This window comes from Zea mays, chromosome 6, assembly GCF_902167145.1.
Source record: "Zea mays cultivar B73 chromosome 6, Zm-B73-REFERENCE-NAM-5.0, whole genome shotgun sequence".
NCBI lineage: Eukaryota > Viridiplantae > Streptophyta > Magnoliopsida > Poales > Poaceae > Zea > Zea mays.
The window spans coordinates 47,721,211-47,792,789 of record NC_050101.1 but is presented as its reverse complement, the minus strand read 5'-3'; the positions used below and the strand labels follow the sequence as shown (position 1 = coordinate 47,792,789).

General features: G+C 46.0%; 2 protein-coding genes and 2 long non-coding RNA genes across 5 annotated transcripts; 3 read left to right on the top strand and 1 right to left on the bottom strand.

Moving 5' to 3' along the window:
- Window positions 1-19,295: 19,295 nt before the first annotated feature.
- Window positions 19,296-20,979, bottom strand: LOC100216699 (uncharacterized). Its single transcript, NR_160007.1, has 2 exons — window positions 19,983-20,979; window positions 19,296-19,438 (listed from the first exon to the last, which is right to left on the bottom strand). It is a non-coding gene; the product is annotated as an uncharacterized lncRNA (long non-coding RNA).
- Window positions 20,980-33,901: 12,922 nt separating this feature from the next.
- Window positions 33,902-36,189, top strand: LOC103629263 (uncharacterized). Its single transcript, XR_554254.2, has 3 exons — window positions 33,902-34,425; window positions 34,505-34,838; window positions 34,930-36,189. It is a non-coding gene; the product is annotated as an uncharacterized lncRNA (long non-coding RNA).
- Window positions 36,190-41,826: 5,637 nt separating this feature from the next.
- On the top strand, window positions 41,827-45,661 carry LOC100273084 (lysine ketoglutarate reductase trans-splicing 1). The gene is made up of 15 exons (NM_001147533.1): window positions 41,827-42,001; window positions 42,475-42,617; window positions 42,714-42,822; window positions 42,904-43,047; window positions 43,236-43,340; window positions 43,700-43,783; window positions 43,925-44,040; window positions 44,138-44,239; window positions 44,322-44,435; window positions 44,518-44,574; window positions 44,678-44,744; window positions 44,827-44,880; window positions 44,958-45,032; window positions 45,144-45,179; window positions 45,317-45,661. Exons 2-15 carry the CDS (start codon window positions 42,589-42,591, stop codon window positions 45,428-45,430), a joined length of 1,206 nt encoding a protein of 401 aa, NP_001141005.1. The 5' UTR covers window positions 41,827-42,001; window positions 42,475-42,588; the 3' UTR covers window positions 45,431-45,661.
- Window positions 45,662-57,079: 11,418 nt separating this feature from the next.
- On the top strand, window positions 57,080-62,442 carry LOC103629262 (probable serine/threonine-protein kinase WNK2). 2 transcript variants are annotated; one of them, XM_008650431.4, is made up of 9 exons: window positions 57,080-57,551; window positions 57,645-57,682; window positions 59,011-59,238; window positions 59,467-59,690; window positions 59,766-59,923; window positions 60,443-60,623; window positions 60,719-60,796; window positions 60,897-61,043; window positions 61,138-62,442. In XM_008650431.4, exons 1-9 carry the CDS (start codon window positions 57,477-57,479, stop codon window positions 61,947-61,949), a joined length of 1,941 nt encoding a protein of 646 aa, XP_008648653.1. In that variant the 5' UTR covers window positions 57,080-57,476; the 3' UTR covers window positions 61,950-62,442. The 2 variants fall into 2 exon arrangements, with proteins under 2 accessions (XP_008648653.1, XP_008648654.1); XM_008650432.3 differs by having other exon boundaries at window positions 57,199-57,551; window positions 57,645-58,253.
- Window positions 62,443-71,579: the final 9,137 nt, after the last annotated feature.

The following is a 71,579-nucleotide window of genomic DNA, read 5'->3' as shown; positions in this document are numbered from 1 at the left end:
GGAGGGGAGAAAGGAACCCGGTCATAAGGACCCGGGGTGACCCGATATACGAAGAAGGATGGAGCGAACACTCACCAAAGTCACACACCCCTGGTCGGGGCGCATCCGAAGCTGGGAGTATGCGTGGGGGTCCGGCTTCCCCATCGCAGCCGACACCCGCCATTGGAGGGCGTTGAAGGGGAGAGGATCAGGGGACATTCGTGAGCCCTCCCAGTCAGCCTCCGGGGTCATCTCCCAGAGCGGCAGCCGCCGCTCCGCCAATGGAAGCACCCTCCGACGGTGGATAGCGGCGATCACTCCCGCAGCGGTAAGTCCCCCCTCCCGCAACTCCTTCAGGGCTTGGAGAAGGGGTTCGAGATTTTTCTGCCTCTCGTGCGGGGTCCCGTGGCGCCAGGCGTCGGTGGCAGCCGTAACCACTCGCTGGGAAAACGGTGGGAGCAACTCACCGTCATTCCGGAGGTAGAACCACCGGCGCTGCCACCCCTTGTTCGAAGACGCAAGAGTGGCCGGAATGTACTGCAGCGCCCGCGACTGCCTCAACAAGAGAATGCAGCCGCCGGCCCGCACCGCGGCACGGATCCTCCTCTCCCCCGTCGACAAGGCGAAAGGCTCAGCGAGGAAGAGATGAGTCCACAAATCCCAATGAGGAGCGATCCCCAAGTATCCTTCGCATACCGCTACGAAGATAGCGGCCTGCGATATGGAGTTGGGGGAGAGGTTGTGCAACTCCACCCCGTAGTGGAATAGGATGGCCCGCATAAAGCGGCCCGTCGGCACACCAAATCCCCGCTCATGGAAGGAGACGAAGCTCACGACATACCCCGGCGGTGGGGACGGAGCGGCTCCGCCCACGGGAGGAATCCACTCTGGCCGCTGCTTGTCGGTGAGGGGCGGAGCAAACCTTCGCCGACCAGCTCCTCCAGATCACTCGCCGTCACCGTGGAGAAGGGCCACGGATCGCGCGGGGGGATTATGGTCACTCGATCCGCCATCACCAAAATGGAGAAGATGGCGGCGCGGGGGACAGGGAGGGCGGTTTCTCTCTTCTCCGACTAAAGTTTCCCGGGTTGCGAAAACCTAAAGGGAAAAGAAGGGAGCAGAGCGAAGAACCGTCACCGGACCCCCTCTAAAGTATATGAAGGCCAGGGCGAAGCCGTTTCCAGCACACCGCCTAGACCGGACGCGGGATTCGAAAAGCGCGGAGCGGTACAGCCGTTCCTCAAACGGCTCGCGCACGCGTAACAGCCGCCCCGCCAACCACTCGCCCCGTCGCATTAACTCCGCGGCGGGACACGCGGCGCCTCTGGCGGGAGAAGCGCGCGACGCTTCACCTTCGCCGTAATAACCGCGTCAAAAAGAGGTACGCCACGTCGTTCGATTTCGTTTCCTTTTCCTTTTTCCTCTTTCTCTATCTCTTGCAACAGGGACCGGGAAAGGGGGATACCCCGAAAAGGATCCTTTTCCGCGAAGGAACCGGGCTCCGAGCCCCCCCTACTGATCAGGGGTTCGAAGACTGGCCCTCCGAAGGGTTCAACAGTCACCTCAGATTGCGTGGGCCCGACACCCACTACTGGTCAGGGGTTCGAAGGCCAGCCCCCCGAAGGGCTCCATGGCCGCCTCAGGCTACTCGGGCTCCGCGCCCATTACTGATCAGGGGTTCGAAGGCTGGCCCCCGAAGGGTTCACAGTCGCCTCAGACACCGAGCGAGGGATGACCAGGGGTACGTTCGATACATAACCGAGGCTCGGGCTGCGCTCCCGAGGTACCCTAGGACATTTCCGAGACCAGCGGGAACGATCTTGTAACGGAATCCCATCGGAGGGAGGCATCGAGCCCTCGGACCCCGTCGCCAGGGGACCGGGTCCGGCAAATCACCCGCAGGTACTTTTGGGCATGCCTCTGGGCCCCTAGCCGACCCCCAACGAACGGGGCACGGACGCCCACTCGGATTACCCGCTTGCAGCTCACCGGAGACACCATGTTCGGTGCCCATCGAGGGTAACATGGCGCACTCCCCCCCTCCTCCTTGCGGAAAGGCGACGTAGGGGCGTATGTAAAAAGTCGAGTCTGTCCCTGATCGTCCTCTCGCCCTGTGTAGAGGCTCGGGGGCTGCTCTCGCAAAAACCGGCTCCGGCCAAACCGTTGACAGCGTCAACATACCAGCCCGAGAGCTTGGGCCCCGACCGTGCACCCGGGCTACGGCCAGTTCGCATGAGGGAACGACCAGACCAGCCGAAGCATTACACAAGGTATTAAGACCTCGAAGGAGTGTAACCACTCCTCCGAGGCCTCGGGGGCTACACCCGGCGGGTGCGCTCGCGCGCACCCACCGGAACAAAATGCAACCGAGAAAGGCTGGTCCCCCTTGCAAAAAAGTGCGACGAAAGCCTCCAAGCGAGTGCTAACACTCCCTTCGAGGCTCGGGGGCTACTGTCGGGGACCATAATTAGGGGTACCCTCAAGACGCCTAATTCTCAGCTGGTAACCCCCATCAGCATAAAGCTGCAAAGGCCTGATGGGTTCGATTAAGTCAGGGATCAGTCCACACGAGTGACTCGATCACGCTTCACCCGAGCCTAACCTCGGCCAAGGGCAGCCGACCTCGAGAGACTTCCGTCTCGCCCGAGGCCCCCCTTTTTACGGCGGACACATCACCGGCTCGCCCGAGGCCTTGGCTTCGCTCAGAAGCAACCCTGACTAAATCGTCACACCGACTGACCGGGTTGCAGGAGCATTTAACGCAAAGGTGACCTGACACCTTTATCCTGACACGCGCCCCCCCGGCAGAGCCGACGTGACCGCCGTCACTCCACCGCTCCACTGACCAGCCTGACAGAAGGACAGCGTCGCCTGCGCCACTCCGACTGCGGTGCCACTCGACAGAGTGAGTCAAACAGACAGTCAGGCCTTGCCAAAGGCGCCACGGCGAACTCCGCTCCGCCCGACCCCAGGGCTCGGACTCGGGCTAAGACCCGGAAGACGGCGAACTCCGCTCCGCCCGACCCCAGGGCTCGGACTCGGGCTAAGACCCGGAAGACGGCGAACTCCGCTCCGCCCGACCCCAGGGCTCGGACTTGGGCTAAGACCCGGAAGACGGCGAACTCCGCTCCGCCCGACCCCAGGGCTCGGACTCGGGCTAAGACCCGGAAGGCGGCGAACTCCGCTCCGCCCTACCCCAGGGCTCGGACTCGGGCTAAGACCCGGAAGACGGTGAACTCCGCTCCGCCCGACCCCAGGGCTCGGACTCGGGCTAAGACCCGGAAGACGACGAAACTCCGCCTCGCCCGACCCCAGGGCTCGGACTCCGCCCTGGCCTCGGCCAAACGACCTCCGCCTCGCCCGACCCCAGGGCTCGGACTCGGCCTCGGCAACAGAAGACAGACTCAACCTCGGCTTCGGAGGAGCCCCCACGTCACCCTGCCTAGGGCACAGACCCGCCACATCAACAGGAAGCGTCATCATCGTCCTACCCCAAATCGACTCGGGTCACGGAGAACAAGACCGGCGTCCCATCCGGCCAGCTCCGCCGGATGGGCAATGATGGCGCTCCACAAGCTCTGTGACGACGGCGGCCCCCAGCTCTCTTACGGAAGCAGGGCGACGTCAGCAAGGACTCGACCGCTCCAACAGTTGTCCCTCCGCCAGGCTCCGTCGCACCTCCGACAGCCACGACATCACGCCAGCAAGGTGCCAAGACCTCTCTGGCTGCCACATTGGCATGTACCTAGGGCGCTAGCTCTCTCTCCGCTAGACACGTAGCACTCTGCTACACCCCCCATTGTACACCTGGATCCTCTCCTTACGACTATAAAAGGGAGGACCAGGGCCTTCTTAGAGGGGGTTGGCCGCGCGGGACCGAGGACGGGACAGGCGCTCTCTTGGGGCCGCTCGCTTCCCTCACCCGCGTGGACGCTTGTAACCCCCCTATTGCAAGCGCACCCGACCTGGGCGCGGGACGAACACGAAGGCCGCGGGACTTCCACCTCTCTCACGCTCGACTCCGGCCACCTCGCCTCTCCCCCCTTCGCGCTCGCCCACGCGCTCGACCCATCTGGGCTGGGGCACGCAGCACACTCACTCGTCGGCTTTGGGACCCCCTGTCTCGAAACGCCGACACATACTTAATTCTTTCTTCTTGTTTACAGGGCTTGATTCTTAGTAATGCCCTGAGGGCACAGAAGAATATTGAAGACGAAAGTTATACAATGGCTCTGAATAACCTTCATTCAGAAGTTATTGAATTGAGAAACGAAGGTCTGGAAAAAGACAAAATCTTAATTTCATTGGTAAATAAAGTAAAGGAAGACGAAGCTAACTATAAAGCTCAGACCGAAGCCTAGAAAACGGAAATTGAAGATCTTCGGAGGCAACTGGCCGAAGCTAAGGAAAATGCGCAGTCGCTCAAACTAATCAACAAATCAGCGAATTTTGGAAAAATTATCTAGAGAAAAATGTTGAAGAACTTCGCACATCCAAGGAAAGGTGCTTTGAGAAGTCTTTGGATTGCGTAAAGAAAATAAAAGCTAGCTTCTCCAAAGTGGGTGCCTATTCTACTAAAGAAAACTTCATAAGAGGCGACCTCGAAGGCGTTGTTGAGTGGATAAATGGAGAAGACGAAACCTTCGAAGAAATTTTGAGTGATCGCGGGGGATGTTTGCGCGTTTTTCGGTGCATGGGGAATTTCAGCCATCTTGGAGAAGGCTGGATGCGACCATATTAAAACCATGGCCTAGACCAAAGCTGCCTTCTCCGTAGATGATATAAAGGATCCTTCAGCTGAAGCAACCATGATGGGCGGAAAATTCTATAATGATGTCTGGGTGAATGGTGGCCGAGAGATGGCCCATGAAATTATAAAGAAAAGTGAAAAAGACACCCAAGATGCTCGAACAAAAGCAAGACGAGCTGAAGAAGTTGCAGAGCGCGAAAAGCGTATAGGTATTATATTTTGGTTTTCAGCTTCGACATTTAGTTTTGTGGCTTCGGACTAATTAATTTTTCCTACTTCAGCTGAATTATCTATGCCGCCGGAGCCATTTGATCCCCTAGCTGATCCAAAAATGAAGGAAGCGCTAGAGATCATAAACATGGCTGAATCTATTGTCGACGAAGTCGTTAACAAATTGCTGAACGAAGTTGCAGAGAAAGTTCTTAAAGAGGAATAGATTGTATTGTAATAAACATTTTGAAAAGTTTGATGTATATAACAGATGAAGGAAACTATGATATTTGATGTGTATAACTTTGAATCAAATATGTAAATTATTGCAATTTATTTCTTTACGATGCATGAAACTCTACATACATACCGTTTTTGAGCCTTCGGCGAAAAAACACCTTCCCTTCTTTTCATGCTTCGTAAAGAAAAATATCCATTCTTCGTAAAGATATCCATGCTTCGCAAAGAGAGATCCCTTCTTTTATGACAAGGCCGATGAAGTTGTATTTCCCGAAGCTTACTTCGTGCCTTAGCACATTTTCATTTTGACGAAGCGTTCACCGAAGATCAACTCTGTAGTCCATTCTCGTGTCATTGATGCGATATGATGTATGATGTGATGCTATGCGAAATGGTGTGATGATATGATGCAAAATGATGATGATGCCGAAGACACACACCCACATGCCCACACTGGAACACACAAGCTCTGCATCCCCTTAGGAACGACTTTTGAGCTTCTTCACCTTATATTTCGGTGATATAAGTTCTGCATCCCCTTAGGAACGTCTTTTGAACTTCTTCGCCTTCTATTTCGGCGGTATAAGTTCTGCATCCCCTTAGGAACGACTTTTGAACTTCTTCGCCTTATATTTCGGCGGTATTTGGCTCTGCATTCCCTTTGGAACGACTTTTGAGCAGAAAACTTACACTACGCTCCCTTAGGAACGACTTTTTGTAGCTTCGTCAATTTTAGCTCTGCATTCCCTTAGGAACGTCTTTTGAGCTCAAAACTTACGCTGTGCTCCCTTAAGAACGAATTTTGAGTAGCTTCGGCAAATTTAGCTCTGCATTCCTTTAGGAACGACTTTTGAGCTTCGTAATTATGTGAAGAAGATTTTAGGCTTCGTAATGCTGTGAGGAAGATATATTTCATTCTGATAGAAGCAAAATCATTACAAGAATTTAAAACTAAATTTACATTACTTGTTCCTTATTAAAAAGCAAAATGGCATAGAACACAAAAGCATTTCAGAGGTAGGATATCGCTCAGTATATGTGCTTCGATTCTGGTACCGTACTATTGACTGTACAAGCTTCGGACTCCTCCCTGAAGTCACGTTGTTGCTGGGAGTGTTGACGCCCTTCTGGCTGCTGGCTTCGGGAATAAGTGGGTTGCAGTGGTGGCGGCGGTGGAAGCTAAGGCCAAGAAGCCTGTGAATGGCTTGCTAAAGCAACAAAGGCTGCAGGTTGATTGCCCACGTATTCTGGTATGTAAGGAGAGTGGCACGAAGCAGTGTGCAAGACCTGCTTCGGCTGATTCTGCCGAGCTTCGACTTCGGCGATCTCCTTTTGTTTCAGAATAGTGATTTGGCAGTATGGCCCTTGTCTTCACCACAGAATAAGCAATAAATTTTCCTGGGCTGATCCCCGTATCTTCCTCCAAAGCCCCTGCCACCTCTGCCTCTTGGAGCTGGTGACCTGAAGGAGCTTTGCTGCTGTCCCGGAGACTGTGAGGTATGTTGTGGCCTCTGAAGCTGACTTCCTTTGTCATCATTCTGACTGGAGCTGTGGATTGATCTGACATGCCTAGGGTGGATTCTTACTCCAAAGCCCCTAATCATGTCACAGAATCTGTAAGCTTCCTCCCTTCTTTGGCGAAAGTCGTTGTCAGCCCGGATGTACTCATCCATTTTCTAAAGCAGCTTCTCTAGAGACTAGGGGGCTTCCTGGCAAAGTATTGAGCCGTAGGTCCTAGCCAAAGACCCTTGATCATGGCCTCAATGACAATTTCGTTGGGCACTGTGGGCGCTTGTGCTCTCAGTCGCAAGAACCTTTGGACATACGCCTGAAGGTATTCCTCATGGTCTTGTGTCCACTGGAACAAGGCCTGAGCTTTGACTAGCTTCGTCTGAAAGCCTTAAAACTGGTAACCAGTATGTCCTTGAGCTTCTGCCATGACGTAATTGTCCCTGGCCGAAGAGAAGAATACCATGTCTGGACCACGTTTTGGACTGCCATGACGAAGGATTTTGCCATGACAGCTGCGTTGCCTCCGTATGAGGATATTGTTGCCTCATAGCTCATCAAGAATTGCTTTGTGTCCGAGTGCCCATCATACATGGTTAGCTGAGGTGGTTTGTAAGATTGTGGCCATGGGATAGCCTGCAATTCTGCTGTTAGGGGAGAAGCATCATCAAAAGTAAAGCTACCATGATTGAAATCATCGTACCATTCATCTTTGTTGAACGTGCCCTCTTGACGAAGCTCCCGGTATTGAGGCCTTTGGTTGTGATCATCTTGAGTAAGATGACGCACTTCCTTAGTATCTTCATCGATCTTCCTCTAAAGGTCGGTCAGCCGAGCCATCTTCTCTTTTTTCCTTTGCACCTGCTGGTGGATGATCTCCATGTTCCTGATCTCCTGGTCCAACTCCTCCTCCTGAAGTGTTGGACTAGTGGCCTTTCTCTTTTGGCTTCTGGCCTCTTGGAGAGAGAGAGAGTCTCCTGATTTGTGTCCAGTGTCTACAGTGCAGCCCCTAGCGCTGTTATCTTCTTCGGCGGCATGACGAAGGTTGATGCTTTGCCGAAGATTGTGGAAGTGAGTACACCAGAGGTGGGCGCCAATGTTGGGGACTTGTTCTCAACTGCTATGAATTAAGAACAAGGCAACACAGAAAGAAGTTAATGGTTAATGTGAAAGTTCCCTTTGACCCGGGAACAGGATCTGGATGTCGCCTAGAGGGGGGGTGAATAGGCGAATAAAACTTATCAATTTAAAACTTAAATTCTTACTCTACTCGAAGACTTAGTATGCAGTGGAATGAGAAGATCCTTCGAGTAGGTTGCAGCGGAATAGAAGATCCTGTCTCAAAATGTCCTGCACTTCAAATAAAGCTAATACCACAGATAAGTGTTGAAGTGCAGATATAAAGGCGAGTAAGACAGAGAGTCAGAATACAATACGGAACAGAGCACACAGACGCAAGGATTTATCCCGAGGTTCGGCCAAGCCTGAAATGCTTGCCTAGTCCTCGTTGGAGTTAGCCACACCTGGGCTTGGAGTCTATTTCAACTCCTTCCTCCGTTTGCTCAGATCTGTCAGTATGACAGATAGAGCCTTTCACTATGTTGAGTTGTGTTACAACAAGAACCGCGGCTGCTTACAAACTTCTTGGCAGCACCCCGGCAGAGTAACGATACGCTCAAGACCTTGCTCTTGCTCTTCGCAGCACTTCTCCACTCTCTAAAGGCTTATAGCTTTGCCTTCTACACAAACTAGAGAGATACACACAAGAGGGAGAGTGAGAATTGATCCGAGTGATGTCTACACTTGTTGGCTGCACTTGTTCTTTTGTTGGAGGCGCCTATGAGTCCCTTTTATAGACCAAAGGGGCCTAGGAGCCGTTGGACTTCATTTGGAAGGCAATATCAGCTTTCTGTCGAGTGGTGCACCGGACAGTCCAGTGCACCACCGGACATTGTCCGGTGCCCGATTTCCTTCCCAAATTGGCGCAGTCGACCGTTGCTGTCTTGGAGCCGTTGGTGCACCGGATACTGTCCGGTGCACACCGGACAGTCCGGTGCCCCCATATGACCGTTGGCTCTGCCACGCGTCACGCGCGGATTGTGCGGCCGACCGTTGGCCCAGCCGACCGTTGGCTCACCGGACAGTCCGGTGCGCACCGGACAGTCCGGTGAATTATAGCCGATCGTCGCCAGACTTCTCCGAGAGCGGGCAGTTCACCGGAGTTTAGCCTGGCGCACCGGACACTGTCCGGTGCACCACCAGTCACTGTCCGGTGCACCACCGGACAGTCCGGTGTGCCAGACTGAGCTGAGCTTTGGCTGTACACATCCAAGCCTTTTGTATTCCTTTTCTTTTCTTCTTTTCTCTGTTTCTAACACTTAGACAGATACATTAGTACACAAAAGCCAATGTACTAAGTCTAGAAACATACCTTCTCTTGACTTTCACTTCTTTAGCATTTGACATGCTTTGAGCTTTGATGTTGGACTCATAAATCATCAAGTCAGCTTGCCTTGATCTATATTAACGTTTCTGAGCTCCAACATCCTGCGAAGGTCACATAGAACATCTCCAAACATGGGAACAGCCCAAACTAAAGGTCAAGGTGCACTTAGCTCTTTTGGGCTGCTTCCAGTCCCGGCTTTGACATTTGTTCTCCTTCTAGTGACCTTGTTCACTTCTTAGAGCTTGATCTTGAGCCTTATGACTTACACCACATAACTATAGCTGTTACCTCATTGGTTGTAAGTCATGTCCTTATGTAGTGATCCTTGATGTGCCATAGCTCTTCTCAACTCGATCGCCCTTGACTTTGCAAGTCTTCTTCTTCACCCTTGGCTTTGGGTTCCTCAGCCTCTTTGACCTTCTCCCGTGCACTTGGTACCTCGAAGCTCTTCTTGCCTCCATCCTTGGCTTGATCAGTTGTTTCCGAGCTACGCACCCGAGTCTCACTTTATGCAATGTCCATCTTACTTGTGATGCCCGTTATCTATCCATCATCTAGTCCTTGGACCATCACACTTGTTCACTTGTGTTGAACCCTGTTAGCTTTACATTAAGCACCTGTTCAACACTTAGCATACTTGTTAGTCCTTTAATTGAGTTGTCATCCAAACACCAAAACTCACAAGAGAGCTTTCAATCTCCCCCTTTTTGGTGATTGATGGCAACACAATTAAAGCTTACATAAGAATAAGATTTAAAGCACAAACTTTGACTTCTAAGTTTATAGAATGCTCCCCCTAAATATGTGCTTACTTCAAAATCATAATTTTGGCCTTACATGCCAATATGCACATACTTAGGCAATACGAAGCATTTCTACACCTTAGCACCTTTTGGAATGCATTGTGTCAAAGATCAAACCATGATGCTATAACACACAAATGCACAGAATCAGAGTTAAACACCAATCAAATGAGAGGATATATCACAGGAATATCAACCTACCACTATTCACCATTAAGATACCAAAATAAACTAAGATACCAATTTAAAGCAATACCTACTGTAAAGCACCATTAATCCATTAACCACATGCACCATTATACACATGAATATCTATTACAGAATAAACACTATGATAAGAATTGTCAATAACACAATAACACACACAATAACACACTAACAATGCTCAAACTAACACATCACCCCTTAGGATAAGCTTTCCTCTCAGGTTGAGATAAGCTTTAATGCACAAATTCTCCCCCTTTGACATCAAACACCAAAACCATATTTCAAGCAAGAACATAGGATGATGTCAAGGGACAGCAGGGTGTTAAGGAGGAGAGACACAGTATCAAAACTCCCCCTTACTTATTGAGCATATGCACTACCAACATTTAAGTAAGATACAAATACGCAAAAAGATTAATACTTCCTTTTGTACCTTTACCATGTTGTAGTGTACTTCCCATCTTGAAAGTATTTAATCTCTCGAGAGCTTCTCCACACTTGTGCCTGATTCTTTATCCTAACCTTTTCTTGTTGCTAAGACACCAAACTTAGAACAAGTTATAGTATTGGGCACAAGAAGAAACTTCTATTCTAATGATTATCAAGAGATGTCAATTAAAGCAAACTACCATGGCTACCAATTGAAAGATACCAATTTCAAGATCATTTATTATCATAGCCTCATTATATTTAAGGATGTAGTATCACCAAATTTTATAGAGCATGAGCAATCTAACAATATGCAATTTCTTGACTTACAGAGGTACCCAGGTCCTGATTGCTCCATTTCTTGCTCATCTTCTCTTATCCACCTAGAGACTATACAAGATCACTCAAGAAACAATTATTCTCAAAAGACACAAGTTATGTGTGCTCCCCCTAAACTTGTGCATCAAGTATTTGAATAACTTGTACTTTGCACATTCTAGCTTTTCAGAACTAGAGGGGATCACAACATACCTTGGTCACGACATACTCTATCACTTTCATCACACAAAGATACCAATTTGAATATCAAGTGAAAGATTGACTTAATCCAACAATGCATGCCTTAAGTAGTATTACATTTTACAAGCAAGCTAGACATGCTTCATACATGACAATCATTGTACCACATGTACCAATTGAAGAACAACACAATCATGCATATAAAGCGTAATGTCTAAGCATGCCATAATTAAGAAGGTTTCTTAGGTGCACCAAAAGAAACAACATTTTAAAGGCATAAATCACCTAAGCCAAGATACTACCAATTGAAATGCAAGAACACAGCTATGATCACAATCAATGGAACTTCAAGATATTCAATAAAATTGCACAGTTCCATTTTCCATACCTTTGCCTTTTACCAGTATGGCCATGAGAGCACCAGTTTACCAATTGAAAGTTCCCTATTATTTATGCACTTCATAGCTCGAGAGAATACATTAGAGGCATAACACATAGTGCCAGGATAGGGTCATCATATAAACTAAGCAATATGTCATATCGTCCTTTGAAGAGACAGATGCACAATCGAGGTCCTTTGCTTGATTCACCAATAATGATTAAGGACCTATTCCACTTTTTACTTGAGATGAACATGGGATTAGTGTCTCACAATAATTCATCCTTGGGTCAATGAATAAACACCAAAACAATTAAAAGCTTAAGCATAGAGTTTGAGATAACAGTCTTAAGCTCTCCCATGGTCTCCAGTTCATCTCAAGGTACCTGCATGGTCTAGTTAGCACAGTTTGGTACCCACCTCGGGATGGGTCCATAATGATCATCTAAATGTGCCTTTGGTACCCAAATAGCCTTTATGCTAGTTCTAGGTGATCTCGTTATAGATCTAGCACAGGTGTATGATTTGGGTCTCCTAAGCGAATGAGATTGAGACAAATTTACTTGCTTAGAGACCTCACCTTTATTACATACCTTCGATAGATGACCCTGCTCACCACACAGTAGAGGACAAGAAGTGATTGTGTGGTTCTTGTCATTGCATCCGAAGCATATCCTTATCCCTTCACCCTTGTTGGTGTATGGACACGATGCGATGAGGTGTCCTGACTTGTTGCACTTAAAACACCTTCTTTTCCCTTTTCTCTTTTTGTTCTTAGATGACATAGAGAAAAGGTCAGTGCAAACAACATGATTAATTGAATCTTTACCTTTTTCCAAGCTCATGTTGATTTCTTCATTTTTAGGAACATTCTTCTTATTGAGCTTGACACTTGCTGCAGTTTTTCCTTTCTCAAGCTTCTTCACCACGCGCCCGTGGATATCTTGAGAGAGTTGAGCAATGTGTCTTCTCCTTAGTTGTCTTTGCTTCTTGTTCCCACACAATTTCTTTTGTGACCCTGCAGCTTGATGCTTATTCAAACATTGGCTTTCTTTTGACCAGCAGGGGTTAGCACATGGTGATGACATATCTAAATGTGTACTTGTGCAAGAATGAAGTTCACATGAATTTAAGTTCGTAATTACGACCTCATGAGCAACTTCAAGCATGATATGCCAATCCAAGATATTATCATGATAACAAGACAATAAGTCATATTTTTTAGTCAGAGCAAGGTTATCATGACTCAACAATTCTACTTTATTCCTAAGCATAGAATTTTCAATTTTAAGTTGAGCAGCATTAGATAATACATCATGATTATTTCTTTGCTCAATTAAAATCGATTCATACCGTTGGACCAAATTCCCATGAGAGTATTTTAGCCCCTCATGTTCTTTGGTCATCTTCTCCAGGCTATCATTGGTTTTGATGAGAGTCTCCTCTAGCCTGAGAAGCGTCTCGCCTTGTTCCTTGTTCCTTCTCAACAACTTAACCAGGAGAGCTTTGTCTGCTTTGTTGAGATGGTTGTAGAAATGGCGAATCTCCTCTTCTTCCATATCATCGGTCTCATTTTCCCTGTCATTAATGTCAGTGGAAGCAATATAGGAAAATGTACCTTGTGATGATGAAGATTCATCCTCGCTATCATCCTCATATTCCTCCTCATCATGGCTTTCGTCTCCACCGTCATTGTTAGCAATAAAACATTTATCACTAGTGGAGAACAAACCTGTCGACGAGGTGGATTCATCGTTTGGGTGCCATCGTTCTTGTTCTTCTCCCTTTGAATGGTTAGTATCACAAGTAATGTAGGGAGTAGGGGCATCACAGTTTGCCACAGAATATTTTTCTTTAATTCTATTCCATAAATCATGAGCATCAACAAATAGATCACTATCACTGCTCATGATGGCAAAATAAGCGCCCAAGAAAGAGAATCAACTAAGATGTTGCAAGCATGGTGATTTAGAGATAGACATCTTAGTTCATCATTTGAAGGATTTTTACTAACATTAGAGGGAAAAATACTTCTACTAAAGACCTGTCTCAAATCAGGATCAACACTCATGAAAGCATTATAAATAGAGACAGACCAAGACTTGTAATTAGAACCATCGCCTAAAAGAAGTTCTACAGTTACCTCTTGTGACGACATTGTCATCTCCAGACGGCTAAGCCCACACTGGAGAGGCCTAGCTCTGATACCAATTGAAAGTTCCCTTTGACCCGGGAACAGGATCTGGATATCGCCTAGAGGGGCGGTGAATAGGCGAATAAAACTTATTAATTTAAAACTTAAATTCTTACTCTACTCGAAGACTTAGTACGCAGTGGAATGAGAAGATCCTTCGAGTAGGTTGCAGCGGAATAGAAGATCCTGTCTCAAAATGTCCTGCACTTCAAATAAAGCTTATACCACAGATAAGTGTTGAAGTGCAGATATAAAGGCGAGTAAGACAGAGAGTGAGAATACAATACGGAACATAGCACACAGACGCAAGGATTTATCCCGAGGTTCGGCCAAGCCTGAAATGCTTGCCTAGTCCTCGTTGGAGTTAGCCACACCTGGGCTTGGAGTCTATTTCAACTCCTTCCTCCGTTTGCTCAGATCTATCAGTATGACAGATAGAGCCTTTCACTATGTTGAGTTGTGTTACAACAAGAACCGCGGCTGCTTACAAACTTCTTGGCAGCACCCCGGCAGAGTAACGATACGCTCAAGACCTTGCTCTTGCTCTTCGCAGCACTTCTCCACTCTCTAAAGGCTTATAGCTTTGCCTTCTACACAAACTAGAGAGATACACACAAGAGGGAGAGTGAGAATTGATCCGAGTGATGTCTACACTTGTTGGCTGCACTTGTTCTTTTGTTGGAGGCGCCTATGAGTCCCTTTTATAGACCAAAGGGGCCTAGGAGCCGTTGGACTTCATTTGGAAGGCAATATCAGCTTTCTGTCGGGTGGTGCACCGGACACTGTCTGGTGCCCAATTTCCTTCCCAAATTGGCACAGTCGACCGTTGCTGTCTTGGAGCCGTTGGCGCACCGGATACTTTCCGGTGCACACCGGACAGTCCGGTGCCCCCATATGACCGTTGGCTCTGCCACGCGTCACGCGTGGATTGTGCGGCCGACCGTTGGCCCAGCCGACCGTTGGCTCACCGGACAATCCGGTGCGCACCGGACAGTCCGGTGAATTATAGTCGATCGTCGCCAGACTTCTCCGAGAGCGGGCAGTTCACCGGAGTTCAGCCTGGCGCACCGGACACTGTCCGGTGCACCACCGGACAGTCCGGTGTGCCAGACTGAGCTGAGCTTTGGCTGTACACATCCAAGCCTTTTGTATTCCTTTTCTTTTCTTCTTTTCTCTGTTTCTAACACTTAGACAGATACATTAGTACACAAAAGCCAATGTACTAAGTCTAGAAACATACCTTCTCTTGACTTTCACTTCTTTAGCATTTGACATGCTTTGAGCTTTGATGTTGGACTCATAAATCATCAAGTCAGCTTGCCTTGATCTATATTAACGTTTCTGAGCTCCAACATCCTGCGAAGGTCACATAGAACATCTCCAAACATGGGAACAGCCCAAACTAAAGGTCAAGGTGCACTTAGCTCTTTTGGGCTGCTTCCAGTTCTGGCTTTGACATTTGTTCTCCTTCTAGTGACCTTGTTCACTTCTTAGAGCTTGATCTTGAGCCTTATGACTTACACCACATAACTATAGCTGTTACCTCATTGGTTGTAAGTCATGTCCTTATGTAGTGATCCTTGATGTGCCATAGCTCTTCTCAACTCGATCACCCTTGACTTTGCAAGTCTTCTTCTTCACCCTTGGCTTTGGGTTCCTCAGCCTCTTTGACCTTCTCCCGTGCACTTGGTACCTCGAAGCTCTTCTTGCCTCCATCCTTGGCTTGATCAGTTGTTTCCGAGCTACGCACCCGAGTCTCACTTTATGCAATGTCCATCTTACTTGTGATGCCCGTTATCTATCCATCATCTAGTCCTTGGACCATCACACTTGTTCACTTGTGTTGAACCCTGTTAGCTTTACATTAAGCACCTGTTCAACACTTAGCATACTTGTTAGTCCTTTAATTGAGTTGTCATCCAAACACCAAAACTCACAAGAGAGCTTTCATAATGCCCTTCGTCCTTCGAAGCATTATTTCCCTTAGGATATAACGATCTTCGGACGAAGGTCATGAAGGATATACCTTCATCATCATAATTTACATTGATGAAAGAAGAAGCATATGAAACATGAGAAATAACATGAATAGTCACATAACATCATTTATATATCCTTATTATATAATCATGGATGAATAAGAACAATATTGAATTACATTTGTACCTTCGGCTTGACAGAAGGCAAAAGTACAAGAGTGACGCACGGGCGAGTACAAGTCAACGTGAACAGTACGGGGTACTGTTCATCTATTTATAGGGATAGGGCACAGCCTGTGTGAAATTTCATTCATGACCTTCATGTTCACTATTGACTTAAGAACAATCTACCGGCGACTAGATAGTCTTTTCCTCCTTAAGTCAGTTCCTTTTTCTGCTACTGAGCCGAAGCACCCTTGCGCTCTGCTTCGGCGCTGGTTCAACCTTCATTCCGACCCTGCTCTCCATATTGTGTACAGCTTCATCCCGAGTCCGAATGTTCCTGTACATATATTAAGCTTGGGAAACATTGTTAATCATGTTTTTGAGGACCTTCGGAAGACAAAGGCCCCCAACAGAAACAATAATCTATTTCCAAATGAAGTTAGTTTATGTCATAGTTTATGTTATACTTTGAACTCATTATCCCTTATGTAGTATGGTGCCTTTGAGATGTATTCCTATGTTTGTACATGTTTGGTGTGTTGTTCATTTGTACTTTCCAAATGTATTGAATGCATGCTCGCTTTATTTAGACAACGAGCAGTCTGAGGTTCCTGAGTGTGTTGTTGGAGACCTCCCTGAGCAACAACCTGGTGAAGGCAAGTGTCCTCTGACCCATTATGTTCTATCTACTTATAATTTACTGTCCTGCATTACTTAATTGAAACCTAAGGATTGACTAGCTTTGTATTTACCTTGTCCTTGACTACCTTTTGGGTTATTATAGTTAGCTGCATGCTATTGCTTTACTTTAATCAATGAACATGATGTGAACATTTATGATATGATACTGTTATCTTGATTATGTTGATGATCTTGTGATACTTTAGGGGGCTCAGGCCTTTTTCCTGAGTACCTCTCCGTAAGGACCTGTTCGTGGAGTGACCACCTGAGATAACAGTGCAACCATGAGGGTGGAATGGGACGCCCTTAGCTGATTAATTAGATGAACCTAGGGGTGTAGTTCGCTTTGCCGGAAGGGCCGTCAATGGGGGTCGAGGCGTAGTGCTCGCTCTGCCAAGGTTGGGGTGCAGAGGTTCATTCGATTTGGTTTTGTTAGTCACCCACCTTGGGGAGGTGTACTACGTTTGTACGACTGGCAAAACCTAACGAGCAGCTATGCACCAGGGGAGTCTTTGTAAAGGCTACATAGTGTATCCCTGGCCATTCACCTTGGTAGTGAAGATCAGATCTGTACAACCCAGGCTGGAAAGGGATCACGACTCGTGGGTAAAATGTGCAAACTCTGCAGAGTGTTAGAAACTGGTATATCAGTCGAGCTCACGGTTAAGAGCAGCCTTGGGATCCTCTTTGATTAGAAGAACTTTGGAGACTTTTATGATGATGGTTAACAATGGTGTTATAAGTCTGATCTCTGATATTTCCTCTTTTGAGGGAGTACTTTTGGGTAATAACTGGGTTTATTCCTAAAACTTGGCTCTACAAATAATAATAAACACTTGACCAACTAAAGCAACTGCTTAACTTTAACCCCACATACAGCTAGTCCACTTTAGCCAAACGGGACATTTGCTGAGTACGTTGATGTGTACTCACCCTTGCTTTACACACCACCCCCACCCCAGGTTGTCCCCATTGTACTTAGTGCTCAGGAGGTGATGCTGGCAGCATGGAGGACTTCGAGGAGTTCTAGGAATACGGCGAGTTTTAGTTTATCTTAGTGGCAAACCCCCAGTCAGCTGCCTGTGTAGGCTTATCATTTACGTTTCGTTTCTCCGCACTTTGATAGTTATGTTAAAGACAATGGTTATGTAATAGACTCTGTGGATGTCTCAGACATCTTGATGTAATAAAGTACCTTTCCGCTATTTATTTCGAGCATTGTGTGATGATGTCCAATTATGTAATCGTTGTCTATGTGAGTTTCTGATCCTGGCACGTACATGGTTCGCATTCGGTTTACCTTCTAAAACCGGGTGTGACATAATGGGAGTGGAGAGATGGCGAGAGTAGCGTGTACCCTGTGGCAGAACCTCCAAGTTATTGGGCCCACATGCACCTGTCCTTGTCCCAAAGACCTCAAACAGCCATGCATGTGCACCAGATAACTCAACAGGATCTGTCCGATTGCCCCAAGGACATCGGATAAACCACTTTCAACCAGAACCGCGGGATTAAGTAACACAAATCACACACACCAATATTGTTGCAGCGGAAATCTTACTACCAAATTTTACAGGTTACAAAAATTTTACATTAGTTTATCGGAGTGATTACAAAAGTATAAGTTTGAAATATATATGCTAGCTCAAGGGATCATCCTCAATAAGAAGTATAGAAGGGTTACTTAGACTTATAAGAAGGCCGAGCCCACCGGCACTTAACACCATCAACAACAGCACAAAGTTAGAACCTGAAAAACAACAGGGAATAAAACCCTGAGTATGGAATTACTCAGCAAGTCTTACCCGACTAAAGAAAAGACTCTCAAGGGTATGCTGGTTATATGGGAGTCAAGGTAAGGCTTTTCAATAATCAAAGACTCTGTTTTGCAGAAATGCTTACTAAAGTGGATCCTTAAAATCCAGTTTTATTTGTCAAGTTAAGTAGAATTACCTGTAACTAGAGTTCTTTCTACCCTAGTTCAATCACTGATCCTGCACTAGCCAATTTCTTAACAAAAACCCATCATCTTTAGTGGAATGCTACGTGTAGGGCAGTGACCAAGTCTTCATAACCGCGAAGGTACGGCGATCCGAATCGATTATACTCAGCTGAGGATCTCCAATCACACGACATATGTAGCACTTAACCCTTGCATATGTCAACCCGCCACCGGGGTTCTTAAGACCGGATCAGGTTCACGCAAACCGAGAGCACAGATACACCACCGTCCAGCCTCTTGCCACGGAGGGTACACGCTACTCTCGCCACCGCTCCACGCCCATTTCGTGTTATCTTATTCCGGCCTTAGTCTGCCCGAGGCAAGGCTTACCCATGACGAGGCATGTGACCAGTTAAAGGGTCCTCGATCATCAAGCCTACATCGACAAGGTCCTTAATCGACTCAGACGGAGACACTACACCGAGACTCCTTTCTCGTGCAAGTCACCCGCCCGGTCTCAGCTTAATCATTTCAAACCCAAAGTTTGGTACCTGGCAGAGGTACATCTTTTCCAGATGTTGAATCCATCAAGGCCCTGATGGATCCACCATCAAATTTTATTTTCAAAAACCTCCCACCCACTTTTGCCACATCATCTTTTGTAAAAACAAAACATTTTGTTTTTCTAAAGCAAGGCTAAGCATCAAAATCTTTTGTAAAACGGGGGATCAAGGAAGGTAATCAAATTCAAGGAAGGTAATGCAGGAATTGTTTTAGCAATCAACTCCTATCACCTAATGCATCAAGCAAGTGAGAAAGATTTTAAAAATATCAAGGGAGGTGGCAAATGCACCGGGGCTTGCCTGAGTAACACTAGGTTAGTGTTGTTAGTCGATGAGCACTTGACGACCATCTTCAGGTTTGTCCATCAGCATCGCCTTGCGAAGAAGCCCACGCTTGGGGTCGACTTGGCTCGTCTTCCGCATCACGCGATTAATTAACGTACCTGAATGAAATGCATTATGCACATGAATGCATATAGACGAAAATATTACGAACCTAAATAGTGCTACGCCGACAAGAATTAAATACTTAGTGACGAAGCGTCGTACTATTTTATACGAAAACACTAGCTATCGACGTATGACTAAGCTTAATAATCACGGTTTTCTAGATTAAACGAATCTAACGCAAACATCACGACAACAATTATACACATTAAATACAATTAGCCTACACAACTCATCAGCTAATTGATTAAATGCTAACTTTATCCCTTGTTTTATAAATTATACTACATCTTTATAAGTGATTAAAATATTTTAACCTCACACATGCCTACCAAAATTCTACTCGGTCCACTAATTTAGCTAAGTAACTAGAATAGCGAAATAATTCGCCATAGCTGAATCTGGCTCGATAATCACAAGAACTGCGAAGTCGGCGAGAGGTTCGTGACTTACACAATTTATCGAGCACCTTAATGTGCCTCGTACTAGCACATCAGTTTATGCAACGATCGAACTATTTTGGATAATTTATTAGCTTACCGTTTCAATAGCCGACTCGAATCCTCGAGATCGGTAGTGATTTTCCGATCCAGGCAATTGTCGAGCGCTTGGGGAATATCGCGCTGCTAGCTTCGTCTTCACCCGATTCTTGGGATTCTTGATGACGCGCGGGACGATAACGAGATTGTATCTGGAGCGAGCTGGCGGGGTAGGGTTGAGCAGGGGATGACGGGTTCAACGACTCGACGGCAAACGCGAGCACGCACAAAGCCCGATGACAACGGGAATCGAGCTCGTGACAGAAAGTGATGACGACGCGGCACGACAAGTTGGAACATGAACGCGTCAACATGGGGCTGGATTCAGCGCGTGAGCTTGACGCGTGCAGAGAAACAGCACGGCACAGTGGAGCATGGACCAAGCACAGATGCTGCTACGGCATGCTGCCAGGGAGCAAGTGTCGAGCATGATGAGGGGATGAGACAGGTGGAATAGGAGCGCAGAGCAGTGGACCTCGCAAGATCTCCACTACCGGACCTTCACAAACATGTGGGTGAAGGTTTCAGGGAGCGGAGGACTGGGAGATCAAGCACAGAGAGAGGACGTCGGCGCTCATGGCTGGAGCTGGGCGCGGTCTGCTGGGAGATGGAGAGATGGAGACGAGCGGCAGAGGGAGGAAGCAAGCTGCGCGCGGAGAAGATGCTAGGAGCCGCTACTGGGAAACCTCAGAGGCCGAGCAGGGGAAGGGCTCCGGCGAGCGTACGGCCGGCGAGCTGCACGCATATAAAATGAACAGGGCGGCGGCAAAAATATCACGCAGTCAGGTACAGTGGCTGCGGAGAGGATGAGAACGACTGACACAGGAAAATCTTGTGCTGGCTGAACAGATAGGGATGAGCGGCTGAGAGATTTTTTTGAGCTGAACAGCGCCAGAGACGAGTACGCAGGGGCGGCGCGGAGGAAGGGATTGAGCTTCGCGCGCAGGGGAAAGAGATCGATGGCCACGAGAGCTCAACGGCAGAGGTTAAAGATGATCTCGCGGGGGATAAAACCACAGGCCGCCGAGTAGTGAAAAAAATCAGGGAAGAGATAAGAACGACGAGATTTTTCAGGAGCTGAGAAACGCGTGGAGATAGACTAGAAGCTTACGTGCACGGACAAGAAATATGTGATGTGCGTGGGGATAAAATCAAGGATGGATATTTTCTTCCTTTTTTTCAGATTTTCTTTTCTCTCTTTTTTTTGTCGGTAATCGAAGATATTTTGATCACGATTTCTAGCGATAACAAAAAGGTCGACCGTATTGCGACACAATTTGATTCGATTCGAAATCTGATAAATTTACCTGTGGTCTGAACATATGATTCCATGGTCACGGTAATTTACCAGAGAATCAAAGCTCAATTATAATTCTTGGATTACTAAACGGAAAATCAGAGATTAACGATTCAAACTAAATTTCGTTTAGATAGTTTTCGTGACTATTTTGGGCACGATATAAACGGACTGGATATCGGATGCAGTATTTGAGACAATACTGGTTTAGTCGAATTCGGATAAAAATTATCCGCCATCTAAACACAGTTGATTTTAGTATCTTACAGAGTGTGCCGAAGAATAATTTGGATAATAACTTCGCGCACGATTTCTCTCGGACAACGCACGATACAGATTATTTTGCCTCGAACATTTTAATCGTCGAGTTCTTAATCTGTTCGGTATAAAATCATCCGAGTGGGTCGGGCTTCCGAATTCGTATTAGCGCGAGCGACGAATTTTAATTAATCATCGGACGCACCGATTTTCGGAACACGACGTTCTGAACATCACGAAAATTTAGGATGAGCCCGAATAAATAGAAGTAAAAATGATGTCGCACTCACGACAAACGGAACAGATGCGATATTAAAATCGCGATAAGCGAGGATGATTAAAATTTAAAATCTGTTTTATCCACTGATATTACGTGCTTAAATCCATACTCGTTGTCGAGCAGAATATAAACAACTGGGGTGTTACAGCCCTCCCCCCTTAAAAGAATCTCGTCCCGAGATTCGGAGCGAAAGACTTTCAAGAGTAGAGAAGCATGTACCCCGTGTTCATATCAGCGATAGTCGTGAGACATTTCCAATTAAAGGCGAGTGTCTCAGGATGTTGTTTCTCTAGTGGATATAGCATGTATTGCTACAAGCTAAATTAGAGATGTCCATTAGTAGAGACGATGTCTGCCATGAGAACATATAAGGTTCCATGTGTGCAGTTTGCCTTTTCTGATGACATTGTACTATTTGAGCCTGTTGAGTGAGCGGTAGATACACGAGTTTAACCAAACAGAATCAGATGCACCATCTTGGGTAAAACACACAGAAAGAGGTTTACCAACAAGTGGTCATGGTAAATTCATAGCACAGGGGACGGGTGTGAATGTCGAATAACATCACAGTTGACCCGTGACTAGCCAGAAAATCCAAGTCCCTGAAAGGTGATATAGATTCGAGAGAATCACCAGTGGAGGGATCTGTAGATGTTGTCTTTGCAACCAATCTATTATAGCAAGCACTAACCATGGCTCGACTTGATCACACATGCTGAAAAAGCACACGTGAGGCGATCGAGGCATGACTAGAGCGATGATTAGGTGGTTATTAGTCGGTTTAATCTTGATTCTTGCAAGTACTTTCTTGAGTGGGTTGAACCAAAGTGAGTTCAGGCAAATCGATAAAACGATCTCTAAACTCAACCTTCGTTCATTGAGCAGTTACAAGTCAGTAAAACCAACTTGTTGAACTACTTTTGACATTGAGCAAGTCCTCTCAGTACCATCGGTAAGCCAACGGTCGAGCTTATGTTTGCTAGTAAAAGGTCATGCACTTGGGTAGGAATTCATTTGGTCAGGTTATTCATCCGTTTCTTCTATACAAGATGAACCGACTTGGTTAGGGAATACATGAATTAAATAAGAGAGCGAATGAACAAACTCCTGCATTTCAGCAGCAGGGGAAACAAATCTCCATTTTGGGAACTAATTGGTTGTCTTGCAACACTAAAAAGCTCCAAGGCTTCACCTTTACACAAAGGATGTAAAGGGAACTTGTATGTGTGAAGTCACCATCAAAGTCAAAAGATAAGAGATCACACATGAAAGTGGTATGCCCTTTTGATCCAACAGAGATGATAGATGTTGCTTGATCACTTGACAAACAACATAGAAATTGTTTCAAGGGAGGACTCCACGGAAGATCACACATCAGTGTAGTTCCACAATGGATCATGACTAGAGACATCGATACCAGCATGCGCCAAGCAGCATAACCTTGCGTGTACATTCACAAGGAGCTCTCAGTTTCGCTGCGGCACCATAAGTCGTTAATCGTGACACCATTACCAAACTGGCACCAATAATGAATCTCACGTAGCAAAAACAGATTGTGCCAAGATAACGTATCGACATAGTCTCATAATGGATTACAACTACTAACCGTGATACCAGCGCGTGCCAAGTAGCGCAACCATGTGTGTACATTCACAGGAGGCCCTCGGTTTCGTCACGGCACCATCGGTTTTAGTCATAACGCCATTACCAAACATAACCAATAGGAAATCTCACACGACACAAATGAATTGGGTAAGGGTGACAATATACAAGGAGAAACTCCACCTGTAAGAATGGTTACAAGTAGAGAGCCAAATAGATTATGACCCGATGAAATGAACAAAACACGGCCATAACCTAAATTGGTTGATGAAGGGAGTATGATGGGAGACTGTTAATTCAGCCCCAGGCATATTTCTATGCCCATCATAGAGATTACAAGGTCAAGGATTAGTATCTGATTAGATACGAAGGGAAAACAATCATCAAATTAAGTTGGTATGCCTTTGATAGATATGGTGAAACCAAAGGCATCAAATTCAAGAGAATACTCGGACAGGTCTTTTCTAGGTCAGGTTGACAAGGGATAAGATAATCCGCAAGGAGAGACCAAACACAATAGAGACCTCAACCTGCATCAACTGAATAAGGGAATGGCTCTAGAAGGAGACATGACTTGAGATTTTTTTTAAGTCTGGGTACACTTTAGGTCCAACAAAGAAATTATCTAGGCATTTATTTTTATATGTCTGGTCATGGAGTGATAACGGAAAAATCAACTTTGGGTCATGGTTCACTAAATAAGAACATGGCCTAGTTTTGGGTTTAGGCAATCAATTACCAACTTTCTATCGGCACATCAAACACAAGAGCAAGCACATAAAGCACCCTAAGAGGTCTCCTAAAGAATGGAGGACACCTATTTCATCAAAGTTCATAATTCAACATTACACCATATTATCTACAATCAATGGTTACTGGAATAAAGATGAGAGAAGCATTTTGGGTGTATAGGTGACAAACATGATGCAACAATAAGGATGCATGCTCATCCTATGCGTCCTCACTGATTTTTGCCAATATAATGTGGCAATAACGTTCTATATCGGTGGCATACTTACAACTCTCACGGTATTTTGCTAGTCGTCAGCTACACATACGTTTTCGAGGTTAGTGTACCTGCAGAAAATTCCATCACAGCCCATTTTTCCCATGATGCAGTCACACATGACATTTTATCACAGTTGTCGGCGTTTCGAGACAGGGGGGTCCCAAAGCCGACGAGTGAGTGTGCTGCGTGCCCCAGCCCAGATGGGTCGAGCGCGTGGGCGAGCGCGAAGGGAGGAGAGGCGAGGTGGCCGGAGTCGAGCGTGAGAGAGGTGGAAGTCCCGCGGCCTTCGTGTTCGTCCCGCGCCCAGGTCGGGTGCGCTTGCAGTAGGGGGGTTACAAGCGTCCACGCGGGTGAGGGAAGCGAGCGGCCCCAAGAGAGCGCATGTCTCGTCCTCGGTCCCGCGCGGCCAACCTTCTCTAAGAAGGCCCTGGTCCTCCCTTTTATAGTCGTAAGGAGAGGATCCAGGTGTACAATGGGGGGTGTAGCAGAGTGCTACGTGTCTAGCGGAGAGAGAGCTAGCGCCCTAGGTACATGCCAATGTGGCAGCCGGAGAGGTCTTGGCACCTTGCTGGCGTGATGTCGTGGCTGTCGGAGGTGCGACGGAGCCTGGCGGAGGGACAGCTGTTGGAGCGGTCGAGTCCTTGCTGACGTCGCCCTGCTTCCGTAAGAGAGCTGGGGGCCGCCGTCGTCACAGAGCTTGTGGAGCGCCATCATTGCCCATCCGGCGGAGCTGGCCGGATGGGACGCCGGTCTTGTTCTCCGTGACCCGAGTCGATTCGGGGTAGGACGATGATGACGCTTCCTGTTGACGTGTCGGGTCTGTGCCCTAGGCGGGGTGACGTGGGGGCTCCTCCGAAGCCGAGGTTGAGTCTGTCTTCTGTTGCCGAGGCCGAGTCCGAGCCATGGGGTCGGGCGAGGCGGAGGTCGTTTGGCCGAGGCCAGGGCGGAGTCCGAGCCCTGGGGTCGGGCGAGGCGGAGTTTCGTCGTCTTCCGGGTCTTAGCCCGAGTCCGAGCCCTGGGGTCGGGCGGAGCGGAGTTCGCCGTCTTCCGGGTCTTAGCCCGAGTCCGAGCCCTGGGGTCGGGCGGAGCGGAGTTCGCCGTCTTCCGGGTCTTAGCTCGAGTCCGAGCCCTGGGGTCGGGCGGAGCGGAGTTCGCCGTCTTCCGGGTCTTAGCCTGAGTCCGAGCCCTGGGGTCGGGCGGAGCGGAGTTCGCCGTCTTCCGGGTCTTAGCCCGAGTCCGAGCCCTGGGGTCGGGCGGAGCGGAGTTCGCCGTGGCGCCTTTGGCAAGGCCTGACTGTCTGTCTGACTCACTCTGTCGAGTGGCACCGCAGTCGGAGTGGCGCAGGCGACGCTGTCCTTCTGTCAGGCTGGTCAGTGGAGCGGTGGAGTGACGACGGTCACGTCGGCTCTGCCGGGGGGGCGCGTGTCAGGATAAAGGTGTTAGGCCACCTTTGCGTTAAATGCTCCTGCAACTCGGTCAGTCGGTGTGGCGATTTAGTCAGGGTTGCTTCTGAGCGAAGCCAAGGCCTCGGGCGAGCCAGTGATGTGTCCGCCGTAAAAAGGGGGGCCTCGGGCGAGACGGAAGTCTCTCGAGGTCGGCTGCCCTTGGCCGAGGCTAGGCTCGGGTGAAGCGTGATCGAGTCACTCGTGTGGACTGATCCCTGACTTAATCGTACCCATCAGGCCTTTGCAGCTTTATGCTGATGGGGGTTACCAGCTGAGAATTAGGTGTCTTGAGGGTACCCCTAATTATGGTCCCCGACAACAGTTTATACTCTATATATTGCTATATGGAGGCCAGCTCATCATTAAGCGCCGAGCCACGCATAGGCGTCGTTGCCACACTTTAACCATAGGGCAACTCATTATGGTAACTCACCTTCTTACCCAAGCGTAGGTGCGTCGTTACAAGTACAATACACTTCTCAGTATTCCCATGTCTGTATACCCATACACATCCATGGGTACTGAATTCCCATAAAAGTAAATACTCCACATCGCAGCCTTCATATATACATATGTAGAACATGTATATAATCAAGCGCTTTTTATACTCTTCCCTAGACCGACGGTTGTTCGGTCATGCTCTCACATCTCACCTTACCTGAGCGTCGATCCATTCAGAACTGAATGGCCTCAAAAATAACAATATACATGTATGCAATACCCCCCGGTTGTGGGTTATGATTTTCAACTAAGCCACCTGATAGTCCTTAGTTTAGGGCTTAACAGAGGATGTCGCTAGCATTATAGTTTTTTTTTTAAACGGTTTTTCAAAACCAAACAATGTGTTTAGTTGAAAATAGGTTTTCTAAAACCAAAATTTTTGTCTTGAAAATATGTATGTGACAGTATATACTTAATCTTGCTCCGATACCAGCTGTGGCAGAACCTCCAAGTTATTGGGCCCACATGCACCTGTCCTTGTCCCAAAGACCTCAGACAGCCATGCATGTGCACCAGATAACTCAACAGGATCTGTCCGATTGCCCCAAGGACATCGGATAAACCACTTTCAACCAGAACCGCGGGATTAAGTAACACAAATCACACACACCAATATTGTTGCAGCGGAAATCTTACTACCAAATTTTACAGGTTACAAAAATTATACATTAGTTTATCGGAGTGATTACAAAAGTATAAGTTTGAAATATATATGCTAGCTCAAGGGATCATCCTCAATAAGAAGTATAGAAGGGTTACTTAGACTTATAAGAAGGCCGAGCCCACCGGCACTTAACACCATCAACAACAGCACAAAGTTACAACCTGAAAAACAACAAGGAATAAAACCCTGAGTATGGAATTACTCAGCAAGTCTTACCCGACTAAAGAAAAGACTCTCAAGGGTATGCTGGTTATATGGGAGTCAAGGTAAGGCTTTTCAATAATCAAAGACTCTGTTTTGCAGAAATGCTTACTAAAGTGGATCCTTAAAATCCAGTTTTATTTGTCAAGTTAAGTAGAATTACCTGTAACTAGAGTTCTTTCTACCCTAGTTCAATCACTGGTCCTGCACTAGCCAATTTCTTAACAAAAACCCATCATCTTTAGTGGAATGCTACGTGTAGGGCAGTGACCAAGTCTTCATAACCGCGAAGGTACGGCGATCCGAATCGATTATACTCAGCTGAGGATCTCCAATCACACGACATATGTAGCACTTAACCCTTGCATATGTCAACCCGCCACCGGGGTTCTTAAGACCGGATCAGGTTCACGCAAACCGAGAGCACAGATACACCACCGTCCAGCCTCTTGCCACGGAGGGTACACGCTACTCTCGCCACCGCTCCACGCCCATTTCGTGTTATCTTATTCCGGCCTTAGTCTGCCCGAGGCAAGGCTTACCCATGACGAGGCATGTGACCAGTTAAAGGGTCCTCGATCATGAAGCCTACATCGACAAGGTCCTTAATCGACTCAGACGGAGACACTACACCGAGACTCCTTTCTCGTGCAAGTCACCCGCCCGGTCTCAGCTTAATCATTTCAAACCCAAAGTTTGGTACCTGGCAGAGGTACATCTTTTCCAGATGTTGAATCCATCAAGGCCCTGATGGATCCACCATCAAATTTTATTTTCAAAAACCTCCCACCCACTTTTGCCACATCATCTTTTGTAAAAACAAAACATTTTGTTTTTCTAAAGCAAGGCTAAGCATCAAAATCTTTTGTAAAACGGGGGATCAAGGAAGGTAATCAAATTCAAGGAAGGTAATGCAGGAATTGTTTTAGCAATCAACTCCTATCACCTAATGCATCAAGCAAGTGAGAAAGATTTTAAAAATATCAAGGGAGGTGGCAAATGCACCGGGGCTTGCCTGAGTAACACTAGGTTAGTGTTGTTAGTCGATGAGCACTTGACGACCATCTTCAGGTTTGTCCATCAGCATCGCCTTGCGAAGAAGCCCATGCTTGGGGTCGACTTGGCTCGTCTTCCGCATCACGCGATTAATTAACGTACCTGAATGAAATGCATTATGCACATGAATGCATATAGACGAAAATATTACGAACCTAAATAGTGCTACGCCGACAAGAATTAAATACTTAGTGACGAAGCGTCGTACTATTTTATACGAAAACACTAGCTATCGACGTATGACTAAGCTTAATAATCACGGTTTTCTAGATTAAACGAACCTAACGCAAACATCACGACAACAATTATACACATTAAATACAATTAGCCTACACAACTCATCAGCTAATTGATTAAATGCTAACTTTATCCCTTGTTTTATAAATTATACTACATCTTTATAAGTGATTAAAATATTTTAACCTCACACATGCCTACCAAAATTCTACTCGGTCCACTAATTTAGCTAAGTAACTAGAATAGCGAAATAATTCGCCATAGCTGAATCTGGCTCGATAATCACAAGAACTGCGAAGTCGGCGAGAGGTTCGTGACTTACACAATTTATCGAGCACCTTAATGTGCCTCGTACTAGCACATCAGTTTATGCAACGATCGAACTATTTTGGATAATTTATTAGCTTACCGTTTCAATAGCCGACTCGAATCCGCGAGATCGGTAGTGATTTTCCGATCCAGGCAATTGTCGAGCGCTTGGGGAATATCGCGCTGCTAGCTTCGTCTTCATCCGATTCTTGGGATTCTTGATGACGCGCGGGACGATAATGAGATTGTATCTGGAGCGAGCTGGCGGGGTAGGGTTGAGCAGGGGATGACGGGTTCAACGACTCGACGGCAAACGCGAGCACGCACAAAGCCCGATGACAACGGGAATCGAGCTCGCGACAGAAAGTGATGACGACGCGGCACGACAAGCTGGAACATGAACGCGTCAACATGGGGCTGGATTCAGCGCGTGAGCTTGACGCGTGCAGAGAAACAGCACGGCACAGTGGAGCATGGACCAAGCACAGATGCTGCTACGGCATGCTGCCAGGGAGCAAGTGTCGAGCATGATGAGGGGATGAGACAGGTGGAATAGGAGCGCAGAGCAGTGGACCTCGCAAGATCTCCACTACCGGACCTTCACAAACATGTGGGTGAAGGTTTCAGGGAGCGGAGGACTGGGAGATCAAGCACAGAGAGAGGACGTCGGCGCTCATGGCTGGAGCTGGGCGCGGTCTGCTGGGAGATGGAGAGATGGAGACGAGCGGCAGAGGGAGGAAGCAAGCTGCGCGCGGAGAAGATGCTAGGCGCCGCTACTGGGAAACCTCAGAGGCCGAGCAGGGGAAGGGCTCCGGCGAGCGTACGGCCGGCGAGCTGCGCGCATATAAAATGAACAGGGCGGCGGCAAAAATATCACGCAGTCAGGTACAGTGGCTGCGGAGAGGATGAGAACGACTGACACAGGAAAATCTTGTGCTGGCTGAACAGATAGGGATGAGCGGCTGAGAGATTTTTTTGAGCTGAACAGCGCCAGAGACGAGTACGCAGGGGCGACGCGGAGGAAGGGATTGAGCTTCGCGCGCAGGGGAAAGAGATCGATGGCCACGAGAGCTCAACGGCAGAGGTTAAAGATGATCTCGCGGGGGATAAAACCACAGGCTGCCGAGTAGTGAAAAAAATCAGGGAAGAGATAAGAACGACGAGATTTTTCAGGAGCTGAGAAACGCGTGGAGATAGACTAGAAGCTTACGTGCACGGACAAGAAATATGTGATGTGCGTGGGGATAAAATCAAGGATGGATATTTTCTTCCTTTTTTCAGATTTTCTTTTCTCTCTTTTTTTTGTCGGTGATCGAAGATATTTTGATCACGATTTCTAGCGATAACAAAAAGGTCGACCGTATTGCGACACAGTTTGATTCGATTCGAAATCTGATAAATTTACCTGTGGTCTGAACATATGATTCCATGGTCACGGTAATTTACCAGAGAATCAAAGCTCAATTATAATTCTTGTATTACTAAACGGAAAATCAGAGATTAACGATTCAAACTAAATTTCGTTTAGATAGTTTTCGTGACTATTTTGGGCACGATATAAACGGACTGGATATCGGATGCAGTATTTGAGACAATACTGGTTTAGTCGAATTCGGATAAAAATTATCCGCCATCTAAACACAGTTGATTTTAGTATCTTACAGAGTGTGCCGAAGAATAATTTGGATAATAACTTCGCGCACGATTTCTCTCGGACAACGCACGATACAGATTATTTTGCCTCGAACATTTTAATCGTCGAGTTCTTAATCTGTTCGGTATAAAATCATCCGAGTGGGTCGGGCTTCCGAATTCGTATTAGCGCGAGCGACGAATTTTAATTAATCATCGGACGCACCGATTTTTGGAACACGACGTTCTGAACATCACGAAAATTTAGGATGAGCCCGAATAAATAGAAGTAAAAATGATGTCGCACTCACCACAAACGGAACAGATGCGATATTAAAATCGCGATAAGCGAGGATGATTAAAATTTAAAATCTGTTTTATCCACTGATATTACGTGCTTAAATCTATACTCGTTGTCGAGCAGAATATAAACACCTGGGGTGTTACATACCCTCCATGGCAAGAGGCTGGACGGTGGTGTATTTGTGCTCTCGGTTGGCGTGAACCCGGTTTGGTCTTGAGAACCCCGGTGGCGAGTTGACATATGCAAGGGTTAAGTGCTACATATGTCATGTGATTGGAGATCCTCAGCTGAGTATTAATCGATTCAGATCGCCGTTACTTCTCGGACATGAAGACTTGGTCACTGAATTACACGTAGAAATCCAGTAAAGTAAAAAGGGATGATAAAAGATGGCTAATATAGGTCAAGTGCTTGAACTAGGGTAGAAAGAACTCTAGCTGCAGGTAATGACTTAAGTTGAAAATAAAATGAGATTTTTAAGGATCCACTGTTAGTAAGCATTTCTGCGGACAGAGTCTTTGATTCTTGAATAGCCTTACCTTGACTCCCTCAAGCCAGCATATCCTTGAGAGTCTTTTCTTTTGTCGGGTAAGACTTGCGAAAGTACACTCCATACTCAGGGTTTTCGAACCCATGTTGTTGTAGGTGAGGAAACAGCAGACTTTTGTTGTTTCTGTTCAAAGGTGGTTCCCAAGGAAGAGCCCCATCAGTGAAGTGGTCGTGGGAGGATGTTGACCTCCCACTTTAAAAACAATAAACTTTTGCGCGGGAGGGTGTTTTGCCTCCCTGGTTTGTAATAATAATACTTTATGCACTCTTAATACCATGGTATTGTAATAATAATGCACTCTCTATATATTGGATGAATGTAAATTAAGTTATTGTAATTTGCTTCTGCTTATTCTTTCCTCCGATGTGATGTAATATCTGCGTGACGGGTGAAGCGCTCTTTAGCGAATTGATGAGGATACAGTTACCGAACTTGTCGAGTGATTAATTGCATCTACAGGGTTGTCCAAGGTCCTTAGGACAAGGACAACTGTAGGTGGACCTAATACCTTGGGAGGTTCCATCACAATTGGCATCTCCCGCAACGGGTGCCCTAGTGCAGTTCGTCTCCCTCTGCCTCTCGCGCTGGGCTCCTTGTTTTGCCGGTGGCCAAGCTCTCCAGCCAAGCCCCTCCCTGCGGTGTCTTCTATCATCTGTAGCTCGCCCAGCGCCCCTCCTCCACCATCGCGGCGTGCGCCGATGTCGCCAGGTCCGGCCGTCACCTCCCTAGCCACGTGTTTTCTTCCTCTGCTCGGAGCGTCGCCGGCTGTCTCGGCTTTCCATCACCGGGCCACCCTCCTCCCATCTCCTTGCTCCTTCCCATGGTGCGCAGGGCATCCTTCCCTCGACTTCCTCCCTGCCTTCTTCAAGTCAGCGACGAACGCGGTTCTAGACAACCACATCGTTGTCCGGCACCTCGTCTACGCTTATCTCTGTGCCACGGTCGAGCTCGTCGCGTCCCTGTGCTTGAGTTCATCGACCTTCACTCATCTCCCCATGGTCGGACAACCTCGTCGGTTGTCCCTGTCCGAGTTCGCCCTTAACTCCCATGGCCAGGTTTCTCTAGTGGTCGTGCCCTGTGCCAGGTCATGTCTCTCCCTCCCCATCACGCATAGCCGCAGAGCAGCTGCATCAAGCCAGAGTTGAAGGTGTCCTCAGACGTAGACTATGGTTTGAGGAAGAGGCCAGGGTGCCTAAGTTCGTGCTCTTTGTGCATACCTTCAAGATGTTGCCCAATCTTGCTCCTAGGGATGCCACAACTACTTCGACCTAAATTTTGAACCTGATGATGATATGAGTGTTGATGCGTGGAGCAACGGGGGAAAATCTATAGCTTAAGCCTTGGTCAATGTCTATGTGGATTTGGGAAAGAAGATGGGATATGGTTGTAGAAGACAATGAAGTCGACTTGTGTCGCACGTCTGGTGCTTGACGAAAAGCTCAAACATGAGACCATCATCGATCCGACCATCATCCATCTCGTCAACATATTTTCTCCGTCGTGGTTCAGCTTGCCATGGGCCTGGCCATCGTCCCTGTTTTGCCTTCCCCAAGCAGCCGCGTGGATGGCCTCGCTCTCATCGTCGTTCTTACAAATATCGAGTCGACTTAACTCTGGTAAGAGGATTTATTATTTCTATTAATTGGATTGGATAGTTATATAGCCACAATGATGTTTCTTGTCGATTAGCATAGATGCGTTTGTGACGACTTCTAGATCGGTAGTTGTGATTGTGGCGGATCCTCCATAGTATGTATGGGATGACATCTCTTACTTTGTTTCTTTTTGTGATGTTATGACAGCGCATAAAATTCTTGTAGAGACGCCTTATCTCGTGTAGTGTTGAGTTATGCGCAAAATTGGACAGTAGTCGTATTTGTGTAGTGAAGTATATGTTTGAGTGGTAAATGATGTGAAGAGATATGCTGGTAGACTGGTATACATATTGTGATTGAGTTAATAATGCGAAAGTAAGTTTAGCATTTTATCTAGCTAGTCGACAGGATGTATCAATATTGTTGTGCCAAATTAGTTTATTTAAGAAAATAGATGCCTTGCTAGTAGTCATTATATGCTATGTCTACCGACTCGATCGATGAGGATGGAGATGATGATGATGATGCGAGTGCGGGATCCAAGCTTTGGGCCATTCTTGATGCCTCCCTTAACGGGTCAATGGCTAATTTTGTCCCGGTTTTTCCTAGCGAGGCGATAGGTGCCTTTACTATCATGGAGGAGGCCAACTTCTTAGAACTCCTCGCCCTATTTTATGGGCTGATGGATTTGGTGGCAGTCGTCCCTTCATACACCGAGCCCCCAACCGGACAGTTGCTGGGGGCTGCTTGTGTGGGAAGCTCTTCTGCCTCGAGATCGTTAATGGTCCTGATTGGCACACCTCCAGGTTGCTCGTGCTCGCCTTCAATGCGGGTGGTGGGACCGGTGCTCCGTCCCGATGCCACGTTGGTGAGGTTCCTTTTGGAGGACAAAGGTTTGTCGGGGCGCGGCCAGTCGGGCAAGGACCTTTCCTGTTCCCATTGTCTAATTCCATTTTTCCACAACTTCTGATTCCCTCATCCTTTTTCCCAGTAGCTCCCCTCAACCTACTACCTTGATGCTGCGCATGAGGAAAGTGGTTTTCAAGAAGAGTAGAGTGATGCCTACCATCGGTGATGGTGGTGGGGCAGTCGCACCGTCAAGTTCTTCCTTAGCAACGGTTCCACAAGGTGCCACCAGGGTCGATGTCCTAGGTTTGTCTCTCTTGACATCTCCAATTAGCTCTGTCGTGAATCCGACAAGGGCAGCTGATGCTCACCCTTTTTCTTTTTTACAATGAGCCCGGGGGTTGCCTTCATCAACACAGTGGAGGCTACGACCCTAGGGGGATAGTGATCCTCCTTGCTAATGGGGAGCCTCGGACCAAGCTTTCGGGCCTTGGTGGCCGGCTAGGCGTCCAGCTCACTTCAGACTGCTCTGTTGAAGGCGACAACCCTCTAGCCTTTTGCAGCCTTTTGCAGGGAGCTGAACAAAGGGAGCGATGTGAATGAGAAGGCGTTGTAGAAAGGCCTTGATTGGCTTTCAACAGCGCGCCAAAAGCTAGCAGTAAGCCATGCGTGGATGGCTTGGTGAGGGAAATGTTCCTCTTGCTAATCGACTCGTTGTCCGATTTTTGTGTTTTCAGTCGCTCATAGGGACACTGGCGGGTAGGTCCCGCCTTCTTCTTGACCAAAGGGAGGCATGAGAGCGTTCTGCCAGTAATCTTATCGCGGCGAAAAGCGAGGCCGTCGATGCCCACGCCCGCATCGTGTCAATCCAAAACGATTATGATACCTTGGTTGGGGTAGCGAGGAGGGATGCAGAATCGGCGACGCTTGTGTGTCTTGAGAGCATGAAAGCAAACTCCCACCTCTGTATCCTATAGCGAGGGAAAGAGGTCACCGAGGCTCGAGTCGCGGCCTTGGAGGAGCTGGGCAGTCAAACTAAGAAGGAGGAGAATCTCCTAGCCTCTTTGCAAGGTAACACCTTTCGATAGTTTTTCCTGAAGCTAGGCGTCCACTGCCCACTTCCCCCTCTCATAGAATGTGTCTTATCCGATCATCCATACAGGGGGAATTCGACGCCGCCGAGGGGAACTTTGTCGAGGTGCAAAGCCACCTGAAGGAGCTGGAAAAGGAGAGGCATCTCCTGCTAGAGGTGGTGAGCGCCATGCATGGGCGCTTTGGAGAACTTCCTTTGCCTGGGTCTGAGTCAATTGTCTCCCGCTTTGAGGGCCTCACTAGCTAGCTACGTGAGATTGAGAAGGAATCCTTCTGCCAAGGGATCTGCCAGGCCTTTGCCGTCGTGACATCTCACTTTGAAGGGGGGTCGAGCTAGAAGACGTAAGCGAAGGCTACTGTGATGCTTGGAGTGATTTGGATTTCGTCGGCATGGTGAAGGCCGTCAAGCCCTTTTCCTAGAAGCTAGGTGCCTCCCTGCTCGGCAACACACCGCATGGGGGGTCAAGGTGGACCTGCACCTTTGTGACAACTGTGGGAAAAGAAGGGGCCTTCCTTTCTCGAACACCTGTGCTTCCTGATGCCTTGAGAACACTCTTCTCTTTGAACAAACCTAGGACTAAAAAACGGTTTGCCAGAGCCGTACGCGCGACTAGTAGCTCATAACAGTGACACCTTGCACCCACAGTCTCGATGCTGTGGCAGGCCACCACATCACCGGTAGGAGGCGGGGGCTGGTTCAAGGCAGCCACCGATGGGTGGGCTAGTGCCACATGCGAGGGCACATGGAGAGGCACTGATGGCGCTCGAATGACGTGCAGGCTGAAGTGCAGGCGTGCGATGGGTGGCGGCAACCAGCTAGGATTCAGAACTTGGGATGCAATGCTCTGTTAGACTGTGTCCAGCAATTCAGCCATATGGTCACCCAAAACACTGTTTTGCACTTGAGGAAGTTTTCTAGCTTCCTTGTGGACAAGGAAACGGCTCCTAGGCCTCTTGGGGCTATAAAAAGAGCCCCTAGGTGCCATCTCCTAATACCCAAGCATCACAAGTACATACTACAACTCCGAGACTCTACGACCATGTTGTTCAGTGATTTGAGATAGATTTGAGCGCATTTCTGAGTTGTTACTCTGTCGTTTTGTTGTTGTGCTCTTGTCTTTTATATTTTGCATGTTGTTTCTGTGTTGTGTACTTGTGTGTGATCTAACTCCCTCCACTACTCTGATTTTGGATTGTGATAATCTTGTGTAAGGCGTTAGAGACTCCAACTTGTGGAGATTCCTCACAAACGGGTTGAGATATAAGGAAGAATACTGTGACACTCAAATTTGATCTTTGGAACACTTGAGAGGGGTTGAGTGCAACCCTTGATAGAAGGAGGTCACCACAACGTGAAGTAGACTTCGGTGGAACCACGGGGAAAATCGTCATGTCCCTTGTTCACTTTACTTTACTATGATTTCTATCTTCCTTAGTGCTTATAATTCACTTACATATTGCTCCTAATTTAATACACATCTCAAGAGAGCAATCAAGTGAAGAGTCTATTTTTTTATCTTCTTCTCATTCGAACTTGGTTTTAACTTACACTAACACCTTTTATAGACCAAGTTTGTGTTGTTTGAAGTAAGTTTTGCAGGATCACCTATTCACCCCTTTTAGGTGCTCTCAAAAACCTTACAAGTTTTAATATAAGAGATGTGCAACCAGGGACAGAGCTAGAAATTTTTTTCAAGAGGGGATGAATTAAACTGATACAGTATATAGAAACCCTCTTACAATACTGTGTACGTTTTAAATTTTAGCAGGAGCTTCAGTGGGGCTCCATAGACTGAGGAGCGGTAGGGGGAGCTGGAGCCCCACCCGCCCCACCGCTAGCTTCGTCCCTTTGTGCAACCTCACTAGTTAAGGTGTTTCTTGAGGGGTCTTTAGGGCATGTACAACCCAGAGACCCTAGAGTGGTTTTCCAAGTACAAGAGACAGCTAAAACATTGCATGATACAACCTTGAGCCTTTTGATCATAAATACAATTTAGAGACAATATGTATAGAGAGTCGTGGAGAGATGGGTTCTTCAAAGAATGCAAATTTTTAGTTAACCCTTTAGAGACCTCTCAAGAGACCCAATATTAAATGTTGTTGTACATGTCCTTAGGGGGTAATTGGAAAAAATAAGAGACAAGATCTTCGCAACATTTTATATATATTGTCTCTTAACTACATTTATGATCTAGGAACTCGGGATTGTATCAGCCGTCTTTTAGCTGTCTCTTATACTTGAAAAATAATCCAAGAAGTAAGGGTTATACATGCCCTAAGGGCTTGTTTGGGTGCAACGATACCGAAGAAGATTGAAGGGGCTAAAATTCACTTACTATTCAATTTTGAATAGAAGGGGATTTTAGCCCCTCCAATCCCCTTTGGTATTCTTGCTCCCAAACATGCCCTAAGGAGAAAAGAGCCGACAATGATGTCGTTATGGCAAAGTTAAAATCAGTGGCAACTGCTCTTAAGTTTGACCCAAACAATACTGAGTAGAGCGACATTGTTCGAACTTTAGAGAACAAGGGCATGCCGTTCATGTTGTCCTTATCACACAATAAATAGCTCATACCTCGTTTAGATGTAGATATTGATACATAGAATGGAGAATTGAAATCAACTTTACTAAATTATGTTGTTTGGTGGATTTGAGATTTGGAATCTAAAACCCAATTTTCTTGTCTTGGAGTAAAACTGAAAGCTCTCTCCCCTAATATAGAACATCACTCTTGTGTATTGCATGGAATTAGGTCACACGATTCTAAACTCTATAGATAAGCAAATGGGTCGCCCAGCGTGGCACGACCTGGGCCTATGCCCGGCACGACATGGCCAGGCCCACGGGCCTATAGGGTCGGGCCTGCACAGTCCTGCGTGACTGGTGGGGGCCCAGGCACAACCCTTCAGACTGTTTTTTGGGTCATGCCAGCCCAAAAAGCCTTGGCCCAAAAGTGTGTCGGGCCAGCCCAAAACCCGATAATAGAAAACACATCACACATTTACAATATAACATAGTTTACCTTGAAAACAAAGATCAAACTCAAATTCACATGCATAGTTTCAACATTCAACACAGTTTGAACAAAATATACACAAATTTTGAGTTGTTAGTGCAATGCTGCCTCATTAAAAACTTTCTAGGTAAAACTCACACTCCATGAGAAACCCTAGAAAGGAAAAAAGAGTATGGCCAGCTTAGTTTATTACAAGCCAAAGTGTCATATCATATCATAATTCAGAAACACTTTACACTTCACAGTCATAGCCTCCCAAGATCAATACAAACTCAGGAAGCAGCAGCAACACCTTCTAATCCTTCTTTATCCAGCCATATCTCCTTGAAGGACTCTTCTAACTCATTGTCCACCACAGCATGTTGTGCCCGTTGTTGGCCTAGCTCCCAATCTTTGATGCACACTAATATCTCCATTGTCCCTGCGTTCAAGCACCATCGCCGATCCTCAAGAATCCTGCCAGACAAACTAAAAGTAGACTCCAAAGAAGTAGTTGAGGCAGGAACAGACATAATATCTCTATCCATAATTGAAAGAATTGGATAGGTTAGTTTATGCTCATGCCACCAATTTGAAATATCAAAATCATCCTCATAGGCAGCCACATTGTCACGGTCAAGGTAAACAATTAGCTCACAAAGACCTGCACCAGGTCCACTACTACCTGAAGAACCTGATGCAGTTAAGGATCTAGAAGCACATGTTCCTCCAAAAACTTTACCCCATGCATGTTTTCTCTTACCTATCATATCTGATTGATATGTGGTTTTGGATGGCCTAGCAGGACCAAACTTAGGTTCATAGTTGGCATATAGCTTATACAACTCAGTCTTAACATCAGCAAAATAAGTACGATAATTATAATTGTTAGACTAAGAAAGCAGTTCAAGAACATTATACAAACCCCTCATTTTAGCATTGGGGTCTAGAACAAATGCAGAGGAATATAACATTGGTATAGACTTCCAGTACTTCATGAATTTAGTTTTCGTTGGAACAACAACAACACTTAGATTAGTATCATGTTCATGTTCATGCAGATGGCTAGCAAATTCAAGTATGTGATGGATTACCAAAGAACTGGTGGGGTAATAAACACCAGACAAGACAACAGTTGTCATAAAACAGCTCAAGGAACTCCAAAACCTTTTCAGCTACATACCAATGTTGTTCATTCAGTAGAGCATAGCCATAGTGTGTATTAATGAACACAGAAAACACAAACTTATATGGCAAAAGATGCTTTAGCATAAGATATGTTGAGTTCCATCTAACATTCATGTCTAAACCAAAATTTCTAGGTATACAACCTTTTGCTTTGCAGTAATTACTAAAATTGAACCAATTCTCTAGTTAGAAGAGTTTAAGAAATTAATAACGGTCATAAACACATCTAAATAATCCTTAGGCCTTTTCAAGTCACATTTCACAATCAAGTTAATAATGTGACATGCACAACGCTGATGAAGCACACTATAAGTTTTGTTACTAGGATCTGTTGGATCAACATCAACACCCAAATAACCAGCAAGCATAGGTGACATTGTAAGCATGGCAGTTGAATTAGAAGAAGCATTATCTAAGGTAACAGAGAACACTTTATCAGTCATGCCAAAGTCTTGAATCACACAAGTAATGCGTTCAACAATGTTAACACCATTATGAGACACTTGGATCAATTTAAAGTCTATCAAAGACTTCTTTATTTCCCAATCAGCATTAACAAAATGAGTAAAAACAGTAATGTAATCTTCCTTGGCATTACCAGACCATATATTAGAAGTCAAGCAAACAGAAGACAACAGGAAAGATGGCATATTTTAAGTTCTTTAATTTTTCATTGTATAGCTTAACCAAGTCTCTAACAGTTGTAAACCTATATACTCTAACATATCTAGGGTTGTGAGCACGCTGAATGTAATCATCCCAAGCATCTGTGTCAGCTATCCCTAAAGGAAGATCAAGTCTAGTAATCAAACTACGAAGAAGCTCAGTTCTAGCAACCTGAGGATCATATTCCCATTTTCTAAAAGACCCATCAGGGTTCAAAGCTAGTCTAGTTTGAACCATAGCAGCATGATCAACCTTCTTTTTACATGATTTCTGGTGCCTAAGCAAGTGTCAAGTGCCAACATTAGAATTAGCACTCAACTGAGCCTTGCAAAATTTGCAAATATCAGCAATGCGCACCTTCTTACCATTACAATTTTCTGTGACTTTAGTGAAGTCATCCCAAACAGCAAATCGACGCTTACCAGTGCTTGAAGAAGTCAAAGAATCAAATACATTAGAGCCAGCAGCATCACTAACTGGCTTGGCAGGTGTCCCCTCTAGGTCGATGGCAGTATGACTGCTACTAACACCGAATAAAGGCAACAATAGCATCTCCCATGTCGTCGACGTCATCGGGAAGTTGTCCTAACTCAACAAGCTCGTCATTGATAGTTCTACGGTACCGGTCGTCGTCGTCATCCATGCGCCCTTCTTGGTACCGTACCTCAACGGCCTTGTCGGCACCAGCACGACCACGATGTAGTCAGCCCGCAACCTACCAAAGCCCACAACCAAGCAGCGAAGAGGAGATTAGGGTTAGGGTTAGGGATTACCGATTGGGGAGGGAGAGTCAGAGAGGAATGTACCTACCAAGCCGGAGCCCGGAGTCAGAGACGAGGGTCTAGGGCACGACGACACGCGACGAGCCGACAACCAACGACGACAAGATTAGGGTTAGGGATTTCTAGATTGGGGAGGGACCAAGGGAAAGCCGGAGTGGGGCGAGCCGCACGGAAGGAGAGTAGGAGACCCACCGATGTCGCCGGTGACGGAGATCTGGTAGTGGTGACGGCGAGGCGGTGACCGTGCGGCGGGCGGACCGCAGACGACGGGACAAGCAATTCGAGTGGGGAGAGGAGATGTTGTGTGGGAGTGGGACACTTGGATGAGATGAGGAGGGAGGGCGGATGTCGTGTGGGCGGTCGGGCCTTACCCCTCGCACCCCGACACCGGGCCGGCCCCGTGCGTGCCGTTTTCTGGCGGGCCGACCGTGCTGCCTGGTGGGCACTGCCGGTAGCCTAGGCACGACCTGATTTATTGGCCAGGGTACAAACCCAGCCGGGTCGTGCCATGTTTGGGCTGGGCCAAAAAAATAGACCTCGTGCCGGACAACCGGGCCTCGGGCTGCATGCTCATCTATACTAGAATCTAATATATTGACATCCAAACAATAGAATTGGGATTACATCTCATTTCAATATCATGTCTAATTTGATACCAAAATCAATTCGTACCTTCCAATATTAACGTCTAAACGGAGCATTATGTTTTTTCAAGCATCGGTCAGAAGAAAACAAAAGGGTGCATAAATAGTCATGTTGACGCCGAATCGATTTGCTGCCAAGATAAACTTATACTTTTTGATCTCAACTTAGCCTAATTTTGGTTTTTGAGAAGGAACTGTCAACGAGAAAGGAGCTAAATAAACTGAAAAAACGTTTGGAACGTTGGCAACAAACAACACAAACACATGGACATCCCAAAGTCCAGGGATGGACGACCGACCGAGCTGTCTAGGCCCATGTAGTACCAATAGGTAGGTCAGGAAGAATACGCGTGGTCCAGGATCCGACGGCGGGAGGACGGCCCCGTCGAGGGCGCAAGTTGCTGCGGTTGGTTCGTTGGGTGGCGTCCCTCTCCTTTCTCCCTGTCGTCTCCAACTTTCCCTTGGTTTGGCTTCCTGCCTTCCTGGCCTGGCCTAGCTCCTCTCCTCTCCTCCGGCTTGATTGATCGATCGATCGATCGATCCAGCCAGCCATCCACCCATCCCTTCCAAGTTTCCAACTGACATTGCCGCGCCGCGCAGGCGCAGCGCACGACTTCCGCCCTCCCCCACCCTCCGCCTCACGCATATAAACGCGCGCGCCTGCCTCCCCTGCCCCCGCCTGCCTGCCCACGCGCTCCGCTCCTCGCCCCCTCCTCTTCCCACGCCGCCGCCGTACCCACGGGCAGGGGGCACGGCTGGTGGCTCATCGCTCGGCCCGCTCCCCCTCCGTCGCAACCGGAACATACCAGCACCGGCGCTGCGGTATTATTCAGCTCCGTCCGCCGGCCGGCGCGGACGGACGCCAGGTTCGCTTTCCTGCCAAAACCCGCGCCTCTTTCCTTCCGCCCTCGGTTTCGATTTCGTCCGATTCGCCGTACTAGATACCCCACTTGTACTACAATAATGCTGCCGCCGGCCGAGAAGTCCAAACAAGATCTCTTCTTTCCGAGTATTACTTTATTTCTTTTTTTACTCCTCGTACGAGAAAGTAACAACAACAAAAAACTTGTTAGTAATTCCGTATACTTGGCCTGCACAAGTTCGTCCTACACGCACAGAATCTTGTGGTGCTGCACTGTTTGTGCGCCCCACTTCTTAGCAGCAAAGCGAGTAGAAACCGCATACTTGGGGGCATTGCTCATACTTTTGGACGCAGCCCAACCATTGTGGTTGCTTGTTAGTAGCTTTGTAATGCTATGCAAATTCAAAAGGAGATGAAAACCATATTTCGATTGGAGGCCTTCTGACGATGGATTGTCAATGTCTGTGTTTTCTCCAGGCTTCCTTCCTGTCTGCATAACAAAGCCGCCGCCATTATGATCTCCACATATGATGCTTAGCATTTGTCGCTCGCAGCTGTATTGCTCCTCTAGCTGCATCCTTGTACTAGAGCATGGCGAAGCTCGCATCTATTGCTCGCAGGTTTGTAAACCTACATGCTTGTCTCCACTCGAGCTGTTGGCTTCTGGACGGCTAGCGTTGCATGCTAATATCTTCTGCTCTTGTTGACGTTCATAGTATGCTTAGATTCCCAAACGGAAGCATGAGGCTTGTTATGGTAACGGTTATTGGAGCAGTCCTTGGCTTTTTCATTGGGATTTCATTCCCTTCGGTCAGCATAACAAAGGTATTAATGATAGTAACCTCCACGTAACAGCAATACCTCAACTAATTGAGCAGTTACTTATGTCTGTTTCGAATACGCCAGCTTCACTTTCCAGATAGCTTTATTTCGTACATTGAAGACAAAGACGCTGGACTCACGACCCAAGCTATACTCAATCATGCTTGGACTTCTGCCAGAAACGCAAGGGGAAATGGTACCGAACCGACTTCAAACAGTACCTTAAAGGTTAGTTAGTTGTATTACTCTGTCACATGACTTGACTTAGTTGTGGAGTACTATGGCTATTTGAACGGTATCCATTTAACGTGATATTCTCCTTGAATATCAGATGCTTATAAATAGCGAATAGAGTGTTTGCTATTTCCTGATATATTTTAGTTTGTCTGATGAGTTTTTTCTTTGATGATCTGTAGATTTATGTCCCAACGAACCCCAAGGGTGCAGAGGGGCTAGCACCAGGTATCGTTGTATCAGAGTCTGACTTCCATTTGCGCAGGTTATGGGGAGACCCAAGTGAGGTATATTTTCTCATGCACCATCACCTCACCAATCTTCTCCGAGTGCGTTTGATATATTTATAGCTGGACATGTTGAGAACTACAGTGGAAACCTAATTTTAGATTTTTTATAGTTCTCTTGACACATGCTTTAAGCATATGCTCCTTCTCACGTTTGTTCTTTCTTTGTCTTCTTCACATTTCTGGATTTTGTGTCTTGTGCTTCTTTTGACATGTGCTACAAGCATATACTGATCTGAAGCTCTCTATTTCTTGATTGGATTCACAGATAATCGAAACTGGAAAATCAAAGTTTTGCACTGTTTCTGCATTTTGTTGCTTGCAATGTTCTATGCTGATATTTGATCTTGAATATACAGGACCTGCCTTTCAAACCAAAGTACCTTGTTACCTTTACTGTTGGAGTTGAGCAGAAAGCAAATATAAACAGAGCTGTGAAGAAGGTACTTTTGACAACAGCGTCAACGAGCTCAAAAATGAAAATAATGCCTTCCCCCAGTTTTCATGATAATGAAAATTTTCAGATCCATTTATGGCATTTTGTTTAACTCAGCTTCCTGATTGTTTTGTTGTTGGTGCTGCAGTTTTCTGACAATTTTGCTATTCTGTTATTCCACTATGATGGCCGGGTGAGTGAGTGGGATGAATTTGAGTGGTCCCAGCGAGCTATCCATATTAGTGTCAGGAAACAAACTAAATGGTGAGTTTCATTTGTGCTCTAGTGTACTGTTCGCAGTTCAATTGCTTAATTTGAAATGATCTAGTGCTAATTTTTTTGTTTGTGCACACAACTCTAGGTGGTATGCCAAGAGATTCCTGCATCCTGATATTGTGGCAGCTTATGAGTACATATTCATTTGGGATGAGGACCTTGGGGTTGAACATTTTAATGCAGAGGAGTATGCTTTCATTCTCCCCACTTCCTTTCAGTACTACTCAACATTGAATCTCTTACGTATTATGATGATGTTGGGGTTACAGGTACATCAAACTTGTTAAGAAGCATAACTTGGACATCTCTCAACCTGGATTAGAGCCTGATCGGGGGTTAACATGGCAGATGACCAAAAGAAGAGGTGACAGTGAGGTTCACAAGTGAGTGTAATTCTTGTCTGAAAAAGAGTACTTTTATTTTTCCACTGAGCTCTATTATAATTTTGCATCATTTTTGTTACAGGGACACAGAGGAGAGGCCTGGCTGGTGCTCTGACCCTCATCTTCCACCGTGTGCTGCGTATGTGTTTTTTTTTCCTCCTCCCAGAACACTTACCAGTTCCCATAATACTACCATCAGTCTCCCATACATACAGAGGCAACTTATGTATGCTCTATTACAGTTTTGTTGAAATAATGGCTCCAGTCTTCTCAAGAGATGCATGGAGATGTGTGTGGCATATGATTCAGGTTCGTCTGTCTGTCATACTTCTCCTTGTGTCTGTCTATCTTCGGTCCTTTACATAATTGTTCGGCATTGCTTTGGACGCAGAACGACTTGGTTCATGGTTGGGGCTTGGATTTTGCGCTCAGGAAATGTGTGGAGGTATGCATTGTTTTGAGAGAGTCTTATACCATTCTAGCGAACTGTTGTTTCTGAATGCTTTTGACGTTGCTCGCCAGCCTGCTCATGAAAAGATTGGAGTTGTCGATTCGCAGTGGATCGTTCACCAAGTGGTTCCTTCTCTGGGGAACCAGGTAAGGAGAAACATTATGTTTTCTTCCTTGCTTTCTTTAATTTGACTATGTGAACTATGATTTTTTCTACCATTTTCCTACCATCACAATTCGAATACCAAAACCTTGCAGGGGCAGTCAGAAAACGGAAGGGCGCCATGGGAAGGGGTACGTTGATTGCCTGAAAACTTGACGTAGAGCGCTCTTGTTTTGACTTTTGAGGAAGGATGGTGCTTATGTTTCTGAGCAGATTGTCATCTTGTTGTCCATGGGAGCTTATGGCATCTTGTTAATCTGTGGTTTAGGTGAGGGCGCGGTGCAGGAAGGAATGGGGCATGTTCCAGACCAGGATGGCGGAGGCGGAGAAGGCGTATTACAAGATGATGGGCATCACCCCTCCAAACTCCACGCGTGTCTAGCCGCGCCTCTCTTCTTGGTTTTCCATCCCCGCCACCCTGACCTTTGTGGTGGCGGGTGAGCTGATGATACTATACTATAGCACTACTTGATTATAGGGAGTTAGAGATGGTGGGTGTAGCTGCTTTTGATGGAGAGGTCCTTCTGTAAGTAAATGCGAGGCGAAACTGTGATGAGAAAACATGTACACGAGGATGATTACCTGATGATGATGATGATGATCTATCTATTATAAAAAACATATATACCGTTACCGAGCATTGCGATTGTTCTGCAGCGCTTTTGTAGCTTGATCCGAAACCCACTTTGTTTGCTAATGCTGGGCGATCCATGTTGCCTCGTGATGTTCAGACCAGGTCGGTGCTGTAACCTTGACTGCTGCGCTGGAATGAATTTTGCTGCCATTAAATTTGCAGCGGACAGCATATTACTGAAAAATGAAGCGTTTGTATCATTGGCAGAGCTTTTTTTTCTTCAAAATTCCATTTGTTCGCGTGAATGCGGACCAAAATTTACTGAAAAATGAAGTGTTTGTATCATTGGCAGAGCTCCTTTTTTTTTCCTTCAAAATTTCATTGGTTCGCGTGTATGCGGACCAAAACTTGTCATGCCATGTCCGGAAACATTTAACCCGAGACATGACTAGAGATAGCAATGGAGCCCTGATTCCTAATTTCCCGCGAGGAATTTCTCCGTTAGGGGAACGGGGATGCAGAAGTTTCTTCCCGCACGAGGATATAAACAGGGGAAATTCTTTTCTCAACGGTAAACGGGGATAGGGTCCATTTCCTGCGGGAACCTGTTAAACATGCACGTGATGATGTTTTTTATACTAGTTAATGATAAAAATAAAAAATTATCTTGTCAAGAGACCAATTATTGTACAAATGTGTTCATATTGATGTACACATAATGATTTATTACTCTAACAATATGTATAAGTGAAAATGTTTTACATTAATAACAAAGAATGTATGTCTTAATTATAATTTAAATGGGGACGAAGATCCTCGTCGGGGATTTATCTTCGCGGGGAACGGAGATAGGAAAGAAATGTACCACGCAAGCGTTCATGGGATCCCCACAGAGAAATTTTTACGTCGCAGGGACCGCTATGGGGAGCTATTCTCCGAAGAGGAATTACTTGTTGCCATCCCTAGGCATGACATGCCCGGAAACCAAAATCTGTCATGACATGATAGACTAAACTATGTTGCTTTTGTTTCCACTAGTAAAATGCTCGAAGGGGATATGCTCGTCGTCCTCGCACATCCTAGTGGAGAGCCAGCACACCCTATCCTCGTCGCCGCTCGCTGAAGGAGGTACTCGTCGTGCCATCGTCCTCACGCCATCTTCAATAACGAAAAAACAATGCGTTGAGGATTTCAACATCGTTTCTGTCCGCTCCCACACCATCCCATGCATCCACATCTCCATCCTCTAGATCAATGATCACTTCATGATGGTGGCACCTTCTCCACCGCCTCCTGTCTAGCCCTGTTCCTACGTCGATGTTGGACCGCTCCACCGCAGATCCATAGCCTCCAGCTTTCATCGCGCTCGAAGCCGAACGATTAGGGAGTGCAGCAGGCGGGTCGCGCCAGCTATTGTGCCATAGGTAGCCTAGTAGGCCACCCAGCTTGTCTGCTCCTGCGTGGCCACCTAGTGTCGTCGTCATGGCCGCAGGGCTCACACCGTCTCCATGTGGGCCGCGGAGCTCCCGTGCGTTGCCACCCTCGACACATGTTGCATATTTGGTACAAGATAATCTCGAGCTGTGGATATCCTATGCAGTCACCAGCATCGTCATTGTTGAGGGAGGTTGTGTGGGAGGTGTCGGTGTTTATCCAGGCAAGGTGGGCACGGGGGCTAGGGCGATGGGAGAGTTGATCATCCAGGCAAGACATATGAGGGTGATCACGAGGGTTGGGGCATGTACAACTTGAAAAGGAAATTGAGTTAACCATTTCCTATAACTAATTTTGGTGGTTGATAATCAACACAAACACATGGACTAACTAGTTTGTTCTAGAAATCATGTATTACAGGTGCATAAGGTTCAACACAAACCAAGAAAGAAATCAAGTTAGGGACTCAATTTGAAACAGAGCAAAGAACTTGAGTGGGCTGAGAATTGGCGCACCGGACTTTCCGGTGCACCAGGGCCGTACACTCCGAACCAGCCACTCTCGGGAATTCCAGGGCGTCCTCCTCTATAATTCACCGGACTATCCGGTGTGCCACCGAACTGTCCGGTGAGTCAGCGGGCAACGGCTATCCAGCGCCAACGGTCGACTGCAAAAGTACCTGCCACAGTGAACAGTGCGCGCTAGAAGTCAGAGCTGCGAAGTCAGAGGGCACCAGACTGTCCAGTGTGGCACCGGACTGTCCGGTGCCGCAAGAGGACAAAGCTCCAACGGTCGACTTAACTCCGAACCCTAACGGTTGGGTGATGTGGCAGAACAGTGCCTGTCTGGTGGCGCACCGGACTGTCCGGTGCGCCCATCGCCAGCAGCCTCCCCAACGGCTATGGAAGTGGTTGAGGACTATAAATACCCCCAAACACCTCATTCATATCCATCCAAGCATTCCAAACATCTCATTCAATACAAGATCAAAAGACTCCACTCCAAGACACATCAAATAGATTGAATCCTCTCTTAGTCTCCAAAATCAACTCAATTCCATTAGGGACTTGAGAGAGGGTGTTTCGTGTGCTTTGTTGCTCTTGTTGCTTGGCTTGGCCTTTTTCTTTTCACATTCTTATTCTCAAGTGCTTTGTAAGCGAAGCAAGAGACACCAAGTGTGTGGTGGTCCTTGTGGGATCTTAGTGACCCGTGAGATTAAGGAAGAAGGCTCACTCGGTCTAAGTGACCGTTTGAGAGAGGGAAAAGGTTGAAATGGACCCGGTCTTTGTGACCTCCTCAATGGGGACTAGGTTCTTTGGAACCGAACCTCGGTAAAACAAATCATCGTGTTCACACTCCTTGATTCTTGTTTGGTTTGTTTTCCCCTCTCTTCGGACTTGAATTTAATTCTAACGCTAACCCCCGGCTTTAGTGTGTGTTTAAAGTTTTAATTGGTATTTTCTCAATTGGTATATATTTCAATTGATGTATTCTCAAATTAGTATATGAGATCAATTGGTATCTATGTTTCACTTGATTTGTGAAAGTAAAATTTCAAAACCCTCTTGAAAGCTAAGAGAAGAATTTCATTCAGGGGGAGTTTTATTTAGTCAAAGGAAAAGCATTTGAAACAGGGGGAGAAATTTCAAATCTTGAAAATGCTTCTTGCAATCTTATTCATATACCTTTGACTATTTTCAAAAGACTTTGAAAAAGATTTTCCAAAAGAATTTGCAAAAACATACATGTGGTGCAAGAGTGGTCCAAAATGTTAAAGAAAAAGCAATCCATTCATACTTAGTGAGATTTTCAATTGGTTTAACTCCAAGTAACCTATGCACATTCTAAATGCAAACTAGTTACATTTCTGTACTTATTATTTGCTTTGGTTTGTGTTGGCATCAATCACCAAAAAGGGGGAGATTGAAAGGGAAATTGGGTTAACCATTTCCTATAACTATTTTTGGTGGTTGATAATTAACACAAACACATGGACTAACTAGTTTGTTCTACAAATCATGTATTATAGGTGCATAAGGTTCAACACAAATCAAGAAAGAAATTAAGTTAGGGACTCAATTTGAAACGGAGCAAAGAACTTGAGTGGGCTAAGAATTGGCGCATCGGACTGTCCGGTGTGCCACCGGACAGTGTCCGGTGCACCAGGGTCGTACACTCTGAACCAGCCACTCTCGGGAATTCCAGGGCGCCCTCCGCTATAATTCACCGGACTGTCAGGTATGCCATCAGACTGTCCGGTGAGTCAGCGGGCAACGGCTATCCAGTGCCAACGGTCGACTGCCAAAGTACCTGCCACAGTGAACAGTGCGAGGCAGAAATCAGAGCTGCGAAGTTAGAGGGCACCGGACTGTCCGGTGCCGCAAGAGGACAAAGCTCCAACGGTCGACTCAGCTCTGAACCCTAATGGTTGGGTGACATGGCGGCGCACTGGACAAGGAATAATGCATGTCCGGTGGCGCACCGGACTGTCCGGTACGCCCATCGCCAGCAGCCTTCCCAATGGCTATGGAAGTGGTTGGGGGCTATAAATACCCCCAACCACCTCATTCATATCCATCCAAGAATTCCAAACATCTCATTCATTACAAGAGCAAAAGACTCCACTCCAAGACACATCAAATAGATTGAATCCTCTCTTAGTCTCCAAAATCAACTCAATTCCATTAGGGACTTGAGAGAGGGTGTTTCGTGTGCTTTGTTGCTCTTGTTGCTTGGCTTGACCTTTTTCTTTTCACATTCTTATTCTCAAGTGCTTTGTAAGCGAAGCAAGAGACACCAAGTGTGTGGTGGTCCTTGTGGGGTCTTAGTGACCCGTGAGATTAAGGAAGAAGGCTCACTCGGTCTAAGTGACCGTTTGAGAGAGGGAAAGGGTTGAAATAGACCCGGTCTTTATGACCTCCTCAACGGGGACTAGGTTCTTTGGAACCGAACCTTGGTAAAACAAATCACCGTGTTCACACTCCTTGATTCTTGTTTGATTTGTTTTCCTCTCTCTTTGGACTTGAATTTAATTCTAACTCTAACCCCCGGCTTTAGTGTGTGTTTAAAGTTATAAATTTCAGGTTTCGTCTATTCACCCCCCTCTAGGCGACTTTCAATTGGTATCAGAGCCAGTGCTTCATTAAGAGTCTAACCAAGTCGAAATGATGTCTGGAGATCATGCCAAGAGGGAGATCGTGACCGGCGAAAAGGCCGTAAGCTTGGGGAGGACTCTCTCAAGGGAGTCCGGCAACAAAAAATAAGGAGGAATCCTCTTCCTCCATCAAGTCGCATCGGAGAGGTGATAAGAAGAAGAAGATGAAGAAGGCGTCCTATTACGAGACCGACTCTTCGTCACCCTCCACATCGAGCTCCGAGTCATCCACCGCTTCTAAGCGCCATGAGCGCAAGAAGTATAGTAAGATTCCCCTACGCTATCCTTGTATTTCAAAGCGCGCTTCATTACTTTCTGTACCCCTAGGCAAGCCACCATATTTTGATGGTGAAGATTATTGTATGTGGAGTGATAAAATGAGGCACCATCTAACCTCACTCCACGAAAGTATTTAGGATATTGTTGAGTATGGAGCGCAGGTACCTAAGGTGGGGGACAAAGACTACGACTCGGACGAGGCCGCCAAAATTAGGCACTTTAACTCCCAAGCCACGTCTATACTCCTCACCTCCTTGTGTCGAGAGGAGTATAACAAGGTGCAAGGGTTAAAGAGTGCCAAAGAAATTTGGGACGTCCTCAAAATGGCGCACGAAGGGGACGAGGTGACCAAGATCACCAAGCGCGAAACGATCGAGGAAGAACTCGGTCGATTCATCCTCAACAAAGGGGAAGAGCCACAAACCATGTACAACCGGCTCAAGACGATGGTCAACCAAGTGCGCAACCTCGGGAGCACCAAATGGGATGACCATGAAATGGTCAAGGTTATTCTAAGATCCCTTGTTTTTCGTAATCCTACTCAAGTTCAATTAATACGTGGGGATCCTAGATACAAACTAATGTCTCCCGAGGAAGTGATTGGCAAGTTTGTGAGCTTTGAACTTATGATCAAAGACTCCAAACATATTATCAACTTGGAGCAAGGCGCCACCTCTACATCCAAGGTGCAACCCGTCGCATTCAAGGCGACAGAAGAAGAGAAGAAGGAGTCTACATCAAGTAGGTTTCCAATCGACGCCTCCAAGCTCGACAACGAGAAAATGTTGCTCATCATCAAGAGCTTTCGTCAAATCCTCAAGCAAAGGAGAGGGAAGGACTACAAGTCCCGCTCCAAGAAGGTATGCTACCGGTGTGGTAAGTCCGGTCATTTCATAGCAAAATGTCAATTTCTAGTGGAAGTGACAGGGACGACGACAATAAAGGGAAGAAGAAGGAGAAGAAGAGATACTACAAGAAGAAGGGCGGTGATGCACACATATGTCGGGAATGGGACTCCGACGAAAGCTCCACTGACTCCTCCTCCGACGAGGATGCCGCCAACATCACCATCAACAAGGGACTTCTCTTCCCCAACGTCAGCCACAAGTGTCTCATGGCTAAGGACGGTAAGAAGAAGAAGGTACACTCTAGAGTCACCCCCAAATATACAACATCTAGTGATGAGGGTAGCTCTAGTGATAGTAAAGATAATTTAATGTCTCTCTTTGCCAACCTTAGCATGGACCAAAAGAAAAAATTAAATGAATTAATTGAAGCCATTAATGAGAAGGATGAACTCTTGGACAGTCAAGAGGACTTCCTCATTAAAGAAAAACAAAAAATTTGTTAAACTAAAAAAGGCTTATGCTCAGGAAGTAGAAAAATGTGAAAACTTAACTAAGGAGCTTAGCATTTGTCATGATTCGATTTCTAATCTTAGAAATGAAAATGCTAGTTTAGTTTCTAAGGTTAAAGAATTGAATGTTTGCAATGATTCCATTTCCTGTCTTAGAAATGAGAATACAATGTTAAATGCTAAGATAGAGGAATTAAATGTTTGCAAACCACTTACATCTACTGTCGAGCATGTTTCCATTTGCACTAGATGTAGATATATAAATGTTGAGCTATGGATGATCACCTTGCCATGATAAAACAACAAAATGATCACATAGCTAAACTAACTGCTATTGCCGAGCATGAACTAGAAAATGAAAATTTTAAATTTGCTCGTAGTATGCTTTATAATGAGAGACACCCTAGCATTAAGGATGGCATTGGTTTCCAACAGGGGAGCAATGTCAAACTTAATGCCCCTAAAAGATTGTCTAACTTTGTTAAGGGCAAGGATCCCATGGTTCAGGATAGTGAGGGTTACATTTTATATCCTGCAAACTATCCCAAACACAAGATTAGGGAAATTCATGCTAGGAAACCTCATAATGTTTCTCACCATGCATTTATGTATAAAAATGAGGCTTCTAGCTCTAGGCATACCACTCATGTTAAAATGCCTAGAAAGAAAATTTCTACTGCATCAAATGAGCATAATGTTTCATTTAATACTTTTGATGCATCTTATCTTTTAACTAACAAATCAGGCAAAATAGTTGCCAAATATGTCGGGGGGCAAACACAAGAGCCCAAAGACTTGTGTCTGGGTACCCAAGGTGCTTGTTTCTAATGTGAAAGGACCCAAGACCGTTTGGGTACCTAAGAACAAGGCCTAAACTTGTGTTGTAGATTTATGCATCCGGTGGTTCAAGTTGGATAATCGATAGCGGGTGCACAAACCACATGACAGGGGAGAAGAGAATGTTCTCCTCCTATGAGAAAAATGAAGATCCCCAACGAGCTATCACATTCGAGGATGGAAATCAAGGTTTGGTCAAAGGTTTGGGTAAAATTGCTATATTTCCTGACCATTCCATTTCCAATGTTTTTCTTATAGATTCTTTAGATTACAATTTGCTTTATGTTTCTCAATTGTATAAAATGGGCTATAATTGTCTATTCACTGACATAGGTGTTACTGTCTTTAGAAGAAGTGATGATTTAATAGCATTTAAGGGAGTGTTAGATGGTCAACTATACTTAGTGGATTTTAATGATAATCAAGCTAAGCTGGACACTTGCTTAATTGCTAAGACTAACATGGGTTGGCTCTAGCATCGCCGACTAGCCCATGTTGGAATGAAGAATCTTCACAAACTTCTAAAGGGAGAACATATTTTAGGACTAACAAATGTTCATTTTGAGAAAGACATGGTTTGTAGCGCATGTCAAGCAGGGAAGCAAGTTCGAGTCCACCATCCACACAAAAACATCATGATGACTGACAGGCCACTCGAGCTACTCCACATGGATCTATTCGGCCCGATAGCTTACATAAGCATCGACAGGAGTAAGTACTGTCTAGTTATTGTGGATGATTATTCTCGCTTCACTTGGTGTTCTTTTTGCAGGAAAAATCATAAACCCAAGATACATTAAAGGGATTCTTGAGACGGGCTCAAAATGAGGTCGGATTAAGAATCAAAAGGATAAGAAGCGATAATGGGACGGAGTTCAAGAATTCTCAAATTGAAGATTTCTTGAGGAAGAGGGCATCAAGCATGAGTTCTCTTCTCCCTACACACCACAAAAAATGGTGTAGTAGAGAGGAAGAATAGAACTCTACTGGATATGGCAAGAACCATGCTTGATGAGTATAAGACATCGGATCGGTTTTGGGTCGAGGCGATTAACACCGCCTGCTACTCCATCAACCGGCTATATCTTCACCGAATCCTCAATAAGACATCATATGAACTCCTCACTAGTAAAAAGCTCAATGTTTCATATTTTAGAGTCTTTGGGAGTAAATGCACCAGGGCCGTACACTCCGAACCAGCCACTCTCGGGAATTCCATGGCGCCCTCCGCTATAATTCACCGAACTGTCCGGTATGCCACCGGACTGTCCGGTGAGTCAGCGGGCAACGGCTATCCAGCGCCAACGGTCGACTGCCGAAGTACCTGCCACAGTGAACAGTGCGCGGCAGAAGTCAGAGCTGCGAAGTCAGAGGGCACCGGACTATCCGGTGCCGCAAGAGGACAAAGCTCTAACGGTCGACTCAGCTCCAAACCCTAACGATTGGGTGACATGGCGCGCACTGGACAAGTAACAATGCATGTCTGGTGGGCGGTGGCGCATCGGACTGTCCGGTGCGCCCATCGCCAGCAGCCTCCCCAATGGCTATGGAAGTGGTTGGGGGCTATAAATACCCCCAACCACCTCATTCATATTCATCCAAGCATTCCAAACATCTCATTCAATACAAGAGCAAAAGCCTCCACTCCAAGACACATCAAATAGATTGAATCCTCTCTTAGTCTCCAAAATCAACTCAATTCCATTAGGGACTTGAGAGAGGGTGTTTCGTGTGCTTTGTTGCTCTTGTTGCTTGGCTTGGACTTTTTCTTTCACATTCTTATTCTCAAGTGCTTTGTAAGCGAAGCAAGAGACACCAAGTGTGTGGTGGTCCTTGTGGGGTCTTAGTGACCCGTGAGATTAAGGAAGAAGGCTCACTCGGTCTAAGTGACCATTTGAGAGAGGGAAAGAGTTGAAATAGACCTGGTCTTTGTGACCTCCTCAATAGGGACTAGGTTCTTTGGAACCGAACCTCGGTAAAACAAATCACCGTGTTCACACTTCTTGGTTCTTATTTGATTTGTTTTTCCCTCTCTTCAGACTTGAATTTAATTCTAACGCTAACCCCCAGCTTTAGTGTGTGTTTAAAGTTATAAATTTTAGGTTTTGCCTATTCACCCCCCTCTACGCGACTTTCACAACTCTATTTAATATGAGGTCTCTTGAGGGATTTCTAGAGGGTTAATTAAAAAAAATATAAGAGACAAACTCTTCGCGAAGAACTCATCTCCACATGACTCTCCATGCATATCATCTCCTAACTGTGTTTATGATCCGAGAGCTAAAGATTGTATCATACAGTCTCTTAGGGTATGTACATCTTAGATATTGTGTTGTGGTTATCCAAGCATTAGATAGACCTAAGAAAACTCATTCATACAACCTAGTGTATTTAAGTCTTGTATCTTATTTACTAAAACTCCTCAAGACACGACTCATTTATGTAGGTTGTATGAGTGGAACCGTATCTTAGACTTAGAGAATCGTGCTAGAAACATTCCTTCATCAAGATACATCTATTGTGTTTTTTACACTTATCCCCTTAGATATCCCTTAAGATATAGGTCATTCATATGGATTGTATATGCCCTTAGTTGTCTCTCATACTTGGGAAATCAAACCAGAGTCTCATGGTTGTACATACTGTCGGTGTTTGGTACCGACAACACACTACGTGGTATACTAGATAGTGTTTTTGAGAGGACGTCGAAGTCGATCGTAGCTCGATGGTTCATGCAAAGTACGACGGAACATAACGGTTTATACAGGATCAGGTCGCTCGATCGTGTAAAACCCTATGTCTTGTGTGCTCTAAGATGTGTATTGCTCGGTGATTGAGGATTACAGAGAGTTTTCTAGAGATGGGAGATGACTACGGTATGGGGGTTCGCCTTCTTTTCGTAGGGGTTCCCTCTCAGCCTTATATTCGATTAAGGAGGGATCACCCCGCACAACTTAGAACACGATCTCTATCTATCTGCTTCTGCTAGAGCTACACCACATTTACCGGTGGTCAGTTGGTCTTCATGAGGTCTACACGTACGCTTCATGTGTGGGATACGATCTTGGAAGCCTTCGTGCCCTCCGGTTGCATCCAAATGAGGCATACTAGGCGCCTTTCGAGCGACCCATTGGGGGCCTTGCAAACGTCCCATGGAGCATAATTGAGCTGTGGTGATCCAAGAATATCTATCCCCCACACATACCCTTAGATGTGCTCCAATGGATCCCTCAGAACCTCCCCACCGACATCTGTGTGTATGGACAAGGTGAAAACACGTCCAACGTTCCCCCTCACCTCACCAAGAATGTGGGGGAATATGAAAATCCATCTGATGGAGGTGCTGTAATCTCCCCTATTCGCTAATCACTATGTTTATTTATTTGTGTAATTAATCCTTTTCGTGCTCTATAATATGATAATAATGTGTATTAAAGTAGTACACAAATTAGATGATTTTAAACTTAAAACGTGACATACAAATATTAAATAGTTGAGTATAGTATATAGAGGGAGCTGAATAGGGGTATTGTTGAAGAAAAGGAGAAATATGGGGATGAATCTTTTAACAGGAGGTATTAAAATATGAATAAAAGGCGCGAATTGGAGATTTAGGAGGAAGAACCGTTGGAGTCAACTTTATGGCCTGGTCTTATAGTTGACACTTGGATATGTACGATTTCTTGATAGTAGATGCTAGAAATTTATTTTATTATTAAAACAACTTGGAATAAACAAGGCATGCAGTAAGATTAGAGACAAAGTAACCCTAATATGGAAATACATTCTATAAAACAAGTTAGCCTCAACTATCAAAATCAAGAGTGTCCTCTCACAAGAAGTGCCTCTGAAGGCAAAAACCTTATAAGGCCGTCTACAACAGTATATCTAAAGTTTACCCAAAAACACTATTTTTGTACTGTTGTGCGCTGTAGACTGTATTGTTCGCATAGTAGAGTCTGAATATGGGTATGAGTAAGCTGCTGAAGATAGCCTAAGGGGCTCTACATCTAGTCAACAACTAATATGCAATCAGACCTTATGTGTAAGTGTGCAAGCAAACATCTTGGTCCGTTAGATCATGATTCAACTGTAGATATAATCGTGGTTTATTAGGAGTTTTCTATAAAACTACACGAGCCAGTGATAGAAGATTTAAGTATCAAATGTGATACATGGTTGGATCATGATCTAACGGATCAAGAGTCTCACGTGGTCGCTTGTACGTAAGGTCTAATTACATATTAGTTGTTGCACTACATCTATTAGTCAAACTGGCGAAGCTGTGAGCTAAAAGAGTATTGATTATGTTTGTATTTTTTCCAATTATTTTCTAATTGAAAGAAACACATTGTATAAGCAAAACCTTATATATACTTGATATTCTCGTGTTTTTGTATTGGTAAAGCCACATGTTAATATTGTTGAATTCCGTTGCAGGATACAGAATGCCATAAATGCTGGTATATCCAGGAAAAAATCATACATAGGAACCTGGATGATCCTCGAGAGGCTACGTGAGTACGTGACTCACTCTGAGTCTCGATGACCTTCGTCTCCACTCTCCAGCACGCAGTCGCAGTTGTCGTCTGGGGTGGTGGTGGTGGTGGGCCGAGGTGGAGTCGTCGGATCTCACACACGCAACTCTCTCAAGACTCAAGAGAGGAAAGGTTGCTTTCCGGCCGGAAAGGGAGGCGAGCGCGAGACCCCTGTGATCCCAATTAAGCGCCCAGCCGCGACGGCCCCAAAACGGCAAACCTCCCCAGCCCGCCCGCCCGCGCCGCCCGACCGCGATGCCACCCACGCCGCCGGAGACGGAGACGGAGCCGGAATTCGCCGAGGTCGACCCCACCGGCCGCTACGGGCGGGTAATGCCTCTCTTCCCTTCCCCCGACCACCCTCCCCGCCTCCGATCCCTCGCCACCCCCGCTGCCGTGCTCACGCATTCCGCACTCTTGCAGTACACGGAGGTTCTCGGCAAGGGCGCCTTCAAGACGGTGTATCCTTCCATTCCCCCTGGGCGTTTGACGCCTGGGTCTGATTCGGGGCCCTTTGACTTCGCGCGATCGATTAAAGATCCCGGCTTTACGCGGTCCATGCCATGGGAGGGGACCGTTTCTTAGGTTCTCGCCGATTTGGATCGGCTCCATGGTTTCTGATGCGCTCATTGCTCAAAGTTCCAGGCCCGATGCCACTCTCTCTATATATGAATATGATGCCTCACATATTGCCTTTTTGTTGGGAATCCTGATCTCCTTTCATTTAAAATACGTGACCGCATTGCTCTGCTGTGACTGCCTGATGCATTGTCTCCATTTCAGTTCCCAATTCCATTTTGTACCTTCTGTCCTAGGCTATCAACTCGACATTTTGGTATGGCGGTTACGGGCTTACAGCCAGGGTGGTTTTACTTGGTGCTATCAAATGAAGACCCACATGTTTACCCACGGGGGATGGAATATTTTCTTAGGTTCTTGGCACTTTGCCCAGTGATTGCATCGTGCCACTTGGATTGGCTCGATGCTTTCTGATGCGCTTGTTGTCCAAAGTTCCTGCCCTGATGCCTCTAGGTGCAGCCTCTTGGGGCCTAGCATACTCTGTCTAACAATATATTGCTGTTCAGTGCAAATTCTGACATTCTTTCATTTGAATACATTATCGCATTGCTGTGCTGCGATTTCTCGGTGTGTTATCTTCTTTTCAGTTTCCCATTTCATTTGTACCTGATGTCCTATGCTTATTAAGTTGACATTTTAGTATATTGATTCAAGCCTGTGGTTTGCGATGTGCATGTCTGACGCGATTATTTTGCTGCCCTTTTCTGGAGTGGAAAGGGATAAGTGCCATCTTCTTTTGGATAACTATCATTTATGTCATCATTTAGTACGGTCTTAAGTAAATTGTGTCGTTTTCTCCCTTTTCTGTGTGCATTACATTTATCTTCAGTATGTATATTTTTACCATTCATATTGCTTGGATACTTGAAGTAACTCTGCCAATTAATCTTATGCATGTTTATGCATTTATCACTTGGAGCACTAGTTTCTAGCTGCCGGTAATTGAACGGTTTTCCATCCATCACAAACAGTGCAGTTCTAGAAATTGTTTATTTCTAGTAAGACCAAGATCATGTGTGTATGCACTTCATTTGAGAGATTCTCTTAGTCAATCTTGATAAGAAGGCAAATCCAACATTTTCTTTAGACGCCTTGACTTTTGCGTTATGTCCACAACTGTTTTTAGCGATAATCTATAATGTTAATTAACACTTATATCTGCTTCAATGCTATCCAGTTGGGTTCCTTGATTTATATTTTATTGGCATAGATACAAAGCTTTTGATCAACTTGAAGGACTAGAAGTTGCTTGGAACCAGATCAAAGTTGGAGATTTACTTCGGAACAATGATGATTTGGAGAGGCTGAGATCAGAAGTGCGGTTGCTTAAAACCCTCAAGCATAAAAACATAATAAAGTTCTACAATTCATGGCTTGACAAAAGAAGCAACAATATAAATTTCATCACGGAGGTTTTCACATCAGGGACGTTGCGCCAGTACGTGCCTCTTTGATTGTAATTGTTTTTCTTCGGATATTTTGTGCAAGCTGGATTAAGTAACTGAAACCATTTGGGTTAACATTGTTGTTATCACACAGTCATAATACTAAGAGGAAACAACAATGATATGAACACAATTTACAAGATACATACATTTTAGATCTTTGAAAATACATGACCTTTCTCTTGCTGAACCTTGTAACGACCTTTTCCTTTTTTGTTTAGGTACCGGATTAAGCACAAGAAGGTAGACATTAGAGCTTTAAAGAAATGGTCAAGGCAAATCTTGAGTGGTCTTGTCTACCTGCACAGCCATGATCCACCAGTGATCCATAGAGACTTAAAATGTGACAATATATTCGTGAATGGAAACCAGGGTGAAGTAAAGATTGGAGACCTTGGTTTAGCGACTATCCTGGATAATGCACGTTCAGCTCATAGTATCATTGGTAAGCAATTCATTTGATTATTGTTCCATTAGAAATTTATAGTTTTTCGTGTATGTAACCTCTGTTTCTTCTTAGGTACACCGGAATTCATGGCACCGGAACTCTATGACGAGGAATATAATGAGCTTGTAGACATCTATGCTTTTGGGATGTGTTTACTGGAGCTTGTTACATTTGAGTACCCATATTGTGAATGTTCAAATGCAGCACAGATATATAGAAAAGTATCTGATGTTAGTTTACTTGTCCATCCAATTACTTTTAGCTATTTCTTTCAGAGTGAAAATTCCATATGGATCTTGGCTAAACATGAAGCCATAAATATGCATTTTAGTTAGGGCGATCTTCATTATTTTCTGACATGGCTATAAACGAGCAAACAGACTTGTTCAACAGTGAGTACTGTACTGGAAGTATGGCTGTGCCTAGAAATTACATAAGTAGCCGCTAGCATGATTCATTTTAAGTGTCATAATGTGTTGAACATTGATGAATAAGGCCTAAGCCATAGGCAGTGTCACATGTATCTGTATGGTTGTCTTGTCTTAAACTATATGCCTGTGCTTTAGTATTTTTGTTCATAGAAATTACATAAGAACCACTGTCATTTGTCTTATACTATATGTCTTGTCTTATATTATTCATGCTCTGCATGTCCTAGGAAATGTATTCTTCCTTGAATCGATGTTCTTAGTTCAATGAAGTCATATTTTTCAGTTTCATAATCTCTTTATTTGTGGTATATATGGCAGGGTGAAAAGCCAGGTTCACTGGCTAAGATTGGTGATCCTGAAGTAAAATTATTTATAGAGAAATGCATTGCTAAAGTCACTGAAAGACTTTCGGCAAATGAACTCTTAATGGATCCTTTTCTCCTAGATGTTAGTGATGAAAAAATATTCTATCCAGTGCATCCAAATATTAATACAACAGGTACGTGACTGAATTGGAGATATCTCATGTTATAGATGTAGTTGCAGTAAACTTTCTCGTTCCCACATAACTTTACTTTAGAATAAACATGGCAGATACTGGTAGTCCAAAACCAAGCTCTAGTTTCAGATATGACGGAGTAGCATCATCTGCCGGTCGCCATGATCGCTCAGGTATAGTCGTGAAAAGGTGTAACGAACATGGTACCGATTTAATGTTCACTGGTACGCGGCTTCTCTCCTTTTGGTATGTCAACCTTATTGTGAAATGCAGGTAGCATGTCAGATTCACATCCTTCTGATAACTATGTACATGACACTGTGGATCCACATGCTGCAATTGGTCGAAGTATCACAGTCGAGAGTCAACGGAAGGATTTGAATACAATATTTTTGAAGCTGCGCATTGCTGATCCAACAGGTTTTTATGATAAAATATTCGAATCTCATTGAACTATCATTGTATTGTTAATCTGACACTTATTCTCTATCCATTTCTTTGTACCAATGCACAGGTCATGCCCAAAACATCCACTTCCCCTTTGATATTGAAGCGGACACTTCAATCAGTGTTGCAACTGAGATGGTTGTGCAGCTCGATCTCACAGATCAAGATGTAACGGCAATTGCAGAAATGATAGATGCTGAAATACGTTCGCATATTCCTGATTGGGCAGCAGAGGAGTCAATTGACAACCAAGGGGATGAAGCTGCTCACTCTGAGACCCATAGTTCAGAAGGTGATGAGGGAACTTCTGAACTGCGTGATGAGATCGGTGCCTCACATAACGGTTTTGTTCAAGAACAGCTTCCCTCTGGACGGAAGTACTGGTCAGACTCACCCAGGAGAGACGGTGAAATATCTCAATCGGTGGTGGAACATCAAATTGGTGATAGTAGTGCCAATGGAATACCAAAGAGGAACAAAGTAGATGGCATTGTGATCTGTGCACGAGATGAGGAGGATCAATCCTTCGGCTCTTCCATCCATCCCGCTGAAGCCATGTTTGAACGAATATCATCATCTGTGGACTTGTCGAACCCATCTGCGGTCGACAGCATGTCTAGGGATGCTTCTGTTGGTGGCAGCCCTCACTCTTTAGACGGTGAGGAGGAGCACAATTCTGATCAGCATCTGGCAGCAGGTGTCACTGAGAGGTTAATAGACCTGTTGGCTCAGCAGCAAGAGGAGCTTCGTGCGCTGCAAAGGAAGCACAAGGCGGACATAGAGGAGATGCTGAAAATCGTACCTGCGGAGGATCGGGAAGAGACCTTAACTCTATGCCACTTGAAGGCGGAACAGAAAAACAGAGCCGCCGAACCTTAGATAAACTGTCTCATGTGCATGTTCCTCTGTGTGCTGTTAGATTTATACATACTCACACCAAGGAGTTGTTGTTTACACTTTACAGCCGTTGTTGTGCAAAAGTTGGACCTCTGTTGTGCAGAAGATAAGTCTGAAGCCTTTTTCATTGTTCTTTTTTGACATAATGGAGAAGCTGGGGGAGTGCTTGTCTCTGGAGGACCTCCAATTCAGTGACCGAGCACTAAATAGTAATCAGGTTCTTTTTGACATAATGGAGAAGCTGAGTTTTTGACGGCAAAGATGAAGTTCCTGCCCACCAAATGAAATCTGCAGATGCCACTTTGATGCCGCTGCGTGCCTGAATTAACGGTTCATAAGGAGTGCCTCCCTTCCTTTTTCTTTTCTTTTCTTATTTGTTTCTTCTGTACTTTGACTTGCCAAGGATATACATCAGTGTTTGAGCTGTTCCAAACTTGCAATGACAGACTTTAAAGTGCAATTATTTTCCGGATCACATGGCTGCCCAAGTTCTCAGAGCTGTGCGCACACACACACACACATATACAGATAGATAAATATATATTTCTCTGAATGCAAACAGGCAGGATATGCATACAGATAGATGTATGTATGTATTTGTTAATTGCAAGTGTGGCGTGGAGGCTGCTGAGGAAGTCTCCATGCACTCCCAGTGATGAGGTAGCAGCAGATCTGGATTCTGGAGTGGGCAGTGGATGATAAAACAAGCATTTGCGCAACACATGCGTTGCTCCAGATCTCCCACATGCATATGCCTGGCTGCCCCAGCTCTTCTTTTGAGTGGTGCATCTGAATCTGTGTACTTGAAACCTGAGGCTCTGCGACCCAGCTGGTTGGTGTTGGGTTAGGAGCTGCGCACATAGAAACTGGATCTGTGTTGCATTCTACAGTGGCAGGGCCACCTTCCCCCAATGCTGTCAGTCACCACATCTTCGTCTTGGGATCAATAATCCCCTCCATGTATGGAGGAAGGAGAGGATGTGGAGACTTCTTGACCACTATAATGCTGTTGCTGTCCTCTCACTTTCACACGACGCTACAAAAGACTGCACCGACATCCATCAGCGCAAATCAAGGAGGAGCAGTGAACTGAAATGCATGGATACAATACAACAAACAAGAGAGAAAACTAAACAGAACAAATAATTCAATACCAAAACCACCGAGCTCTGACTGGTCGTTGCCTTTAATTTCTTATATATACATACACGTATTCAAAGATGATGACGATGATGATAATGATCCATCCATACATACATACACAGTACGTATATACAATACAATACATGCATGTATCCAACAAACAGCCCATCATCCAACACACGAATCCAATGCAATTATATATGTCCTGTATCCAGCAGAGCCGATCGATCTGAATAGAATAGTTTAGTGATGGCGAAAGGCATCGTAGCTCTATGATGATGGTGATGATGAGTTCGTCACCCACCACCGTACGCTATCATCCATGCATGTTCTTCTTCCTCCTTCCTCCCCTCTCTGCAAGCAGCAAATTAAGATGGTCGTCAGTCGTCACTATATAAGCATCTCTTGTTCCTCCCCTGCGCCTTCCTCTCTCTCTTTCCTTTTCCTCCCGTCCCATCTCTCTCTCTCTCCCCCTTCTACATGACGTTGTCGATGCTGTAGCGGCAGCCGGCAGTGTATAGAGCTAGCCATGCTGGACCACCTCGTGTCGTCCTACACGCACCGCAGTGGCGGCGACCAGCCCGCGGCGCCCTCGCCCTGCGACCTCGCGTCCGTGGACGACGTCCCGGGCAACGGCGGCCACAAGCCTGGCAAGGCCGTGACCGCGTCCGTGTACCGCGCCAAGATCGCGGGGCACTCGCGGGTGGTGACGGTGTCGTGGTCCCGCGACCTCCTGTCGCACGCGTTCTCCGTGGCCATCTCCGGCGCGGACGGCGCGTCCGCGGAGTGCAGGGTGGAGCTGCGGCCGTGGCAGTTCTGGCGCCGCGCGGGCTCGCGGCGCGTGGAGCTGGTGGGCGGCGGCTCGGCGTCGGCGGCCGTGCGCGTGCTGTGGGACCTCCGGCGGGCGCGGTTCTGCGGCGGGGTGCCCGAGCCCCGGTGCGGGTACTTCGTGGCGCTGGAGGCCGCGGGCGAGGTGGTGCTGGTGCAGGGCGACATGCGGCGGCGGCGCGCGGAGGCCGAGGCCGTGCCCGTGGCGCGGCGGGAGCACGTGTTCGGGCGGCGGCGGTTCGCGGCCAAGGCGCGGTTCGATGAGCAGGGCGACGTGCACGACATCGCCATCGAGTGCGGCGGGGAGGGCGGCGGCGGCGACGGCGACGTGGAGATGACCATCGCCATCGACGGCGAGGAGGCGGTGCAGGTGAAGCACCTGCAGTGGAAGTTCAGGGGCAACCAGTCGCTGACCTTCAGCCGGGCCAAGGTGGAGGTGTTCTGGGACGTGCACGACTGGCTCTTCAGCGCCGGCACCAGGCCGGCGCTCTTCATCTTCCGCCCCATCGTGCTGTCCAGCGCGTCGGCGCCGGCGGGGATGCTCGACGGCGGCGCGGTGGTGCCCGCCGCCACCACGGGCTTCTGCTTGTACCTCTACGCGTGGAAGCTCGACTAAAGCTGCTGGCTAGCTAGCTAGCTACGCCGATCGACATTGCAGTGTCTGCTGTCTCTCCCCTGCCGCCGCCGCCGCCATGCATGTTGTCGGTCGATCGATGGGACTGCTGTCTGTGTCACCAGACAATGCAAAAATGCATTCCTGTGAACTCAAGATTATGAGTAAGGAACTTTTTTTTTCTTTTCGTTTTGTAATTTTGGAAAGATATATATATATATATAACTATTAATTGGATATATAATTCTTAAAAAAATAAAGAGGCCATTGCCACCCTGTTTCATTGCTTGCAATTGCAATTTTGCAAATGTGTTGAGGAAGAAGACCAGGAGAAGATCGAGCATGCAGCAGCTAGTTACCAACTTAGAGCATCTCTAGTAGACTAACTAAATGATTAAAATTTAGATATTTAACAGTAAAATAACTTTCCAATAAACTAGCCATCTAACTAACCAACTCATCCGGCTCTCTAAATTACCCCATCACTAACTAAACTTGGCTAGCCACTCCAGCTAGCCAAACTAATTTGTATGTTAAAGAGTCTGTTGGAATGAGATACTACATATAAAATCTAATCTTTATAGAAAGATAAATAAATAGTCAATTAGAGAGTAAAAAATATAAATCTCTTCAAGATGCTCTTAACTTATGTAAACTGGAGAGTGAGTTTACCTATATATATATATATATATGCTGCTTGTTCAGTCATCATGTGTGTATATATGGCCATGCATATGCATGCATGCTGCATGGGGAGCAAGAACATGTAGGAGTAACTTTGTAAGCAATTAAACTTTTTTTTTGGTGCGGGGGAGTAATTTCTATCTGACTGAGGTTTTGTTCGTTTACGTCGGATTACAACCGGATTTGTTTCAGCTAATCAAAGTTTATATAAATTATAGAAGCAATCCGGCTCGGAATCGTTCCGACCCACCAATCCGGCACAAACGAACAAGGCCTGAGAGGGCAGTGCTACTGTATGATTAGGGAAATGATATGAGAGAGAGAGAGGGGGGAGGGAGACAGGTGGTCTGCTGCAAGACTGCACTGCGATGTGTTGGGTGGGGAGGCACATGGGAGGATGAGACGACAGTGCTGTGGTGTGGACAAGTGACTCAGCCTGCCCTGGCTAGCTAGCTAGCTCACTCTTAGCCAACAATTTTATATATTATTATTGCCACCGCCAAAAAAAATGACAGGTTGGATCCACCACCCTAAGGTTGGCCACAACTTGATTAGTTTTCGGTTTATCATGTACCGGTTCACATTGTTAACATATATAGCGCAAGCCAATTAATAAGCCAGGGAATCCTACGTGATGCACGACTATGTAAATACGTAAAAAGAACTCACATAGTATGTTACGAATTGGTCCAACCAGATAGAAAAGAAAAGGAATAGATAGCACTGCTAACTACGTGATGCACGACTATGTAACTAGGGATGAAAACGGTTTCGGAATTTTTCGGTATTTCGAAAATCGATTTCGAAATTTTTCGATCGAATTCATCGGTAACGGTATTTTTCGAAAATGGAATCGGTTTTCGGAATTTTTTATCGGAATCGGCGTGGTGTTTTACCGACCATTTCCTTCGGTTACCGGTTTTTGTCGGAAATTACCGGATTTGTGTCTCGGAATTTTTCGGAATTGTGTTTCGGAATTTTCCAACATGTGATTTTTCGTATCGCCTGTACATCTCTAGACAAGGATTACTTATTTTTGTATTTTTTGGACGCCTTAAGATTTTTTTGGGATAGATGGTGTTGGAAGGCAGTTGAGGTTAATGAAAGTCGCCTAGAGGGGGGGGGGGTGAATAGGGCGAAACTGAAATTCTCAAAAATAATCACAACTACAAGCCGGGTTAGCGTTAGAAATATAAACGAGTCCGCGAGAGAGGGAGCAAAACAAATCGCAAGCAAATGAAGAGTGTGACACGTGGATTTGTTTTACCGAGGTTCGGTTCTTGCAAACCTACTCCCCGTTGAGGAGGCCACAAAGGCCGGGTCTCTTTCAACCCTTCCCTCTCTCAAACGATCCCTCGGACCGAGTGAGCTTCTCTTCTTAAACCACTTGGGAATCAAACTTCCCGCAAGGGCCACCACACAATTGGTGCCTCTTGCCTCAATTACAAGTGAGTGTTTGATCACAAGAAAGAATCAAGAAAGAAGGAAGCAATCCAAGCGCAAGTGCTCGAAAGAACACAAGCAAATCACTCTCTCTAGTCACTATGGCGTTGTGTGGAATTTGGAGAGGATTTGATCTCTTTGGTGTGTCTAGAATTGAATACTAGAGCTCTTGTAGTAGTTGGGAAGTAGAGAACTTGGATGCAATGAATGGTGGGGTGGTTGGGGTATTTATAGCCCCAACCACCAAAAGTGGCCGTTGGGAGGCTGTCTGTTCGATGGCGCACCGGACAGTCCGGTGCACACCGGACAGTCCGGTGCCCCCTGCCACGTCATCACTGCCGTTGGATTCTGACCGTTGAAGCTTCTGACTTGTGGGCCCGACTGGGTGTCCGGTGCACACCGGACAACTCCTGTTCATTGTCCGGTGCGCCGGAATGGGCGCGCCTGCCTTCTGCGCGCGCAGAGCGCGCATTAAATGCGCTGCAGGTAGCCGTTGGCGCCGAGTAGCCGTTGCTCCGGGGTCGCACCGGACAGTCCGGTGCACACCGGACATGTCCGGTGAATTTTAGCGGACTAGCCGTTGGAGTTTCCCGAAGCTGGCGAGTTCCTGAGGCCGCTGTCCGTGGCGCACCGGACACTGTCCGGTGTACACCGGACAGTCCGGTGAATTATAGCGCGAGTGCCTCTGGAAATTCCCGAAGGTGGCGAGTTTGCGTTGGAGTCCTCTGGTGCACCGGACATGTCCGGTGGCACACCGGACAGTCCGGTGCGCCAGACCAGGGGTGCCTTCGGTTGCCCCTTTGCTCCTTTGTTGAATCCAAAACTTGGTCTTTTTATTGGCTGAGTGTGAACCTTTTACACCTGTATAATCTATACACTTGGGCATACTAGTTAGTCCAATTATTTGTGTTGGTCAATTCAACCACCAAAATTAATTAGGGACTAGGTGTAAGCCTAATTCCCTTTCAATCTTCCCCTTTTTGGTGATTGATGCCAACACAAACCAAAGCAAATATAGAAGTGCATAATTGAACTAGTTTGCATAATGTAAGTGTAAAGGTTGCTTGGAATTGAGCCAATATAAATACTTACAAGATATGCATGGATAGTTTCTTTCTTATATAACATTTTGGACCACGTTTGCGCCACATGTTTTGTTTTTGCAAATTCTTTTTGTAAATCCATTTCAAGGATCTTTTGCAAATAGTCAAAGGTAAATGAATAAGAGTTTGCAAAGCATTTTCAAGATTTGAAATTTTCTCCCCTGTTTCAAATGCTTTTCCTTTGACTTAACAAAACTCCCCCTAAAGGAGATCCACCTCTTAGTGTTCAAGAGGGTTTTGATATACATTTTTGAAAAACTAATTTTCTCCTCCTTTTGAACACAATAGGATACCAATTGATAAATACTCTTGGAAAGCACTAAGTTTTTGAAATTGGTGGTGGTGCGGTCCTTTTGCTTTGGGCTCATACTTTCTCCCCCTTTGGCATGAATCGCCAAAAACGGAATCATTAGAGCCCATCGAAGTACTATCTTCCCCTTTGGTCATAAGTAAATGAGTTAAGATTATACCAAAGACGAAGTCCGGTCCTTTTGCTTTGGGCTTTTACTCTCTCCCCCAAAGACAAGGTCCTTTTCTTGGAGCGATGGCGAAGGATGAGTTACGGAGTGGAAGCCTTTGTCTTCGCCGAAGACTCCAATTCCCTTTCAATATACCTATGACTTGGTGTAAAATGGACTTGAAAAACACATTAGTCATAGCATATGAAAGAGATATGATCAAAGGTATATAAATGAGCTACGTGTGCAATCTAGCAAAAGAAATTGCGCGAATCAAGAATATTGAGCTCATGCCTAAGTTTGGTAAAAGTTTGTTCATCAAGAGGCTTGGTAAAGATATCGGCTAATTGATCTTTAGTGATAATATAAGAAATCTCGATATCTCCCTTTTGTTGGTGATCCCTAAGAAAATGATACCGAATGGCTATGTGCTTAGTGCGGCTATGCTCGACGGGATTGTCTGCCATTTTGATTGCACTCTCATTATCACATAGCAAAGGGACTTTGGTTAATTTGTAACCATAGTCCCGCAGGGTTTGCCTCATCCAAAGCAATTGTGCGCAACAATGACCTGCGGCAATGTACTCGGCTTCGGCGGTGGAAAGAGCAACCGAATTTTGCTTCTTTGAAGCCCAAGACACCAAGGATCTTCCCAAGAACTGGCAAGTCCCCGATGTGCTCTTCCTATTAATCTTACACCCCGCCCAATCAGCATCGGAATAACCAATTAAATCAAAAGTGGATCCTCGAGGGTACCAAAGCCCAAACTTAGGAGTATAAGCCAAATATCTCAAGATTCGTTTTACGGCCGTAAGGTGGGATTCCTTAGGGTCGGATTTGAGAGCACCTAGAGGGGGGGGGGTGAATAGGTGATCCTGTAAAAACTTAACTTATAGCCACAAAAACTTGTTAAGGGTTAGCACAATAATTGCCAAGTGGCTAAAGAGGAAATCTTGCACAGTACGACTATCACAGAGAATTCAACACAGAGGAGACACAGTGATTTATCCCGTGGTTCGGCCAAGTACAAAACTTGCCTACTCCACGTTGTGGCGTCCCAACGGACGAGGGTTGCAATCAACCCCTCTCAAGCGGTCCAAAGACCCACTTGAATACCACGGTGTTATGCCTTGCTTATCTTTATCCCACTCGCGAGGAATCTCCACAAATTGGAGTCTCTCGCCCTTACACTTAAGATTCACAAAGAAGCACGGAGTAAGGGAGGGAAGCAACACACACAAATCCACAGCGAAATGCGCACACACACGGCCAAGAAACGAGCTCAAAGACTATCTCACAGTTTCTCACAAGAACGGAGCTCGAATCACTTAGAATCACAAACGGATGCGCAAAGACTGAGTGTGGATGATCAAGAATGCTCAAGGGTTGCTTGTTATTCTCCTCCATGCGCCTAGGGGTCCCTTTTATAGCCCCAAGGCAGCTAGGAGCCGTTGAGAACAAATCTGGAAGGCCATCTTTGCCTTCTGTCGTCGGGCGCACCGGACAGTCCGGTGCACACCAGACAGTGTCCGGTGCCCGATTCCTTTCCTTATTTGGCAAAGCCGACCGTTGCAGATGCGGGAGCCGTTGGCGCACCGGACATGTCCGGTGCACACCGGACAGTCCGGTGCCCCCTTCTGACCGTTGGCTCACCGGACAGTCCGGTGCACACCGGACAGTCCGGTGAATTTTAGCCGTACGCCGTCGGCGAATTCCCGAGAGCGGCCACTTCGGCCGAGGCAGCCTGGCGCACCGGACACTGTCCGGTGCACCACCGGACAGTCCGGTGCCCCAGACCGAAACAGCCTCTTGGCTGTACACAGCTAAGTCTTCTCTTCTCTTCTTCTTTCTGTTTCTAACACTTAGACAAATATATTAGTACACAAAACCAATGTACTAAGACTTAGAAACATACCTTTGCTCTAGATTTGCACTTTGTTCATCCATGTGCATTGATTCACATTTAAGCACTTGTGTTGACACTCAATCACCAAAACACTTAGAAATGGCCCAAGGGCACATTTCCCTTTCAATCTCCCCCTTTTTGGTGATTTATGCCAACACAACATAAAGCAACTAGAACAAGTGCAAAATCACTTCAAATAAAAACTCAAATTGGTTTTGATTCAATTTTGGCATATATGGATCATCCTTTGCCACCACTTGGTTTGTTTTTGCAAATCAAACTCAAATCTCTATTTCTATGTCAAACACACATGTTGAGGCATAAAGAGAGTCATTCCAAAAGAGATTGATCAAAGATTTCAAAAACTCCCCCTATTTCCCATAATCAACACTTCTCCCCACAAGAAGCCAACTTTTGACAATAGAGACAATAAGAGACAATAAAAGCTTTTGACAAAACAAAAACTCTATTCTACTATTTTCAAAATCTCTCAAGTGGTAGCTGATCCATTTATCACTTTGGCCTTTATTTTCTCCCCCTTTGGCATCAAGCACCAAAACGGGATCAATCTTGGCCTTTTTAACCCCATTGCCTCACCAAAGTCTTCAATTAAGAGCAAATGGCAATAAGATTGCATGAGATGAACTTGGAATACGTTACCCTCTCATCGGAGTGCAGTGGAAGTCTTTCATGGTCCAAGTCCACCTTTTCCCTTTCAATCCTCCTTCGAGACTAAATCATCAAACTCAAGCACATGGTTAGTCTCAAAGGGTCAAGTTGTAACACATCTCCCCCTAAACATGTGCATCACTTTGCAACGGACTTGTGAGGTCCAGGGAGTGTTTTTACAACTTGAGCACCATAATAAAGCAACAAAATGCAAAAAGGAACATGATCAAAAGCATAAGTACATGTATGCTACAATTCAATCCAGGTTCCGTGAATCTATGACATTTAGCTCACTACGCAACCTGCAAAAGGTCTTCTCATCTAGAGGCTTAGTGAAGATATCGGCTAGCTGGTTCTCGGTGCTAACATGAAACACTTCGATATCTCCCTTTTGCTGGTGGTCTCTCAAAAAGTGATGCCGGATGTCTATGTGCTTTGTGCGGCTGTGCTCAATAGGATTCTCCGCCATTCTGATAGCACTCTCATTGTCACATAGGAGTGGGACTTTGCTCAGATTGTAGCCAAAGTCCCGGAGGGTTTGCCTCATCCAAAGTAGTTGCGCGCAACACTGAACTGCGGCAACGTACTCGGCCTCAGCGGTGGATAGGGCAACGGAGGTTTGTTTCTTAGAGTTCCATGACACCAGGGACCTTCCTAAGAATTGGCACGTCCCCGATGTACTCTTCCTATCGACCTTACATCCAGCATAGTCGGAGTCTGAGTATCCAACTAAGTCAAAGGTAGACCCCTGAAAGGATCACGATG

Bases quoted from the DNA above. Each gene is read 5' to 3' on its own strand.
- LOC100273084 (NM_001147533.1), top strand. From the start codon at position 42,589: ATGGCGAAGCTCGCATCTATTGCTCGCAG. The intron at 44,436-44,517 runs GTGAGTGTAATT...TTTTTGTTACAG, and splicing joins GGTGACAGTGAGGTTCACAA to GGACACAGAGGAGAGGCCTG. The intron at 44,881-44,957 runs GTATGCATTGTT...GTTGCTCGCCAG, and splicing joins CGCTCAGGAAATGTGTGGAG to CCTGCTCATGAAAAGATTGG.
- LOC103629262 (XM_008650431.4), top strand. From the start codon at position 57,477: ATGCCACCCACGCCGCCGGAGACGGAGACGGAGCCGGAATTCGCCGAG. The intron at 57,552-57,644 runs GTAATGCCTCTC...GCACTCTTGCAG, and splicing joins CCACCGGCCGCTACGGGCGG to TACACGGAGGTTCTCGGCAA. The intron at 59,239-59,466 runs GTACGTGCCTCT...TTTTTTGTTTAG, and splicing joins ACATCAGGGACGTTGCGCCA to GTACCGGATTAAGCACAAGA.